The 72,089-nt window shown below is 45.7% G+C and overlaps 3 protein-coding genes across 3 annotated transcripts; 1 reads left to right on the forward strand and 2 right to left on the reverse strand.

The window, feature by feature from the left end:
- Window positions 1-987: 987 nt before the first annotated feature.
- On the reverse strand, window positions 988-28,657 carry LOC119378866 (39S ribosomal protein L52, mitochondrial). Its single transcript, XM_037647915.1, has 5 exons — window positions 28,539-28,657; window positions 27,659-27,737; window positions 24,817-24,884; window positions 16,390-16,454; window positions 988-1,243 (listed from the first exon to the last, which is right to left on the reverse strand). Exons 1-5 carry the CDS (start codon window positions 28,612-28,614, stop codon window positions 1,067-1,069), a joined length of 465 nt encoding a protein of 154 aa, XP_037503843.1. The 5' UTR covers window positions 28,615-28,657; the 3' UTR covers window positions 988-1,066.
- A 5,415-nt stretch (window positions 28,658-34,072) lies between these two features.
- On the reverse strand, window positions 34,073-43,705 carry LOC119378867 (respirasome Complex Assembly Factor 1). The gene is made up of 4 exons (XM_037647916.2): window positions 43,456-43,705; window positions 42,979-43,082; window positions 41,456-41,585; window positions 34,073-34,307 (listed from the first exon to the last, which is right to left on the reverse strand). Exons 1-4 carry the CDS (start codon window positions 43,558-43,560, stop codon window positions 34,266-34,268), a joined length of 381 nt encoding a protein of 126 aa, XP_037503844.1. The 5' UTR covers window positions 43,561-43,705; the 3' UTR covers window positions 34,073-34,265.
- Window positions 43,706-67,048: 23,343 nt separating this feature from the next.
- Window positions 67,049-69,648, forward strand: LOC119382704 (carboxypeptidase D). The gene is made up of 2 exons (XM_037650539.2): window positions 67,049-68,177; window positions 69,324-69,648. The coding sequence occupies exons 1-2, from the start codon at window positions 67,150-67,152 to the stop codon at window positions 69,640-69,642; spliced, it is 1,347 nt and encodes a 448-aa protein (XP_037506467.1). The 5' UTR covers window positions 67,049-67,149; the 3' UTR covers window positions 69,643-69,648.
- The last annotated feature ends 2,441 nt before the right edge of the window (window positions 69,649-72,089 follow it).

The following is a 72,089-nucleotide window of genomic DNA, read 5'->3' on the forward strand; positions in this document are numbered from 1 at the left end:
TTATCGTCAATGGCTTCCAAGAAACTGTCGACATAGCTAAATAATGGTAGATAATCGGGGATTCCTTATTTACTTTGCACTTTAAAGCCAAGCATAATAAACATTTGCAGCACACCAGAAGTAACTCGTAACGCTTCAGAAAGCTCATGCTCTACAGTGCCTTTCGAAAGGGAAAGAAGACTTCACTTTTGTACTTTGTTTCTGCCCTTTGGAAGGGCTTCAGATTTCACAGTCGGTCTTGCGACGAGTGCGCTACATTTAATAGTCAAGCAATTCAAATATGGTGCTCGAAATCTAAATCTGAAGAGGGGAAACTTACGAGGTGTGTCCCCCCAGCCTGAACACAAGGGAGGTTACCCCCCTGACCCCCCCATGATTTACGCCACTGTTCTCAAGCATAGTACAAACAATGGTCTGATGTTATGCAGTTTGCACGTCCTTTCCTTCCTTTCAACCCGCATAGGGAAGAAAAGTGACATTTGTTTTCACAGTCGGGGTTTTCAGAGCAGTGTACCTAGACCTTTCACATCCTGTGCCAAGTCCTACTCAGCTGATACATTTTAGTCAGGCCCTTAAAGAGAGCATATTGGGAGTTATAAAAAAACTGCACATTTTAAAATGTGCACTTCATGCAGAAAGAGACGAGGGGGTGGCTGAAAAACGTTGGGGGTGGACTGATCTGTTTATACCTGGTTAGTTTTGATGCCCCAAAAGCACAATAAGCGTATCTGGATTCCACTTTCCTTCATTAGAAAGCAGCTGCGGCTACCACAGATTCAACCTTTCATCTTGTGCTTGGCAGCAGAACGTCACAGCCACCGAGTCATAATCTCTGTTCTTCACACTGTCAAGCTTATTAGGATTGCCAGAATCGCAAAAGGAAATATATAACATACACAGACATATCATCTACATAATAATCTACTTGAATATGAAACAGTTTATGTAAGCAATGAGCTACTCATAGATTAACTAATGAACAGTAAATAAAATCAACAAATTCCACTTTAATGTTACTGCAAGCATGTGTACAGAAATACAATATCTACTTTTCACATAAAATGCACTAAGCTTTAGCAGTTTTCTTTGCTTGAGTGGGCTGATGTATCTTCAGTTCCCATAGGCCTTTCTGCTTGAACTTTCCAGAAGCAACACGCTTTTTGATTTCTTCCTCTTCCTGAGCAACGTGCGCACTTGTTTCCTGGGCTTCGTTGATTTCCTTTAAGTACTTCACAATGGTTGTCTGAAAATGCAAACATACGTAAATACGTAATCAGCAGCATGCACCATCTCACTGACAAGATAACAGAGAGGCCGTTTCGTCCCCACACAGTTACAGCACTTCATCTTTGCAGGACTAGAGAACAGCAATAGATTGTAATGTGCAAAGAGATTGCAATGCAAATGAAAAAAACAATGTGTCACTGTAGAAAAAGAAAACAAAGTGGCTAATTATACTTGAAATGGTGACAAAATGGTGTTGCAGAAAAAAAGCAGACATTCAATCAACCATCATAATTAAAAATATTTATGCCACATGTTTCTATCAAGACGTCAGGTAATGGTATTTACATACATTAAGCCGCTTTTTAATAAAAGGGCGGTTACGATAAAGAAGTCTAATCAGTGATGGCAGTCATCTGGTGTTGGGCAGAGCATGGTAATTAGTCACTAACTAACAAAAATTTTTAAGCAGTTCTGACAGAAAATTGTCTGTCATTTTTGAAGTTTTCTGAGTTAGCAGTCAACCTGACAATTACACCATGGCACCTCATTTCCCGAACGATGTGAAAAATAGTTATGTTGCATTTCAGTACGACCATTTCGTCATTGAGAATGTTGTGGTGATCTCTTGGTGCAAGATACTAGTACAGCCATGTTGTGAAGAACCGAGTCCACTCACCACTCAATGAGACAAAAGGAGTGTGTGTGGCTCCCTGCAGTTTCAAAGAATAGTACCCAGATGGAAGGGCCAATTTGACAGTTTATGCCAGAGCAGTCATTGTAGAGCTATATGAATTTTAAACACCCACTGGGAATGTCACAACCACCTTCACTTTTGGTGACATGTCGTCTTTCCTTTTTCACATCTGAAGCCACACTGCACCTGACATGCACTGTTGCAACTTCCGAAGAAGAAGAAGTTGCCATATTCACGCGCGGCTCCAAGCCTCGAGACATTCTGCTTTGCCTGTTTAACCAGCAGGTCAAGCATGAGTTTTCTACCGCATTAAAGCCTTGAAGTTCTTTACCGAAGGCGTTTGTCTCTTCAAAGTGGTGCCGAAACCCACCAGGAGCCATCCAACGACGGCATCCACAGTAACCGAGGGCAGACAAGCGTCTATCTCAACCGGCCAATCGTCCAGACTGCCACGACTCAACCGACCACCATCATGGACTCGCTTAAAGGCAAGCGCAAAGCTCATCGCACCCTTTTAACGAAGCTAGTAAATGAAATCGAGGCGGCTGTTTCAAATGACGGAGCAAGCTTGCATGATCTTCAGGTACTCGCAGACCGGTTGGAAGGTATCACCGGCGAGCTGAAATCTGTTGATCGGGAGATAGAGCCGTATTTAACGGGCACTGACAGTGAACAAGAATTCCTTCATGCTGCCGAGTACATAGACAAGGCTGTTACTTACTCGTCCAAACTGAAGTACCGGACTCTGCAGTTGCAGCCATCGGCAGAACCTGCACCGCCAAACCTAAACTCTACCGCGGCGGATACACCGACTTCTAGTCACAGCATAAGGCTTCCTCGCCTCGAACTTTTGAAGTTTAACGGAACGCCTCGCAACTGGCCTCTATTTTGGGAGCAGTTTCAAACCGTAGTCCACGAGAACCCGGCTTTGACGGATGTAGACAAGTTTGCCTATTTGCGATCATCGCTGACAGGCCCCGCCGCTGCTGCTATTGCCGGACTGCCTGGAAGTTCGAGGTGTTATCAAGATGCACGGGCCATCCTCATTGCTCGATTCGCTAAGGAAGACATCATTGTCAAAGACCACGTCGAGCAGCTCATCGACTCACAACCCGTTCGGTCAACAGCAGATGTACGCGGATTGTGTCGCTTGTATGACGACATCGAGGCTAATATTCGTGGTCTCCGGGCATTGAAGATTACAGAGGAGTCGTTCTCAACCGTTCTACAATCGATCATCCTCCGAAGTCTACCACGAGAGCTGGTCCTCGAGTACTACCGGCGTGGTGAACAAACCAACGAACACCCGTCGTCTAGCGGAAACGACGCAGTAGGTGAGCAGACGTCTTCCGCATCGCAGAGCAGCCTACGACCTCTGCTTGACTTCATCAACAGAGAAGTGGAAGCACGAGAACGCTGCGAGTCCTGGAGCGTTGAAACGGACTGAAACAAGCGAGCTAAACAAACTGAAGCAAGCAGGTCATACCAGAAGCCATTCAAATCGAGCAGGTCGAAACAAATAGCACAGACTTCAGAGTACCACACATGAACTGTCTGTTTTTTCTGTAACAGCGACGAACATGCTACCGAACATTGCAAAGCCGCGCTTACCATCACAGACAAGAAGACCAAGCTTCAGCAAAATGGGCGCTGCTTCAGATGTACAATGAAATCTCATCTGGCGAAGGATTGCCACAGAAAGGTCAGCTGCCTTAAATGCCATCGACGACACGCGACAACCATGTGCGAGCCAAGCATCGTGAGTTCCAATTCTGAGAGTGCGGCCACGCCCCTTCAGATGCCAGCGGTCACGGGACAACGACTGATTTACCTTCAAACAGCGATCGTACATGTGTCCTCCGGTCGGACAAGTGCTGTCGCGCGCATTCTTTTTGACGGTGGAAGTCAGAGAACGTTTGTGACAAGCCGACTTGCGAAATGACTCAAGTGCAAAACGACAGGCCACGAAAATTTGTCAGTGGGATCCTTCGGCGGCCATAACAACAAGCGAAGCTTCCGAAAGGTTACGCTGCACCTCCAGGGTACAAATGAAGTCTCAAGATACAGCATAGATGCACTTGTCATTGAGAAGATTTGCAATCAACCGGTTCCAGTACTTCAAGGCGGCGAACTGAAAGAAATGTCAAACCACGGCCTCATAATTGCTGGTTTCGACTTGCCAGCCAGTCACGTTAACGAGACGTCAATAGAGCTTCTAATCGGAGCCGACCACTACTGGGAACTTGTGACAGGCCAAACACAGTCCTTAAATCAAGGTTTAAGGGCAGTGGAAACAGTTTTTGGCTGGACAGTTCACGGACCAGCGACAACCAACTTGACAGAGCTGTGCACGGAAGCCATGGTTCTGAACGTACAAGCTGGCCCTATACACGACGCAATCGAAAGATTTTGGAATGTTGACTCCGTGGAAATGGAATCACCACAGAATGAGGACGATCCTGTTCTGACATATTTTAAGGAGACCGTCAACCAAGTGAATGGTCGCTATGAAGTAAGACTTCCGTGGAAGACGGATATTCTACGCGATGACAACAAGGCTGCGGCACAAAGGCGGCTAAGTCAGATGACAAGGAGGCTTCTTCGAAACTCTGAGTTATTGACAATGTACCACGCGGCCATCTCCAAGTACGCCAATGATAATATGGCCGAAGTGGTCGACGGCACGGCAATCGCAAAAGGCCCAAAATATTATATGCCTCACCACACCGTGATCAAAGAAGACAGGTCAACGAAGACACGTGTCGTCTTCGATGCTTCTTCACATGCAAAGGAGCATATTTCGCTCAACGACAGTCTCCACAGTGGGCCCAACCTGAACGCCGATCTAGTTAGCCTACTGTTAAGCTTTCGTCGCCACCGCATCGCTCTCGTAGCCGACATTGAAAAGGCATTTATGCAAATTTTGATCAAAGAAGACGACAGAGATGCCTTGCGATACCTTTGGTATGAGAAACTTGTCGTACCTAACGAGTCTCTCCCAAGGGTGATCACTTTCCGGATGACACGGGTACCTTTCGGCACGACTTCAAGTCCGTTTCTTCTTGCGGAACTATTCGGCATCATTTAGACAAGATGTCCACTGAGTACCCTGCTACCGTCACAAAGCTGCAAGATTGCATCTATGTTGATGATATAATCACTGGAGCCGACAACGTCGATGAAGCTATCAAGCTCTGCGCAGAAACAACGAAAATATTTGCTGCCGCTGCAATGAAACTTCATAAATGGGCATCAAACGAACTAGCTGTTCTCAAGCACGTGCAGTTGAAGCAAGGTTGTGAAGAGCTTCCCGTCAGCGAACCACTACGTGTTTTCAAGGTTCTTGGGTTGGTTTGGCATCCCGATACCGACAACCTATCGTTTTCCCCTGGACCTGTCCTTGACTTTGTGAAATCCAGAATTGACACCAAGCGCTTTATACTGCAAGCAACCGCAAGACTGTACGACCCACTAGGATATCTAACCCCGTTCACTATCAGAGCCAAGATATGCTTTCAGCCAGGGGCGTAGCCAGAAATTTTTTTCGGGGGGGGGGGGGGGGTTCAACCATACTTTGTGTATGTTCGTGCGTACGTTTGTATGTGTGCGTGTATATATACGCAAGCAAAACTGAAAAATTTTGGGGGGGGTTTGAACCCCCCAACCCCCCCCTTGGCTACGCCCCTGCTTTCAGCGCATCTGGAAGCTCAACGTCGAGTGGGACGCTGCTCTTCCGCCTTCACTCCTGAATGAATGGAAAGGGTGGTGTGATGAGCTCCCTATTCTCTACGGAATCGAGCTGCCTCGCTTCTACCTGCACGATTTGGCACCACAGGTTAAGAACAGCACGCTTCACGTGTTTGCTGATGCAAGCCCATCCGCTTACGGCGCAGTCGCCTACCTGTGCACCTTCAATTATCAAGAAGGGTCTTATTCCACAATCATCCTTTGTAAGGCTCACATAGCCCCAATCAAAGAATTAACCCTGGCCAGATTAGAGCTTCTTGCTTGCTTAATCGCATCAAGACTCTACGAGCACGTCAATCGGTCCATCCCTAACTCCTTCAACAGCGTGTACCTGTGGACAGACTCTATGATAGTGCTTCACTGGATAAGAGGTGACAGCCATCGTTGGAAACAATTCGTACGACATCGAGTGGATGAGATTCAAGCTGCTACAAACATAAAGTGGTGGAACCATTGCCCAGGGAAGGAAAACCCTGCAGATATGATCACCAGAGGATCAAATGCTGAGCAGCTCGCATCGTCAGAATTGTGGTGGCATGGACCTTCGTGGTTACTTAAAGGCACCGAATACTGGCCACAGCAAGTTCGAATAATTTCGGACCTATCGACCAAAGAGAACAGACAACCATGCCACACAGAAGTGCACGAAGCACTGACTACACTGGCTACGACATCACAGTTAGCGCAACCGATTATTTCTGTCGCTAATTACAGTTCCATCACTCGTTTACACCGGACAACTGCCTGGGTCTTGCGATTCGTCAACAAACTGAAGCATGACAACAGTGCAACAGGATTTCTCACATCCCATGAAATGGCAAACGCTGAGATGTACTGGACGTGCTAAGTCCAAGCAGAAGCCTTTTCGGAAGAGATAAGGGCAATTCGAAGAGGCGAGCAGCCCTCCTTGACGTCACCTCTGCGCAATACCGGGACTTTCCTAGACGACACCGGAATTTTACGCGTGACAGGACGTCTTCACTACAGTCAAAAACCTTATTCCGAGCAACACCCGGTCATCCTTCCGAAAAAACATCGTTACTCGAAACTCATAGTTTCTCAGCACCATCGCAAACTCCTGGACGCTGGTGTACGAGACACGCTCGTCCACTTACGGGAACAGTTTTGGATTCTGCAAGCACGACAGCTTGTCAAGAATGTCATCAATGAATGCGTAGTGTGTCGTCGTCAACAGGCAAAACCATTTCAGGAACAAACCCCTCCTTTACCTCCCGACAGAGTAAATGCAGCCGAACCATTTCAAGTTGTGGGGATTGACTTCGCAGGACCGTTATTAGTCAAGGTCACACGATCGTTCAAGAAAGTGTACATAGCACTCTTCACCTGCACGGTCGTCAGAGCTATTCATCTCGAACTGGTTGAAGACATGTCTGCTTCCAGCTTTCTGCACGCCTTTCGCCGCTTCGTGTCCCGAAGAGGATTTCCTGCGACTGTATACTCCGACAACGCTCTCACGTTCAAGCGAAGCAAGAAAGAACTGCTCAACCTCTGGAAAAGCATACGGTCGGAAGAAGTCGCGAATACCTTTGCAAACAGCAAGATTGAATGGAAGTTTATCGTCGAGCGAGCACCTTGGTGGGGAGGATTCTATGAACGTCTAGTCAGATCCGTCAAGCTAGCCTTGAAGAAAACCGTCGGACAGCATAGTTTCACGAAAGAAGAACTTGTCACGACTCTAACGGAAGTTGAGGCCGTGCTGAACTTTAGGCCAATCACGTACGTTTACAGTGACGTTCGAGATCCGGAACCCCTCACAGCGGCGCACTTCATCACGGGAAAACGCCTGGTTTCGATTCCAAGCCCGAAGTCGTCCGAGCTGCGCCCAGTGTCAACAAAGCAAATGAACCAATTATGGAAGCACAGACAGAGCAATCTAGAAGATTTTTGGCAACGATGGGCAAAAGAATACCTTCAAGAATTACGATCATCCCGTCAGCACAAGCCAACTGCGGAAGTAAACATAGGAGACGTCGTACTTCTTGAAGACAGCCTACAACCGCGCCAACTGTGGAAGCTAGCCAGAGTGACCGAAGTCCACGCTGGTCGCGATGAAAAAATAAGGTCATGTACTATCAGACTTGCAGACGGAACGCATCTGCAACGACCTACCAAGTTGCTCTACCCTTTGGAAGTTCACCGGCTTTCATGAACTTTGCTTTGCGCGGGGCAGGTTGTTGCAACTTCCGAAGAAGAAGAAGTTGCCATATTCACACGTGGCTCCAAGCCTCGAGACATTATGCTTTGCCCGTTTGACCAGCAGGTCAAGCATAAGTTTTCTACCGCATTAAAGCCTTTAAGTTCTTTACCGAAGGCGTTTGTCTCTTCATGCACTTTGAATAGGTTGTTTAAAAGGTGCTGTGCAGCTGTGGCTCATGAGAAACTGAGGCTTTATACAGTGATTATAAACTCAGCAGCTGAGCTACCTTGATATATGAGAAAAATAATAAACTGAATCAATATTCCTTTAATTAACATTTAAACTGCAGTCAAACGCACTTATAATGATATTGGGTTTAACAAAATAACAATGAGCAGGCACTGCACCTTCTCTATGTATTCTATGGTGAAATAAACTGCTCACTACGACGTTCCCATGCCACATTATCAGATGTAACAATTACATTTGGCTACTTGGTGTCTGCTCAGAGAAGAAAAGGAAGGACTCAAATGACGGAAAGGAAAAATAAATGTGAGCCACCACACCCACTGAAGTACCATTTACAGTGTAATATACGTAGGGCCAGAGCCAGTTTTCCCGCCTTCTTCACACCCTCAACCTCACGCGCCTACCTCCTGTCTTCCTTCCATCCCTCAGAACACAAGTGGACAATACAGTCACCGCTCAGTTTAAGATATCCTATCACACCCTGCAATAAGGTTTGAGTGTGAGGAAAAGCTTGTGAGGGTGTCTTCGGAAGGATACTGGCACTGCAAGCCGACTGCACAAGCAGTGACAGCAGGAGATAGGGGAGGTCAACGCACGGTTGAGGAAGGAAATGGGGAAGTGGGAAAAAATTGCAGGTGACCACCTATTTTTTACTGCTGCAGGTAATCTGTAAGGGCTGGGCAAGCTAAACTAGCAGTAGACTCTAGCTTATGAAGAGACCACCATTGGTGCTTGCCGCATGTGATAGGAGTGCATGGGTTAGCCACGTCACTGTTGTCAATGGAGAGTAATAGGCAAAAACTGTGCGTCCAATGACACAAATGAAGTGACAGCCTCTTCTAGAGGCTGAGCTAACAACCTACAGTCAGAAGGATGAGGGAAGGAGCACCGACCACACTGCTTACAGTAACAGCAGCGGTGCTGCCCACACCTTCTTTCTCTCTTCCATTTGTTTTCGTGCGACTGAGTTAAATAATTATTAATTATAACAATTGGACTTTCATAGCAATTCAATGTTTTCTCAAGTAATTTTCAATGTATTCACTAAAATGGACTCATTACAAAAGCCATAACCTCTATATCTTTGAGATGTAGTTACTTGCAGAACTGTGGAATGATGAATTTTTGGTCTCGTAGCATGTGAAACCAAGGCTGGAAGCCTGAAAAATGCACCTAGCCACACCACTCAAGGCAACATAATTGCTTATGTCACTGAGTTGCAGGAAACCAGTTCACCGTAGCCATATCAGTAGTGTGCCACTCAGTTACCACCACGGTGGTGCAGCACAGTATTGGCTGCCTGCCTGCCTTTCAGCGACATAAGCAGTAATAGCGCCTTGAAGGGTGCGAACTACACATGCACTTCAAGCTCTCCATTTTGGTTTCACATGTTCTGTGAGTTGGAGTTTGTCATGCTGTAGTTCCATAGGTAATCACATTTTAACACATCCTATTGTCCAACTCCTCCATGGTCAGACGGAGCGAATGCATGTCTTGCCAAGTGGCAACCAAAGCACATCCCTACCCAGGAAGAGAAAGGAGGAAAGACAAAAAAAGAAAGTTGTGGGCCGTTCAACAAAACCTAATGGCTCTGCAATACCAGCCGCAATTTCTATAGTAGTACTGTGTTATGTTGCACATCGCAGTCAGATGATGTTCCCATTTGCACCACATTGAAGTATATGTGCTTACATGTGGGCTTTTTTGTTTTGTTTATAAGGCTGTGTGTGTGTGTACAGAACGTGCTTGGGTACTCCAAAGGCCAGTACTTCCAATCTTCGAAGCCTTAGTTGAACAAAATAAAACATTACATTGTGCTCTGCAAATTAGTTCTTTAACTTCACAGGCTACTGCGTCAGATCTTTGAAGCACACACTGTATGTGGCTGTACAAGTGGCCTGGTATGATCTTGGCAAAAGTACACATGCATAACATGGGAATATCCAAGGCATATATACACACAAGCAGTACATACACAAACACAGATGCAGGCAAACACGTGAATAGATTTCGAAGGAGTCTCACACGAAGGAGGCTCAGTGATTACGGTGCTCAGCTGCTGACACAAAAGACATGGGTTTGGTTCCGGCCACGGCAGTCACATCTCAGTGGAGGCGAAATGCTACAAGTCTGTGCACTCTGCGATGCCAGTGCATGCTTAAAAACCCCAGGTGGTCGAAACTATCCGGAAGCCTACCATATTATCCGAAGCCCTCTATAGCCTAAGTCGCCTTGGGAAGTTAAGCCCCATAAACCAACCAAGGTCGCTTAGATTCTGACACCTCACTGAATCTGCGCGTTTCTTTTTGCAGATTCAACCATTGATACAGCTTTTACAGAGAACTCACTTCATTTTACAGGTTATGATGAGTCCACTGATACTAAAAGCTTAGAAGTTAACTATATTAGATTTCTGTTAATTAGAGACTAGTTACCCTGCATTATCTATTATTTCATGCCCACCCCTGTCCATGAAATGTATCCAAAATAATTGCCCTTTGATCTCAAGACGGCTATTTCTTAATATTATGTAATGTCTTTATAGACACATCCGATATGCTGCGTGTCCTCACACACTAAGCATCCACCTTCATCTCACTACCTAGTGATTTAGCGAGTGTTACGATGAGGGCCTCCTCCTCAAGGCTACCCTAGATTAATCCCTGCTGAAGCAAAGGCCATGGTGCTTTAGAACGTTTGACCAAAAAGGAGGACAAACATCTGCAAGTTTACCTCTCCCAATTCCCAATCTCTTAAGAGGTACTATAAATAATAGATCTTTTATCATATTACAACTCTTTGCAACATGAGCATTCTTGTTGTGTTACAAGTATTGGCTCGGACAGATCATTCACGTTCAAATTATGTTATGTGCAACCAAAATATGCAGCTAACATCTTATATCAAGAACATTGCTTGACTGAAGCCATTTTCCAAAATGGATCTCAGTAACCATCAACAATCAGCAGAAGTTTCATTACACACCAGCTTACCATGCATACTGATGTAATCCATCTAACCAGTTCTTCGTATATGTATCCCTTTTTGTAGAATTGTGTTGGCTAATAGAGTAAAAGTTACTCAAACTGTATAACTACTCCCTTTCATTTTATCTATTGCTTGGAATTAATGAGAACCAACAGACAATCAAGCCAAGGAAGGTATAGAGAATGTTATTTGTAGTAATTACATCAAAAATGAGAAAAAACTGAGGTGCACGAAAAGACAACTTTCCACCGGCAGGGACCAAACCTGCAACCTTCGAATTATGCGTGCGATGCTCTACCAATTGAGCTATGGTGGCGGTCATCCTCCCGCCCACTTTATTGGGTATATCAGTGCATTTAAACCTGGGAGTGTTAGCCAGCGCCGCTCATAGCCGTGACAGCGAGTGTGGAACAATTTTTTTTGTGTCTGCTGGCATCACATAGCAACTGACTTTTTTTGATGAACGGGCATCTAATTTGGTGATGGGTGGCCAGTACCCTATGTTCGGCTTGACAAGATGGAGCTTGTTGCTAGTTTCATTATCCCGCAAATGCTGCCAGTACATTCGTAGTCTCTTACGTATATAAGGGTTCAAATATATAAAAGGGACAGGTATAGAGGAGTTGGAATTTTTTCTTTCTATGGTCGTGGCAAGCTGGTCTGCCAGCATGTTACCCTCGATTCCTTTGTGCCCTGGCACCCAGCATATTATGACATTTTGTTTCAGTGCATAAGTAGTGCAAAGAAGCGAACAGAGTGATGTAACCCAGGATTTTTGTGCATTTTAACTACTTTTAACACATTTACAACTCAAACAGTGTGTATATAACAGCTTTTGGTGTCCAATTCTTTTATGTGTTTAACTGCCAACAGTATCGCGTATGCATCTGCTGTAAGTATGCTTGTCTGGGGGTGCAGAATGTCGGTATCCGAAAACGATGGGCCAACCGCCGCGTAGGAGACACCATCATGAGTCTGATGCATCACTGTGCAACTTTGGGCAAGCATACTTATGCTGTAGCTCGAGGAAATACATCCAAATGTGTGCAAGAGGGGGCATGCTTCATAATATCTATGAAAGATGTATCACAATCTATAAGCCGCCACTGCCACGGCGTGGGTTGTTTAAAAGGGCCATTATGGAATGTTCAAAGAGTGTAATGCCGGTATCAACCTAAACAAGGGTGCTTCATTATCCCATGTGGTGTTAAGTATGAAACTTGGTACTGATGAATATTCGCCTGTAGCATCTGCAAATGGCATAGAAAGCATTCACCACGTTTTCTTATTATGCGACACCATCCATGTAGGAATAAATAAAGATGTAACTACTCTAAGGCCCTGATGTTTAAAAAAAAGCAAAACTGAAAACAGAAACCTGCCGACTGAATATACCGTAAAATTCCGAGCAAGCACTCCCCCCCTCCCCACGGTGAAAGATAATCCGACAAGATTTGAAGGGAGGGCCCTTGCTCAGCCCTCATCAAGCGAATAAAAACAGTGAATGAAGCAGTGAAAATGGCAGGAGGGCGCTTGTTCAGTCAGTGGCGGATATTTCAAATCTCCAGAAAAAGGGGAGGGGGCGGGCCGAAATTTAACGGTGTGTGTGTGTGTGTAAGTGTATGTGGTGTGTGTAATATATATATATATATATATATATATATATATATATATATCTCTTAGGATTAATAAAGCTAATGCATCGACCCTTGAGAGAATGCTGTGATGATATAATCTAGCGAACACATTTTTCTATAATCTCATAACTTGAAACAGCATGCTGGTGTTCAGAGAGATGTGGGCGACAGCAACAGATGTGCAATGCAAGCTGAATAAACTTAAAGGGCCAGTAAACAACCCCGAGGTCCAAAAATTGTAATGAAGAGAAATATGCGCACTTTTGCTATGTGAACATGCTGCCCCAAGAATTTTGTGAGTGCATGCTATAATAAGGAAGTTACAGGGGTTAGAACATCCGTTTCAGCTGGTTTCAAATTTTCGCGCGGCCTCGCCACCCTTCCGAGGGGAAAGCGTAGCTCGTCGTCGTGACTCCACCCACTTCGGCAACATGACAGGATGTCAGCAATTGACGTCATCAGTGAGCTTGATCAGTCGTTATGCACTTCCACTTGCTGCGGCTCCTGGTTGTTTATTGTTTACATTGTCGCGTGTGCTCCATAACTTGACGGGCAGTTTTCGGCTCTTTGGTATTTTTAAACCTTTCTGACAGTTCACAATGCAGCAGGAATGCGTGCTTGCTTTACAAGACGACGAAGGGGCGCAAGAGAAAAGAACCCCGCTTGCTGCGCATGCAATGGGGACACCAAGCAAGTGCGACGAGTCCGAGCTACTGGAGGTTACCCCCCTTTCCGTTCGATTTGAAGCTCACAAGTGAACAGCTTCATCCACGTGTTGCTCATGTCGAAGGCCAAGCGTGTGCAGGTGCTATGCAGTGCGAAGAATATACGCGTGACAACCCGACAGCTGCATGGCCGAAACCGCATCACCGCAGGGCCAAGAAACAAGGCGCAGTTTCGTAGCAGTGGGTAGGAACAGGAACTGACGTTTACTTGTTGAGGCCTGGTTTAGACCACTCGACAAGCTCAGTGGTACGTCACTGCGCGTACAAGGGGGATTGGTGAGGCGAAGGAAAGAGGCACGATAACTGTTTTTTAAAATGGAGGGGCTGCGCGGCGCGCAGCGCTGTAATATTTAGAAAATGTAATCACCGCGGTCTACTGTATGAATTGACGAGCTTGTTTGGGGGGTGTAAAAAAAAAAAGTCGGAGCCTGTTTACTGGCCCTTTATAAAGCATTTGCTTTCTTCTTTAGCACCTGACTTTGCGTTTCGAATGGCATTACGGAGCTAGAGAGTGGGTATTAAGATTCAGTGGAAGAGCTGTAGCAAAGTTCAATCTAGCTACTCCAACCTGCAGCTACATGTACTGCTGTTCCAAATAATGCGTGGCTCTAATGCACAATACATTTTACTGTGTGCCTGTTAGCTAGAACAGCAATACACTGCATGTCACATGTTCAGAACGTATTCTTCAAAGCATGAAGAAAGACAGCAGAATTGGTTGGTCTGATTTTTCTGACCGTTCAACATTCTACTTAATATATTTAAGAAAATAGTTGCTAAAATTTTATAATAATTGTTGCTATCGCCTCACAATACCTGCCTTAGTCATTCATTTGTTTGTACATTAGAAAATTGGCATTAATGTGTGAACTTCTGTATTCAACTTGAACAGCCCCAAATTGCTATAAAGCCTCAGTCTTGTGCAAAAAGTTGTATCGTTTACCTTAATATACACAATACTTCGTACGATACATCGGAAATACAGATACTGATACACCATCTGCCAAAGGCATCATGATACAGACATACAAGATACCCAAAGAATATCTAAGATACATGCATCTTCGATATTGCCCGGCCCTGCATTCATCCACCTCAATAAAGCAATGGAAACTGCAATGAGAATAAGCAGGACTCATCCTTGATGGTATTGGCACAAATTGCTAGTACAAGTGAAGCTCGGACTTTGGAGTTGAAGGGTTAACAATGACGACAAAATGTCCCATATTTATTCCAATATAGGTCTGCTTTTTTTTTTTTCAAGAAATGTCAGCTATAATTAGCTATCGAGCTATATTCATGATCAAAGCTAGCAAAAATACCGAGCTAATGGAATTCCACTGTTGCGCTCACCGTTCTTCAAGCACAGCCAGCTACACTAGTACTTCACGTATGTTTATTTGCTGTAAATTGACGCACCACAGCAATAAAAAGGAAGAATCACATTAAGACCCCAAATAAAAGCGTTCAGAGACCACTGTAAATGCTACCGACTACAGTTATGACTCAGCCGCTGTAGCTGCATAAACTGGCACGCTCAGCCAGAATCTTTTGTTGAATGATTAAACAGTGGAAATAAGAATAGCGTCATCCACGGAACCATGATCACTGTACGTGATTCTGTTGTCACCAAATGTTGAGAAAATACAGACCTTTCCAAGGCCATGCTTTTGCTTGCAGAAAACTGACATGTAATAGGTTTTGTGCATGCGTATTGTAAGCCGTGCTTATTGTAAATTATCGTGTGTCATGTTCCGATTTTTCCATTTTACAAAAGATATGGGTCAACCTATATTCGAATCATCTTTTTTATTTCCTATAGAGCACAATATACAGGGGTCGACCAATATTCGGGCTCAACCTATTTTCGAGTAAATATAGTAGTTACGACACGTAAGAGTTACAAGTGTTAAGGAAGAACTATAGTTTCATGCAAAGTTTATGTCCAGCTGTACCCTAGAGAAGACTGTCAAGACTGTTCACATGGAGACTGTTCTTTTTAAACATTGTTGACAGGAAAGGCCGTCAAACTGTGACTACTGCAACTCATAGAACTTGTAAGCATCATTTTCAACAGAGTACAGATACAAGGCATTTCGGACACATCCAGTGTATCAAAAACTCAGCCAGTCATAAACATTGGTACCATGTAAGCAGCATCACCATGCTGATGCACCATCCATTTAAACGACAATCAACTAATGCATTGCAAATCATGCAGGTGATGCAGGATGTTTGCTCAATGATATGCAACAGTAAACAGGTCAGCTGAGCTTAAAAACAGGTCTAAATTCCAATAGACTGGAAATGTTTAAATTATCAAAGAACTGCAGCAACAATGGACGGTGTTTAACAGTGCATGAACAAAGGAAGCCCCGGACGAGGAAAGCAGCAGTAGTTATGAATACCAATTTTAACTTCAAACTCTGCAGCTGCTGAGAGCATTTCCTGGAATGGTCGGTAGTACAAGTTAAAACTTGGGAGCACAACCTAGCTCACTCTTTTCTTGTGATAGGAAAAAATGACAGAGAAAACTCATTTTCTAACAAGACTAGGCAGTCATGGCTGCTAAGACATGGTTCACATTCAAGGAGAATCATTCTTTAGGGACAGCTGGAAAAAGGCTAAGCTGAGCTTTAATACAAAACAGCTGAGCTTTCATCGCACTAGTGTTAGACCTGACCATCATGCATGAGTGCAGGCGTCTTCAAGTACGTGTTTATGGCACCATGAAAACGTCCCTTCAAAAAGCAAATGCCAAACCAACTTTTCGTTTTCTATTTCATGCTGTCATTGTCTCTGTGTCTAGTGTGCAATTCACAATTTCTTAAGAAGCAACAAAGGATAAAATGCTAATAAATGTAACAAAATCATGCTTACAAACTGGTGCAACTGCAAAAGTACCTAAAGAGCATTTAAAAAATGGAGAGGGAGCAGCAGGAAAGGGTGCATCAAGGTACTTACACAGTACTCCAGCTGCTGAAGATATCGTTTCTTCTGGGCCCCAATCAATGGAGTCGGCCTTCCATCTGTAAATGAGGATCACTCTATTACAAAAGAAAGAAACATACCAGCACAAACATACTGCTCGACATTATAAACCCGCCATAGCTAACCAAAACTACAGGTGAGGTTCGAAGGAGCAATCATAAAAGCAGGGGTCACACACTCATGTCAGGAACCACCTCTGCAAAAATTTTCAGGCTGCTGTGCTCAGTCATAGCTGGCATAGCGTAATGCTAACGTTCTTAGTGCTTGCTTGCACTTAGGAGCAGCAATGCCTTCACTGCTGCTCGCTGAAAAGTTGCAAAACCATGGTGGATGCATCACAGTGACAGTGTCATCTCAGCCACACCTGCATGTCTTCCATTCCACTGGTTATGGAATCAAGGCACCTGTCCTCGGTTGTGGCATTTCGCAATATGCCACCATTGATGACAGAAGGTCGGAACAATCTGCATTCAAGCATGATTTTGACAAACATTTTACTTTCCTGAATCTTGCTCGCTCAATAAACCTTTTTTAAGCAATCCCAGATCGGCCCGCGAGCGTGCGCAGCACTATGGGAAAAGTGTGTACGTCGAGCAAGCCGGCTGTTTTGACTGCCGCTGCTCGTTGACTCCATGGGAGCATGAAACGAAAATAACACGTCGCTGCTTGTTGACTACTATGCACCTGCATGTATCTCTACGCATAAAATTTGAAAGGAATAACGCAGTCAATGTAGGTATTACCGAGCGGATGTATATCGGATGCAGCAGTTAAGCGGCATGCATGTTATAGAGTGCTGATACAGTCAAAACGTGCTATCGTGAGGGATGTGAGCTATAACACCGAATTCTTGTTTATTCAACGATTACTTGCAGTGTGCTGATATGAAAATGCAAGAGATACCTTTCCACTTGAGCACTTAGCGGTGACGCAGACCCAGAAAAATAAATCTCAAGGGGGGACAAACATGTCATTGCGGCCAGATTGTTTTTATAAATTTAGACTTTATTTTTAATTACATAAAAATTGAAATCGTGCTTTTAAATAAAATTCTGCTCCTTGGAAGGCCTTCAGATTTCAGAGTTATCGTGCGTGACTGCTGACCTGAACATCGCGTGATCGAATCCCAGTTGCGGTGGCCGCAATACCCGTGTACATACTTAGATTTAGGGCAAGGGCCCGTGTCAAGAAACCCAGGTGGTCGAAATTTCCGGAACCCTCCTCTATGGCATCTCTCAAAATCATATCTTCGTTTTGGGACGTAAAACCCCACATATGATAGATTTCAGAGTAGGCGTTAAGGTGACACAACTTTTAAAGAATTGAAAAGAATTTGGGGAAGGGGCAGGGACACTTGCGAGGGGTGTCCCCCCAGCCTGAACATGGGGTCTCAGGATCCTCCAGAAACGCAGTTCGCAAAGGCGAACTGCGTTTAGCCGCTATGGCATTTAATGCCACAGGGGCTTGTTATTGAATTCACTTGTGACTGAATCACTTCAAACAGGTTTATTTTACTGCACGTGTTGTTTTTGGTTTGTGCTATATATGCACAAGTATTTGTTGAGTCAGTCACATTGTCATCTTGTCAGTGTAATATTGTGCTTGAGAACCTTTATTTTATTACACATCCGACTGCTTTGCTTTTAATTGTTATTGCACAGAAGTTCTGTAACATTTTTTTTTTTTTTATTGCCCTGTACCAACAATATGTTCTGTTTGTTATTGGTTTTGTAAAAATTTAATGTATGCCCTTGTATTCTATACTCCATCACTGTAGAGCATTGTAGAGGTGACAAGGCCTCAGTCAGGCAGACAATGTTCTGTCTTTAGCCTTGCCATGCAAGACTCATGACTATGTACATATCTACAGTATGGTCACCTATGAGCTAACACGCGAAAACACAACCGGCGTTCGTAAAATCCAACACCTGTAGTTACTGCCAACAAAGGGTGATAGACAATTATCGTTTTTAACTATGGTGCTAGCGATGCGCATGCTATCTAGTGAATGTATATCATTTTACTAAATGCCGACTACACTTTCTGGTGTACCCTTGAAATATCAAACCCTCACCTTGTGCTCGTAGACAGTGTCGATGGACGCTGATTACAAATGTGTCCACGAATTATAAACCACTCCTGTGCTTCATGGAAAATCAAGTTGCATCTTTTTTTTTTATTTAATAAATGCCATAAGGCATACTGGCGAAAAAAAAAAAAAAATTTAGACTTCTGAGTCGCTCAGCTGGTCCAACAGTGGAACAGGGGGAAATCGTTGAGAGGCCGTCGCAGCTAAATACTAAAGTTCATGATTGAATTACGTGGTAATATGTTACCCCTTGCCAACTTCACTTTATCTGAGGAGTGCCTGTACGGCGCAAGTGGAAAGCTAAAGCACGAGGCCCACGCGCTCGTCGCAGCGGCTGCTGCGGCATACACACTTTTCCCATTAGCTCTTGGACGCCCGTTGGTGGTGCTCGTGTGCTTGAAAAAGGTCTATTGCAAACCCCCTTTCATTTCTAGATATTGAACAAAAAGTAGCTGTGGCAAACTCGTTTGCAGCGGTTCACTTTTTTTCTTCTTTCTAACAAATTTTTGCTATGGGGCAGGGCTATTAGTGATTTGACTTTCATAGTCGTGCACTATTTACCTCAATTAGCAGAACACAACAAGATCGTCCTTTGGGGAGATGGCACAGCTCATGCTTTTATGCACATTTAAAGCTATGTATTAGGGAGCAACAGTGCCAGGAAGCACAGTGCAAAGTAGGAATGGCACTGCCAAAAATTCAACTGGTTCTTTTATTCTGTAGGCAGAAGGAACTCAGTAATTTCCATCTCCAATTAGCAGACATGCATACAAATGGCATAGTGTACAAATGGGCCCTCAACAACTAACAAGCTCCATGCATCAGAGCAGTGTGACTCATGTCATGCAACCATTTATGTCATAACACACTGTGGCCAGTAACTATAGAGCAGCAAAGATAGGCGGCTTGAGACAATTAATAAAATTGATTTGTGAAAAATGTAGCAGCGTGCAGCATGGTAACATGTCCCACTAAGCTTAGGCATGCCTAAAGTTCAAGTGCAATATGAGAAGACTGTTCATTGCTCTCTTGGCATTTTTGAGACAAAATGGCAAGAAGGTAAAGATTGTTGCATAATTCATTTGTTTTCACGATGTGTCTCAACAATGAATCAATGGTCAATTTTTGCAAAGAGGACCTGGGCACCACTATGTTCTCTGGAAGTGTTGGCTGAAAAATGTTTCGGCCTAAAAGGGTAAACTGTCATCCTCTCTTTGGAAACAAAAGGAATGGTCGATTCCACGAAAGATAAAAAAACGGTGTATACTTGATGTTTCCGATTTTCCTGATAATTTTGTATGTTGTGCACATATGACTGCACAGCACAAAATCGCAGTTCTTTTTCAAATAAATTTTTTCAACACAGGAAAATTCTGCAAACGTCACCGATTGACGACGACCATTTTATGAAGAGTGCGTTTTCATAAATTCGGAACGATGCTGGCAGCTACTGAAGCTATATATTACAAATATCTTTCTTTTTAGCAGAAGTAGAAGTAAAGGAGAAATAGCTCTTATTATTTCATACAATTTCGAGCAAATTATGTATTTTTAAAAATTCAAAAAAAGCGCTGCGTTTTTGAAAATCAGTCATATTTGGGACGCTCTGGCTACTTCTGTGAACACCTTAGCTTGTTCATATTTGCAGTATCAATAGGCCTTTATGTGAATAGTGAACCTCTGCATTTGCATTTCTCTAATAACTTTCAAAGTAGTAAATTTTCATGCTCGAAACACCAAAAAGACAAAAGTGCTCCTCGATTCAAAAATCTATAATAAAAAAAAACCCAATCTCAATTTTGTTCAAAGTCCCCCAAAATGTTCTCAAAGGACTGCAGAATGATATTATGAAAAAACATGTTGCATCATTTTCATTAGAACAAAAGCAGAAAATGTCAAGCATTGTGTTTCCAGAGCGTGGTGGCTACTGCGTAAAGGACATCTCTAGTAACAAGAAACTACAGTAACACGCCTTTTTCCTTCTCTGAGCCTCGCTAAACAACAGTAATGATCTATTGTCGGAAAGTGGGAACTGTTTTGTAAAGAAAAAGATCGTACCAATTAAATGCATTTGCGTGGTTTGCGACTTCACGCCAGTGTTAGACATCCCTCAGTCCACAGTACACACTTTCAGTTGTAGCCTCCTTTTCTTTCATCTATTTCAGTTGAGTATAAATCATATCTTGCGTACTAAAGAATGCATTCCCTCCATGCGTCTCTTATGATGTTGTGCTGTGCCAGAATTGAGAGATTGGAATAAAAGGCAAGGTCTCTTCATGAATGGAAATGAATTTCTGAAGAGCGGTCTCCAAGAGGTTTGGTTTTTGTTGGCCCAAATGTGTACGTTGTCAAACCTTATGTGATCAATGCAGAGTTTAAAAAGAATCGATTACGTGAAGATTGGTGGCAGCCGTTTTGACCACAGACAAAACACATTTTGTTTGCATTGCATCTGCTTTGCTTTGCATGTCCTTGTATCTCTTGAAGCAGTGCTGGCAGATCTGGTCTCCCTCTTGAATTGAGCGCGCATCCTACTTCATGACCCTCCGCAAAAGAGACTTGATCAAATATCTTCTACACAACGAAAATTCCGTTGCAGCGGAATTTTCGGTAGTCCGTACAAAAAACTCTGTCATGGCTATAACGCCTGCCCATAGCCACCTTCAGAGCGAAGGACAGTGATCGCACCAAAGTGAAGCACAATTTGGATGCTTAACTTCTATCTCAGGTGGTGTTTGGCTGACTGGCATATCCGTGCTTGTTGCTGTCATCTGCTCAGGCGGGCGTCTATCGCGCCACCCTTTGCACCTGTCCGCCCATCGCATGCTACTCCGTTTACACGAAGGCGTGTAATGCGGGCCACTCGATCCGCCACACGACCCGCACGGTGCAGACCCAGAGACCGGGCGGGAGAGCGACGAGCGGTGAAAAATGTATCGTGTAACCAACGCAATCGACACCCCAGCATTTTCTCGTGCAGAGCGACAAAGCCTGGCAAACCATGTGTGGCTGCTGTGCTTAGGTTGCACTGCGGTACTCGTCGTTCACCACTCTAGCCATTTGCGATTTCTCACATTCTTACAATGCATGATCGACTCAGCTACACAAATTTCGCGTTTAGCTTCGTTGCTTTTATAGAAGCGCATTTACTCAAAAAAAAATTATCCAGAGGAATGAAAATGTCCGTGCTGCCCGTCGACGAGGAAATAAGTGGTGTCGCAAATGCATTTAATTGGAACGATCTTTTTCTTTATAAAACAGTTCCCACTTTCCGGCAATAGATCATTACTGTTGTTTAGCGAAGCTCAGAGAAGGAAAAAGACGTGTTACTGTATTTTCTTGTTACTAGAAATGTCCTTTACGCAGTAGCCACCACGCTCTGGAAACACAATGTTTGACATTTTCTTCTTTTGTTCTAATAAAAATGATGCAACATGTTTTTTCATAATATCATTCTGCAGTCCTTTGAGAACATTTTGGGGGACTTTGAACAAAATTGAGATTGGGGTTTTTTTTATTATAGATTTTTGAATCGAGGAGCACTTTTGTCTTTTTGGTGTTTCGAGCATGAAAATTTACTACTTTGAAAGTTATTAGAGAAATACAAATGTGGAGGTTCATTATTCACATAAAGGCCTATTGATACTGCAAATATGAACAAGCTAAGATGTTCACAGAAGTAGCCATAGCGTCCCAAATATGACTGATTTTCAAAAACGCAGGGTTTTTCGTGAATTTTTAAAAATACTACATAATTTGTTCAGAATTCCATGAAATGATAGGAGGCATTTCCCCTTTACTTCTACTTACGCTAAAAAGAAAGATATTTGTAATATATAGCTTCAGTAGCTGCCAGCATCGTTCCGAATTTACGAAAATGCACCCTTCGTAAAATGGTCGTCGTCAACCAGCGACGCTTGCAGAATTTTCCTGTGTTGAAAAAATTTTTTATTTGAAAACTAACTGCGATTTCGTGCTGTGCACTCATATGTGCACAACATACAAAATTATCAGGAAAATCGGGAACATCAAGTATACACCGTTTTTTTATCTTTCGTGGAATCGACCGAATGTGTTTTTGTAAGTGGGTCCTTACATCATCTCACTGCAGCACTGTAGAATATAAAACAAAGAACTACTTTTTTTTTTCAATGCCAACACACTCCAATAGTAATTTTAAAAAAAAAAGAGGACACACTATAACATGCGTGCATAGATTATATATATATATTTGCTTTCTGCACAACAGACGAAAATATACCAGGAGTGTGGTTCGTTGAGCTAGTTGGTCACACATTTGTAAATGGGAAAAAAGTGCTAAAGGAGACGTAGCACAAGTGAAGAACAGCGCTCGTCCTGTCTGTTCCTTCGCTTGTGCTACCTCTCCTTTCACGCTGTTTTTTCCATTTACAGACGAAAATATATTCTGTGCCCATGCCACTGCACACATTACGTTGACTGCTCGTAACATAAAATATTATTCTGCCCTGCTTAGTATGGCCAGCTGCAAGTGCTATGCAGTGTGCTACATGGTCTACATGCAACAGTGCTTTAAATATAATGATTTTCACTGTCCTTAACTTGAGGCAGAAAGAACTTAGCTTCTGTCGTCTTCAGGAGGCTATCAAACTTGGGTGGTGCTAGAAGGAAGGGAGATCATTTTCTAAGGGCTCGTTTATCTTTGTTAGACACAATATTAATGAGAACTAACAGACAATAACGCCAAGGAAAGTATAGGGGGTGTTATCTGTAGTATTTAGAACATAAATGTGAAGAAAGTAAAGTGGACGAAAAGATGACTTGCCGCCGGCAGGGACCGAACCTGCGACCTTCGAATAACGCGTCCGATGCTCTACCACTGAGCTACGGCGGCGGTCATCCTCCCGTCCACTTTTTCGGGTATATATGTTGATTTAAACGTAGGAGTGTTAGTCAGCGCCAATCGCAGCCATGGCGGCGAGTGTAGAACACTCTTTTTTTGCCTGGTGGCGTCACGTAGCACGTGATTTCAACACATTGCAATCCACCCAGTCGCCATAAGTTGTAAGAAGCCTCTTCTATATCTACAACTTGTGTAAATACATCTGTCTTGATTGCCTAAAGTGTAACAACAAGTCCTTCAAATGGAACTCTGTGCAGCAACAGATGCACAATGTCTTTCAGTGACCCATGTGCAATAACTTGAAGAGATGCAAGAATTAGGATGAGCTAAGAATCTGGAAAAGTAGCTTCATTTAACACGTTTATAGATGGTATAAGCACACACAAGGTATACAAGTGAAAAATGAGAAAACCGGTCAAGTGTTGTCCTGTATTGTTTCAACCCTTTGTTGGCAGCCTATGCGTATAACATATATAAAAGAAAAGTTGCATGGGATGCCTAAGCATACTCTTATGTGATGAGAGCATAAAAGCATCTCTTTTGGCTAGGTTCTTGTGATGGAGGGGTGCTGAAAAGTGGTCTTGCAGAGTTGTGTTATAAAAATGAGGCAATGCAAGAGGCCGAATCGTGTTATAAAATGTTTGGTTTGTTAAGTCTAAATTATTTGCGTTTTCTGTGTGCAGTGCGAACGGATCCAGGCTAGAACATGAGCCACACTATAATTATTTCTCGTGAACAACTTTCTCCACGTACCACAGCTTTCCAACCGCTCCGTTGACGAGTCCATCAAGCACATCAATGTTTCACACAACCATGTACAATTATACAATGCATAATGTTACTTTGCTGAACCAGTTCCTGTGTCTGCCTTTCCCAGCCCTTCTCGAATTTGGTCACTTGGGTGTAGAGCATACACGTTTCGATTCACACTCATTCCCTCGTGCTTCCTTATCAACTAAGCGCTTCACCAACGAGTCATCTCCCGATGCCAACATCAGGCTCACTGCATGCATGCTGCTGCAGCACTCCTTCTGCAGAAGGCCAAATGATAGGGTGGACAATGGTGCATTCCCTTCGAGTAGGACTTCGCCTTCCTCTGTGGAGATCTCCCTCACCTAATCTGCGGCTACAATGGCTGACCACGGCTGCAAGTTGCTACAGGCACCGGTGTTGACCACTTCCAGTGAAAGAGGTCTTTGTGCTTTCTAGACACGGAAGTTGTGGACACCCAGTGAGCACATGTTTTCGACAGTTTAGTTGAGTAACGTTTTCATGTTAAAAGAAAATAACGAGCCTTTCTCCCGCTTTCACCATACTGCCATGGAAATACGAGATAGTGCCACTCAAGTTATTACACAGCACATTCAGAACAGTGACAGTGCTAATGAACACGTTGATCAGCAAGACCACACAAAAAGTTGCTGCGTACCATTGAATGTCCAGTCTGGCGCATCAGCAAATGCAGGGGTTTCATTCCAGCGCCTGGGAAGACCAGCTCTGAAAAATAAAACAAAATTTTTTTATTATAGAGAAATAAAAGAGTACCACCACTGCTATTGCCCTCTTTTAGCATAGGAGAATGCGCGTGGTGTGCCTGGAAGTGAGAATGAATTTTGTGGGGGTTCGTTGTCCACTCCAAAAAGAAGGCGCTCATAGACGGCGGGCAAACGCAATATTTATTAGTCCAAACTTTAACGTTACAGCAGCCTGAAAACAATAAGAGAACTTGCAAGAATCCCTTCCACGAACCACTTCTGCGCCGATGCCACTATCCCTGGCCCCGGTGGACCGCACGCCACGCACACGAGCACTCCTGACAAACGTTCGCCGACCACTCCCCTCGGGCCACTCTCTGTGCTGGCTTATGAAACATTTGCATATGAAGGCACATGCGCAGTAATGCTCGTCGCCGCTTGCCATCAAAGCCGCTGTGGTCGAGGGCAAGGGTTGTTATCCACGATCCCCACGATTTCTATACCACTAGCAAAACAAACTTGCACCACCAAAGGAAAGAGCAGGGGAGGCCTTGGGAGCCTTGGCTCCTTTCTGAGCCATGGCAGCCCTTTTGCACTTGCATCAATGAGGATTAAGTGACCAGTGCATATAGCTTGATGCAATGGCCTTCAACCAATGCACCCGCTGTACGCACCAAATGATGTGAGCTGTAGCAACTGATGTATGCACCAGCTGACTGGTGCATACATCAATGGTGTATGGTACCGTGTGACCACCACCTCTGGTTTCCATTACCTAAATATATCTTATGTCCAGAGCCCCAATGCACATAAGCTCCACATAAAGCTTATCACATTACATGAAACGAGTGCCAATTTGCTGTGTGTTCAAACAATTGAGGGTTTTTGCACAATATGTTCTGGGTTGACAGCCATTGCGAGAAGCAAAAAACACATAGAAAGCATTTCTAAAAGCACTCCTCAAAACAGGCTACCTAATCTTCTAATGCGCAATACTGAAATGGGCATTGCTTGAACTGCAACGACATTGTACTCATCAGCAATACTGGCGGCAAGTTGCAAAAAATTATCAAGAACCTCAACAGAGATAAATATGCAGAAGACAAAGATAATGCTATTAATAGCCTGGTGAGAAAAGAAGAATTCAAGATTGGCAATCAGCCCCTGAAGTCTGCACAAAATTACGCACATCTAGGTCAGTTACTAACAGGGGAGCCTACTCATGAAATGGAAACTAACTGAAGAATAAGGATTGCCTGAAGTGCATACGGCAGCCATTCCTAAAGCATGAATCGAAACTTACCACTGTCCTTAAAACAACACGTATACAATCATTTCATTTCGCTGGTACTAACATACGGGCAGAAAGGATAACAAAACAATTCATGAGGAAGTCTAGTACTACGCAGCGTGCTACAGAATGGAAAATGATAGGCATAACAAGACAGTTCCCACAAACTCCTAATTTTTTTTTCGTCTCTTTACTTTTCACGATAACAGTGGCAGTTACGTGCATTCTGCATTAGATGATTCATTAAGTCACATGCCATAATAAGTGACATTAAAGAAAGTGTGTTTTATGTACAGCCGCTATTGCATGAGACCTTGGTCAGGATATCTTAAAACTATTCTGTTATTTCCTATTCTAAGTTTGCTGTTAGCCCCCCGTGATTCGCTTAAAATTTTAATTAATTAAATTCAAAACCAAAATATGATAATGAGGTGCGTCCTAATGGGGGTCTCTGAATTATTTTGACCACCTGGGGTTTTTTAATGTGCATCTAAATCTATGTACATGGAAAAATATCTGATAGAAATTCAACACAAAGTTGGCTGTTTGGCCTGCGAAGGGAGATAAGGCAACAACAATGCTCACAATGATATAGTTGCTTCAGCCAAAGTGCATTTCTATGTTCCAATGCCTATTTATGTCACAGTAGTCACCAATTGCAGGATGCTAACTACATCACAGACAACCCTTCATTATATTTGTTGCACAAAACCACAGCATTTAAAGGATGCATGTTATAATATTCGTTCATTATTTGAACATTTCACGGTAAATGGATGAACAACGTCAACAGATGATGTAAACAATCTTGACTTCGAATTCTTGCACCAGTGCTTCTTTGGAAATGTACTAACATGTCATTTCCTACTCTTCGACCTTTGCTTCAAACAAAGGACCTTAATTTAAAAATCCTAGAAAAAATAGTAGCATGCCTAAAAGCAAGCAAATAATTTTATTTAAATGATAACTCGTAAGTGCCATCACAGATGCCGTTTTTTAACCCACTGGTACTTCAACGTGGCAGCTCTGATGAGATCAATGCAGTATCTTCACTGCTGTGGTTAGCTTGTTTCAATGAGATAAAGACAGCGCAGAAATGTTGCTGGCATTTATGCCAGAATATGGGCATGCAGTTTGCTGATTACTTTCTTGCAATGTCACGAATACAGCTCCCTACCATGCTGGTACTACAATATGGTGGCTTCAACGACATCAGCGGAAGCCATCTGGAAGTTTTCTACAAATTACTTAGTTTGTACAGATGTATGCGTCAAAACAGACGTTGGTCAAGTGAGAGCTGAAGAATGTATGTGGACGAATGTATGAGACATTTGAGCCCTAGCTCCAGGCTGTCACGTCGCCTATTATGCCGATACTCGCTATGTGGTTGTAACTCAAGAGTTGTTGAGAAAAAAAGACACAGGTTGTGTATCTTAATCTTGAAAATAAACGTGTTTTACAATTTGTAAACGAGTGGGATCAAAAAAATATACGCCGATACTCACGCTACCCTCCAATGATGGTTTCGCAGCAGTCCTATGGTTTTCCTGGGCTTTGTACTTGCACCTCGGGATGATTGTACAACTAGTCCCCAGAGAAACAGAGAGTCGAGTGAGGTAAAGTCATATTATCATGCTACTTCGTCTGCACTCATGTTGCTTGCAATATGCAAGCAGCTCAAGTAGTTTCACGAGAAAGAGTAGACATCAAGAGCCGCTTTCGCTCTGGTACTGTGAGCAGAAAATCGCACAAGCACTGTCTGCCTAATTTCCTCCGATGTCACCAAAGGGCGTGACGAAACTGTGACTTATACCTCCAGATGCATCACTGCAATAAGAAGTATTTCTTAAATATAAGGTTTCGCTTGATGCGGCGTGTTTCGTACCGCGGAATTTCGAAAATGCATATACTAGAACGCGAGAAATTTAGAGAACGCGGTTCCTAAAATAATTTCAGATTCCGTTTTTACATACCTGAATTGTGAAGGGAATGCTCGAGAAACTGCAGATAATTGTAGACGTACTGAACTTATCTGATCAGTTCTGCACCCAGAAGCCAAACTACCCCAGTGCCGTTCCTATTACTAAAGCGTTTCCAACGACATACAATGCTGCTCGAACACACCTAGGGCTCGTGAGACAGGAGAATGATGAAGCCAAAAGCATGCGCTGTCATAACATAACATGAAATACGGCCCCTGAAGCCTTTTTTTCTTTAATACGGCAGCAGTTTATTCCTGGCAGTTAAGCAAGGTCGGTGCTCACTCCAACGCTCCGGCCAGGTAAATAGAGAATAGCGCGCACGAATCAAGGTAGGAATGGTTTTTATGGTTTCATTAAATAATTATGTGCTTTTCTGACAATGGGGAAGCATTTTTATACATACCCTTTGCGACGGTTCCTTGCCGAATTTGAAAGCATTTGCCCAATGTACTCCGAGCACGACTCGTGAGCGCTGCCATCTTTGAAGTGTAGGTCCGCAGCAGCTGGTAGTTCAGCGAAAAAAAGTTGCACGATCATATAATCGATTAAACGGACCGCCAATCTTTAAATGCATTTATAAACGAAATATTTCATTTCTACTCATTTCAATTATGTAGTACCTGTTGCCCATGCAGCTAGATGAGTGCAGGCTAGTCGTCCAGTGTTGGCGGTAACGTGTTACTATGCCAACAGCGTGACGGCGTTGCCACATTTTGTTTAGGTGTTCTGTGGCGTTGCAAGCACTAAAAGTAACACGTTACTCCTTTAAGTAACACACTTACGTACTCGTTACCATTTCTGAGGTGTAACGGGTAACATCCATACCTATGTTGACATTTTTCGGTAACGTAGGTTGTCACGTACTAGTTACTTTAGGGGCGAAGCTCCTAAAGCCGTGGGTCGACGTTTCAGAAGTAACGCGCCATGAGGCTCCCTCTTGGCACGCTTTCTCTTTAGCTCGTAGTCGCCAGATGGAATACAAGGCTGCGGAACGGAGGGCACGGAAGCGGCGGCAGCGCGCGCAACCAGTACAAGAACCGCTCTCACTTCATTTCACGGACCATAAAGCCGTCATAATGAAGGGACCTCGCAATCCATCCAACAATGAACAAACGAACAAAATAAAAGTTGATTTGTATATACGCACACAGTCTCGCGTCTTTCTTAATGATGTAATGGGCGAACTTTCACGGGAAGGTTACGGTTTTACCGATGATCTCCCCCTCTCGAGCTTCGCCCACTTATCATTCATCCCGTGGATATGGCGTGATTTTTTTTTTTTGTGTGTGTGTGTACGTAATGCAGGGCAGTAATGTGTTCCTTTTTTTTAGCATGAAAAGTCACGTATTTAGTTACTTTTTTTTGGTAATGTCCACAACACTGGTCATGGCACGTCTCATCAGGTGCTGGTCACATCTGAGGATACATCACATCCGTGAGGACAGTTAAACCATATCATTACGGTCAGTTATCACACGGTCTCAGGACAATAAATAGCGGACACTGCAAAGACAACCAAACATGCAGCAGTTTCCGGTATTCATGATTTTCACCCAGAGTTGTAATAATAATAACAATATGTGGGGTTTAACATCCCAAAACCACTATATGATTACGAGAGACGCCGTAGTGGAAGGCTCCGGAAATTTCTACCACCCGGGGTTCTTTGACGTGCACCTAAATCTAAGTACATGGGCCTGAAACATTTTCCCCTCCATCGAAAATGCAGCCGCCGTGGTCGGGATTCAATCCCGCGACCTTCGGGTCAGTAGTCGAGTGCCATAACCACTAGACAACCGTGGCGGGGCCACCTAGAGTTGTAGCCACATCTGAATGCTCCTCTCATGATAAATAAATCAAAGCAGACAACCTATAAATGAGCACTCTCAAAGTTTAAATATACCGCAGCACCCACTTATAACAGTTCCATTTAGAGCGAACATTCAGCTACTACGAAGTTTTACAATGCCCAAAGAGCTTCACAATAAGCCTATCAGTTCTCGATAGCAGGCGCTCATGTGCAAGGGTTTTTACTTCTCTGCTTGCCTGGTATGTGACAAGCACTGTCTCACCAATGTGCAAATAAATTGAATAGGCCATCCACTAATCACAGCCCACTAGCCTGCTCAGTTTGGTCGAAACAGAATGCACATGGAGCAGTCACATTCGATGAGCTGGGCCAGTGTTCTAGGCTCCAAGGTATTCCACAGGCAATTGAAGCTGCAGATGAGTACTCTTTTCTTACAGTTTTCTTGCTCTCTGGCAGTCTGTACTATTGAAAAGATGGTGCAATCTATTTTTCTGGAGGAGCTATTACCTCTGTTTTGGGTACAGCACTTGCATTTCTTTTTTTCACTTGTGCATGAGTAAAGGTCTGAAGGTGTTATGGGCAAACGATTATTAAAAATGCATGCTCCAAACAAACTTGTGAACCTGGCAGTGAAGGTGATGCTCTCATGTCTCAATTATAGATGCGAAAAGACACCTGAGGATTAAGATCAAGCCTATACAAAAATGCACTCATAAAATTTGCACTTCCTTTCAATACACAGAATATGACTAAAAACTGTGGGAAATGAACTCAGCCTTGCAGACATACCATATTTTCTCACGTACAGGGTGTTTCTTTTTTAGACAATACAGATTCTTTATAAAAATTCTATGACATTCAGGCTCCTGTCGTTTTCGCACATGAACTCTATGTCGAGGTGGAAATACTTTCCCGCAGCTAAAATGACGTTGATGCGACTATTTAACAAAAACTCGTTAATTAACTTTCAACTTATTGACTTGAGGGCAGGTGTTTATATTACAAAGTTGCAGTGCGTGCCAATTTATGGCATACCTATATTTAAGAAATCACGAAAGTTGCACGTAGTTCGAGATATTCATCACTGAATTTCAAGGGCGAAATCGCAACTGATCGCGCCCGGTGTGCACAGAGCACGGTGGAACACAGGAATAACACGTGACAGGGAAGAGACGAAATTTGAATGAAGGTGCGCCAAAGCAGAATCTGGTCAGAAAAATTGGCAAGCATTATAAAGTACACTAGAATTGCTGGGGTTTAACGTCCCAAAACCACGATTTGATTATGAGGGACGCCGTAGTGCAGGGCTTCAGAAATTTCGACCATCTGGGGTTCTTTAATGTGCACCTAAATCTAAGTACACGGGCCTCAAGCATTTTTGCCTCCATCGAAAACGCGGCCGCCGCGGCCGGGATTCGATCCTGCAACCTTCAGGTCAGCAGTCTAACACCATAGCCACTAGACCAGCGTGGAGGGTTATGAAATACACAAGTAGGCAGCTTAATGTTTGCGTGCGATGGGTGGTGCCTACCTGTTTCTTAAGCTATAAAGAGGCGTCAAAACTATTTAGCCTGTCTGCAAGAAGTGCCGCAATGGCCTCTTCAAAGTTTTATGTATCCCCGACAGAGAAAAGGTTGATATTGCGGTTTCCTTGTGCACAGTTTGAAGGGAACAGATAAGCACCAAACCTGCGCGCAAAAGTAAGGTGATGCACAGGCACAAGCAAGATGACTTGCAGCTTTTCACGAAACCATACGGCCGTGGTGCGCCATCATTCGAATTTCGTCACTCCCATGTGATGGTTAGTTCTGGTCTGACGTAACAGAACGGTCGCGCTTCGTGCGCGCCTTGCGTGATCAGTTTTGATTTCACCCATGAAATTCGATGACGAATATCTCGAACTATGTGCAAACTTTGTGATTTCTAAAAAAATAGGTATGCCATAAATTGGCATGCACTACAACTTTGTAGTATAAACACCTGCCCTCAAGTCAATAATTAAAGAATTGATTAACGAGTTTTTGTTAATTACCTAGTCGCAACAGGGTCATTTTAACTGCGGCAAAGTATTTCCGCCTCGACATAGAGTTCGTGTGCGAAAACAACAGGAGCCTTACTGTCATAGGATTTTTATAAAAAATCTGTATTCTCAAAAAAAAAAAAAACACCCTCTATAACCCGCACCCCTAACTCTTAACTCTACAAAAAGAAAAAAATATGCGTATAACCTGCACCCCCACTTTTTAAGCATATTTTTCCTTTTTTTGGTGTGGGTTATATGCAAGAAAATACGGTATATCATCAGTGCATGCTTTCTCAAGTGCAAGCAAACATGGGATAGCTTTGCTGCTGCGAACGATAGTGTAGATGTCTAGTTAAGTGAAATTGTTACACAGGTGTGACAACTCTCAGAAATTAATGCTTCTGATTGTGCAGACACCAAAAAACCAACAAATATTTACCCATGCCCCTCTCTACGGTTGGCAGCTTTACCTACCTCTTCAATAGCTTTACAAACATCTGGTTTACGTAACTTCAATTTAACTCTCAAGTTTCTGCCAGTAAGTACAGTATGCATTGTTTTGGCAAATACTAAGATGTTTCTCTTACAGCTAAGATATCATCCTCTACTTCTACATTTTTGCACTAGTACATACGTATTGCAGAAGGCACTGGCCTTGTACAAAATTGAGCACCGTGTCTTAAAAACTCTAGTCTTAAAGGGACACTAAAGGCAAATATTAAGTCGACGTTGATTGTTGAAATAGCGGTCCAGAAACCTCGTAGTGCTGCTTTTGTGCCAAGGAAGTGCTTATTTTGAAATAAAATCACGTTTTTAGTGGTCCGCATCGCGTTAGCGCGCTTCAAATCTCCCGCCTGAAAATACGACTTTCATACGTCACTGCTGCCGTGCCCAACGTTGCCCGCTTTTACTGCGCGGCCGCCGACACTAGTAGCAGCCGAGCGGAAGTAGCGGGACCCACAGTAGCAACAACGGCGCTGCGGCAAAGACTTGCTCGGATGGGCACATTGAAAGCCTTCACCAAGTTGCGGTTGGTCTCGTAATCCTCAGTACGAAAGTGCAGCGAGCACACATGCAGAGGTTTTGACTGTTTAACACACTGGCGCAATGGCATGACACTAAGCCACTTCGAGCGTAAGGGTTCATTCCGCGGCACCCAGTGAAAAGACACACCGGTTTCCTTGCTGCAGCACTGGCGTTGTGCACCATTCGGGCATCCGGCAATATCACACGCATGCGGCATTTTGTCGAACTTTCTGTCAGAGCGACTTTCACGAGCACGCAAAACACGCACGGCAGTACGCGATCCCGAAACTACCACTGAGACGGGCGAGGCGCAGTTCGGCGAAAACGGAACCTTTGAACCACGCGCGCCGTTTCCCATGGCAACGCCACGGAGGTTTTGTTTTCCATGAATCAAGCGGAAACGAACAAACAGCATTTTATTATGTCTTTTGATGCTCGGGATGTCCTTTTTTTACTGCTGTTAGTTTGATTACTAGTGATTTATTGTAGACCGACTTCCATACGTCATCGGGATCACTTCGAAAATGTCCCACTCGTGGCGCTCATCATGTGATACATTTAGCTTAATTTCTCGGTAAGTAGGGCACTGCTGTTGATAATATTGCCGTTTTAGAAGTTGTCGTACATTGGGCTTTCACTCTGACATAAATTGTTATTTGCCTTTAGTGTCCCTTTAAGAAAGGAAAATCGACAACCACCCATACATAGCAAGAAGCCACAAGGAATTCCATATGGATTTCTCCAAAAGACAGATTCTTAGTTGCCGAAAAATTCGCCCTAGCACGGGGATACTGCAAGACTAGAGTTTGCTGCATAGTCTTGCACTAACAAAACAAAATGCAGTGGCATAATCCGATTTGACATGGCACAGCTTATATTGCACTAGGCATGCTACTTTTCAACAAAAGCAGAAATTACAGCAGTGCTCTGTATGTGCACTTTATACATTTCTGAACATGCATTTGCCTTTCTTTCACTCTACTCGACAGGAAAGAGCACAGGACAATGTCCTGCATGCCAGTTTCCAAACACACAGCTTCATGACGAAGGCTTGAAATTCACAATACAGTGCCGAGTATCTCTAAAAAACTTGTAGATTTATTGTATGCAACGTGTATAAGACATGGGATGTGCTAGTGACAAAAAAAAAACAATAAGAGAACCACTTCCACATGCTTTCACGTGTCCATTTTGCCTTGCCCTAAACGCAGATGGATGGAAGAATTGTGCCACCACACACGTCACCACCAGTCCTTCAGGTCACAAATGCATCAGTCATATTGCATTGCAGAATAGATCATAATCCATGTTACCTGAGCAAAGAAACAAAAAATGAATTTACATTTATGACAACAGATTAATAATGCATGCGATGCAACAAGATCAAGATACACAAAGTCAAAGGTAACGGCCTAATGTAACTGGATTGCGCAGAACATCAAGAAGTTCGTGCATTCCCTTTGAAACGGAGCAGTGGCAAATGGCACCAAGATCGTCCTTCAAGATATTCTTGTGCATCAAAACTGGTAAACATCTTTACACTCTAAGCTACATTATTCACAGTAGGCAGAGCATGCGCTTCATTGCATGTTGTCATTTCCATTTTAGCACCTATTCAGCTTTCCTTTACTAGATTCCACAGCAAGTTTCGCCCTAGTTCTCGCAAAAAATGAAACTTAGGTCGTGCTTCAACATTTATTGCTAAATGGACAATCTGACATTCCAACAGAATATGCTCAACAGTTTCTGCAACATTTCGACACACTGTGCACAAATCACCTTCATCTGAATACTTTTTCCTATAACTATGCGCTTTCAGACACCCTGATTTAGCTTCGAAAAGTAGGGTGCTGCCACTGAATTTAACTTAAAACATCTTTTCTGTTAATGTTATTCATATTGTGGTAATGTTAGATAACTGGCTTGCTCTTCTATGCAGTAGTGTTCTTGCACCTGATTTTATGCTTGTATAACAGCCTTTTAGGGGCGAAGCACCTTAAGGCCGAGGCTTGTCCGCATGGTGTCCGTGCACACAGCACAACACCATGTAACAACAAGTACAAGCAGCGTTACGACGAAAACAAAGATGTGATTGCTGCCAAGCAATGAGAATATAGTCGCGGTAACGACGGTGACATCATTACTGATTTGATAGACACAATGCATGAACAAGAGGAGGAGGAGGAACCTCGAGAGCATGAAAATTTACACTGACATTTAAGCACCCATCAATCAAAGCATGTGACAGCACAACGCACGCTGCCTTGAAAATACGCGAGAGGGCGCTGCGTTGAAAATGTGTATATAAGAGCATTCCAGACCACACATTCTCCTTCTGCCGTGGATGGACACGAACGTAAGGCACGGCATGCGGCAGCTCAACGTCTACGCAGATAACAAGCTACCCTGGAGATGGAGGCTCGGGAAGCAGCAGCAAAACGACAAAAACGACAAGCAGACCTGGGACTGAGGGCACGGGAAGCTTCGCCCACTCGTCATGATTCACTTCGTGGAGATGCGTGGATTTTTCCCTCCTCCACTGTCCACCCCGTTAGCATTATATTTTCTGGTCAATTTCCTGGTTCTTTCAACACTGAATGAACTTTTTTTTACAAAAGTACTAAGTAACCTAGCCACCCATTAATTTTCATTCACGCTCTATAGTAGTCCTTTAAAGCTCATTTTGCTCAGTCTCCCATACTTCAGAGGTTGCACCACCCACGCCTTCATGCACTGTTTAATTTGAGGTTGCGACGTGCACTGCTAATACTAGCCTTCCAATAGCTCTCCAATTATTCTCCTCTCTGGCCTCCACCAAGGCAAATACTTAGAGGCCCACTGGCAGTGTCCCTAGAGACACCAATGGAGCTCCAAGATTTAACGTGGACTCTGGCTTTGCTGCATTACTGGACTATGAAATAGATGTCACATCGCTGTCACAGATGGGCCCAGCCACTTGGAATAACAAATAGCAAGAAAAAATAAGGCCACTGGCTAGCTGTAATCAGTAACATTCTAAGAATTCAGTAAAAGCCGTGCTCGCAGGACTGCAGTGAACATGAAATCTGCAGTCTGAAACAGTTTTTTGAGATGCCTACATTAAAAATAAAAGTGCCCCTCTGCATCGACATCGCAGAAATGTGTGAACATAGTTGGGTGGTGCAGCCATACAAGTTTACCTTTGAAACTATCACAAGCTACACAGAAGAGCTCTGCAAGCTGTATTTTGAGATCCCTGGATTAAAGGCGTCATGAATCACTTTTCCAAGTAATGATCTAATGACCTCAGTATCGGAGTTTACTGCCTCCCGAATCAATTGCCGCAAAAATTTCTCGAATCCGTCATGAATTAGCGGAGTTACGGGGTTTGGGCGCACGCTTTCAGCGCTTTCTCTCTTTTCTCGTGCCGACAAGCGCACTGGAAGCTACACGGGGAGGGATGGCACGGGGGAAAGAAGTTACGTCAGCGCGCGTCATGAAACGCGATCGCTCTCCCGCTGTGATTCGCGTGCACGAGCGCGGCTACCGTGTACTGAGGAGTGCGGTGCCGGCAAGTGGCGGCACCCCGTGGCAAGAAGCGCATCTGACCCGAACGGCGCTCTCGATTTACGTCGGCTATCGGCCAATGAGGAGGCTATGTTTTTTGCAACGCAGCGATGCAGATCGCGACGTCAATCGGCAGATGCCCCGCCCACCGACGAGAGTGAGAACCGGCCTCTGTTTGAAAAGAGGGCGCCTGCGAAAACAGCAACTTCGCGTTCCACTTGTAGCCTTTACGCGGCGCGCACGACTGCAATATTGGCTGAGCAGTTCATAGCCATGTCAGCTTTCCGAAGGATGTGTTTTTTTAACAAGCCCAAGGGGTGCTTCATGGCCCCTTTAAAGTAAGCAGATAACAGCCCTTACAGAGCAGAAAACTACACAAAATTTCAAAACACATCAGTATAGTCAGTCGGTTGGTTGAAGTAAGCTTACATATAGTACACCTACTTCAGCAACGATAAGCATTTTAAGAAGCATAAATTCACATATGCTAAAACTTGATTTAAAATAAACTATAAGCAGTGCTGTAGGCATTACCAAGAAAGAAGTAACTAAATACATTACTCGTTATGCTAACAAAAAAGGAATGCATTACCACCCTACGTTACCTCCAAAAAAAGGTAACGCGTTATTGTTACCATTACAGAAGAAAAATAACACATGTTACTTGTGGCATTACTCCACGGTCAGAACTTTGAGTGAGTGCGTCTTCGCTGCAGGAACCCACAGTAACACTTTTATAAAGCTCATATTTATATTTAACAAACGTTCTAGCCCAAGCAACGATTTTACCTTAAATATTGATTTGACAAGAATACTTTACAGAAATGTGCCAGACCCCAGCCGCATTATGGTAGCCTATGAAGTTGCCTGTAGAGTTACATTTGATGGCTTCCAACTCTGTGGCACATGGTAAAGCCATTTTTCTCAGAGTGACATTAAACACAACACAAGATTTGATCATCGAAACTCCCCTCAAAAAAAGACGTCACTCAACTCAACAAATTTACAGTAATTCTGACTGTATGCTTCTACTAACAATACAGACGCTGAAATGTTGTAGTCATAAAGAAACGCTCGAGCGGCTTAGTTCCGGAGAAAAATATTTGCACACATATACAATTTTTTCCCCTTTAACCTCCATAATTACCGTAAAAATTGCAAGTGTTTATGTAAAGGTGTTCAATGTCATTATGTAACAGCGCAAAAAGGACGAGAAAAACATTCTAAGGCACACATACGACAGGACACAGCGCTGACATGAAATAAGTAAACAACCACGCATGCGCGGCTGTTTACCAGATACCTATCTCCCGTGGACCTATTGGCCTCGAGGAGTTACGGAGTCGCCCTCTATCGGACGCGCCTCGATTGCGTGCTAGGCAGGATACCGCCGGCGCGCTCCCCATAGGTTTTGCTGTCGGCGCTCTACAGAAACACCTCGCGGAAGCCCTCCAGGGCATTTCTGTAAGTACTTTCAAAATGAACTGTGTTCTTTAATGTCAAAATAATCATTTTCGACGAACTGAAAGCACAAGATAGTCTACAGTCGCTGTCTCTTTGCAGAAAACCGAGCACCCGCTTCACGCTGTCACCGCGTTGGAGACCCCTGAACCGGCTTCTTACGTGAAAGGTAGTCACTCGCTGAGTGCAAACTATGTGAAATATCTCGTTAGAGTAGACTGCCTGTATAACCAAACGGAGCATAACAGAAAGAAGCCCCAAGCCAGCGATCGCACGGGTTCGCATGTATGAGCGTATGCATGTATGTTCGTACTGATGGTTTCGTTTTTGCTACGAGCGCATTTTGGCACCGCGCTGTGAACTTTAGGCCGCAAAATATGAGAATTTGTGAGTAAACAAACAACTACTGTTGCGCGGACGCTATCAGAGCAGTTCAAAAACAATTTCCTTACAACTGCGGCTTCGGTGCGCATGGCCACTTTGTGATCTGCCGTCCGGACGATTCAGTGTTTTTTTTCTTTTTTGGTCCAAATTCGGGTACGTTTCAATGTCATTTGATAAGTTGTCTCGCTCTCGCACTATGTATTGATCGGTCTTCTCAGCGGGCAAATGCCGCTGCATGCTTATGTTTCTTTATTCCGCGCATTCGTTTCGTTTGGTGCTCACACAAAACGTGAGCAAATGCGACGCCTTTTTTTAATGCTCCTTAATTATCGTTCCGTTTGCATTCCAGTGAACTTGCCGCTCTCTGTCATCAACAAATTCATAGACCAAAGCTTCACCACTTCGAGATTGCTGGTGGAAGAAGAACCAGTCTACGAGACCGAGCATGTAGTAGCATGCGACGCCTAGGAAAAGAAAGAAAATACAGTAACGTTTGCGGACTTGTGCTGCAAACGTCGGCTGTGAACTAGGACCCACATGAACTTGAAATAGCGGTGAATAAAATAGAAGTTATTGCAGCAACCAACAGCCGCAAAACAGGATAGTAATTATTTGGCGTGTACCCCAGCAATTTTGGCAACAGTGTCGTGTCTAACGCCAACAGGGTGGCAACTTTCCCACGTAAATAAATGAGGCTCCAAGAAAATACATGGGGTTGGCCGGTGGGCCGATCACGGAGGCAATGCAAAATTTATGTAGCTTATGAAGCAATGCATGCCTCATCAAATGGGAAGGTTGCCCGTCGGCGTCCCGCGTCGACGGCGTCAACACGAGTGATGCAAAAAATAATCGTCACGTGATGGTGTCACCATATGACGTCATCATGACGTCACAGATCGCCAAAATAGTAGCGTCATTATGACGCCACATAATGTGACGTCACGTGATGACGTATCCACACATCATGGTCGCTTTGCATTGCCTCCGTGATCGGTCACAGAGGCCGTGCAAAACCACGTTAGGCGCAGAACGCTTTTGGAGGGGGGCGCGGGAGAATCAGTACATCGACTGACAAGAAGAAGATGGCTTTCGCCTTCTAGTCATCTTTAACGAATGCATAAGGGACCCTGTGCGTTTTTTAAGTTAACGTACCTAAACAATGACTTGCGCATCTGCAGCCGATTTTGTTGACGCTGAGCACGGGGCCGACGATCAAGAGGTCGCATTGGAGGGTTCTGAGATGGCATCGCACGTGGCAAAAGGTAGCGCTTTTACCATCCTGTGGCAGATAAGCATCATTTGCCGGCGGGAAGCGCGCACGAGCCATCGTCTCAGTGCGCGCTGTCTGCTACTCACCGAACATCGCAGGCCCGAAGCAGTAACAAAAGTCTTCGTCGCGGAAGTGCTTGTTGCACACAAGACTCGTAGCGGATGGCTACTTGCCGGTTCTTAGCTTTACAACCCATGCTTCACGCTGTTTCTTGTCCCGCGGTTACCAGTGCAGGCTGACACTGGGCTCCTTTGCGTAAGCGCGGCACTGCGGCACCGAGCGGTAGAGCCCCATGTTCGTCGCCTTCGGAGGCAGCCACTCTATTACAATGGTTCCAATTGAGTAGAAAATGAGAGAAAACTTCCGAATTTGAACAGACAGCAGCGCATGTGGGACTTGAAACTCGTTTTCAAAGCACGCGGCAGTGCGCCACAAGCAGCCGACGCGGCCGCTGAGACCACGTGATCCTGCCAAGCACGTCACGCCGACGGTGGCGCCGGCGTTTCCAGTGGTGGGCCTCGAGGCCAATATACGTATATGGGACCGACGGGGTGGTGCCTCAACAAAAGATTAAGCAAGCACAAGTATAACTAAAAGGAAGTGCTGCATGCTCCCATTTGGTGGCGCACTGTAGGCATTGTGAAGACAGCGCATGTCACCCCCTTTTTGACCAAGCCACTGTTATATACAAGCACAAAGATACACTAATGAGAGGAATAATGGAAGCTTTCTACATAAAAAAGAACGAAGACAAGTGCATCAGCCGGCCGTCTATCATCCTTCATCACAGCGAAATAGCACTTTTAGAATTCCAATGAACTAAAGGACTTACACGTGGGATCCAGTTTTAATCTTTTAAGTGTATAAAAATTTTTTTGCATCATGTGTGTTGCGACTAAGTGTGCGCAGGTGCACAGGTTCGGCCTACCCCTTATAAACCCGTTTCCGGAATAAAAAATTTCAGTTGACAGTCAGCGCTGTGTCCTGTCGTATGTGTGCCTTAGAATGTTTTTCTCGTCCTTTTCGCACTGTTACATAATGAACAAATACCAACTAGCCCGGTTTACTGTACTCCTAAGTTCAATGTCAGCCTCGTTCACTCAAAAATTAACTACAGAAACCAAACGTGTACCCGCCATTGCCGATAAAAAGAAGCAGATTTCATTTTGAAAACAAAGTCAATAACCTGCACTAGAGTATTACAAGGATAACTTTCTAATAACTACAACTTCATGTAGAATTTAAGCGACAGCTGCATTTCAAAGCTGCCATTGGACAGCTTGCCTCGCTTCTTAATGAATATATCCGCACCTACGCTAAATAGGCGCTCAACGGATACATTGAACGGTACTCTTAACGCAAGGTGGGCCAGCAGGAGTACGCCGTTGAGACAAAAAAACCTCGAGGCGAGAGCTGCGAAAGTGGCGCCTGTGAGACCAAGGAGTTTTGTGTAAACCCCCGGAATAATTGGAATAAAAAGTAACGAGTCATGCAACACCTCACATCACCAAAAATGTTAATGTATGTTACCCATTACAGTTACAAAATGGTAATGAGTATGTTACTAAGTTACCGAAAAAAGTAACACGTTACCGCCAACACCGACTATAAGCGTGAATAATATTTTCGAGACCCTATAGATGCATAACTTTTCATGTCTGACACAGAACATTATTTCTAAACACTGCAGCAATTGCAAAACAAACATTTTTACTTCTTTCTACATTGTTACTTAAAAAATCATACCTAGATAAAATATATAAGTGCACTTCAAGAGTGATTTTTACACAAGGTGCTTACCAAAAAGCCTGCAAATGATGTAACAAAACCTTCTTTCACAAGTTCCCACACACCACCATACTCTTCATCATCCACCTTTTGGAATGAGCTGGTGTAGCCATACACAAGTACTGTGTTAACACAGAAGAACCTGCACAGAAGAAATGGTAATCAAGACAGTTCAAATTTTCACCATTAGTCTTGAGATTCCACAGCTCTTGTTAAGAAAAAAAAAAAAGGAAAGAAACAGGAAAGATTTTGTTAAGGAACAGCAGAGAGGTTGGCCTGATGCACACTTCACTTTCTGCAGTTGCTTTCATTACAAAAAGAACACAGGTACGCTATATCACATTGGCACTACGTACAGCACAACTACAATACAATGCAAGGGAATAGCGAAAGAAAGAAAAAAATGGAAAACCATCAATAATGAAACAACTGTGACCTGATGAATGTATAAGTGGAACCAATAACCTTTTCTCTTTTTTCAGAACATTAATAGTGAAGGTGACCAAACACTTCCTAATGATCCATTTCCTCAGTGGCTTCGAATCAATAAAACGTTATACAGCTTCTGCATACTTTCAGCACAGCTTACGAAGCTTATTAAGTGTATGTGTAGGTTTTTGAGCATATATTGTTATAATAATCAGGTAGCAAATACTCGACAACTTCACTTGAAATTTGTTTCAGAGACTGGAATACTATTGCTGTGCTTACCAGCAAGGTATACACGTCCCAATTAGGTTTATGCCAAAGCTAATGCAGTGCCAGAAGGAAGCGAACTCTTCTATTGATAAAATAACACAAGGCTTCATACCATGGCAATGAAGTCTATAGGCTTTCACAAAACTACTACAGGTATGTTGTTTCTCTTCAGATGATGCATGATCCTTTTTTTTTTTTTTAATATCTGGTAGTGAAAGTCCATGCCATTTAAATTATACAATCAGTCACCTTATAAGTGTAAAATATTTTGTGGAGCAGCACAAGGATGGCAATTGATGCAAGTCTTGCAGTCAAAAGCGGTGCATACATGACGTCACATGGCACATTTCTGAGTGTGATTAAGTCCAATTGCGATTTAATTTCTTGGTCACAACTGACTTCTTTGCAAAAGCTGCAAAAGGGAGCCGCTTGTTGTCAAGTAATTGCGCTGTGTGACATCCATATAACCTGGGCTTTATCATTGCGACCTGGGGCCATGTCTGAGATGATGAAAGCTCAGCACACAACATAACAAAGCTAGCTTTGAGGAGGTTGTGCTTGCCAGTACGCAAGGAGACGCAATTAACTTCCCCCCTTGTCCTAAACGCACTCACGTCAAAATGCCGAAAAAAAAAGGTGTCAGATAGCTTTTGAACTGCTCCGAGAACTGGGTCACCCATATTGATTATATCTGAATAACCAATGATCACTGCAGGGGAGAGATAGAATCTTCTAAAATAGCAGGAATTGAAACAGAATCCATTCTTCATCATTATAACAGAGGCGTATCCTAGAGTCATACCTTTATTCTATTATTCTTTTTGCGGCATACTTACAATGCGATTCCCAAGAATCCCTTCAGTGGCACCAGGCCCCACGCCAGCCCAAGGAGAATTCCAAGAATTTGTCGTGACCAGTACAAGACGTCGAGAAATTCGTCCTGGAAATAAGCCCAAGAAAAATGTGACAAGATGCAAGAACGGTAACAAATTCCACGTGGGACGGTAAAGCATAGAGGAGAGCCAACGAAGGCCTGCGTTTGCAATCGCGAACTTTTTTTTTTTTTTCAGCCGCGTGAGGTGTCGTTAAAACGAAAGAACAGATATCGGACAATCTGAGCGAGAAATTTGGTTTGAGCCTGCGTATCGTATTCTAAACCATTACTACAATAGCCGCTCGTGCAAACAGTGCACAAGAAACTTTGCAGCGTATACAAGTGCACTGCACTAATCTCACAATTCTACGCTACGCGAAGACGTGCGTTGAATGCAACATGTTCAAACCGCCTCTGGAGGAAAGATTTCATCTCTCACCTTGTCGGGCCATTCGGAATTTGGCGTGAACGCTCGTACCCATACAGAGGATAAGTTTCCTTTTGCATGGCCATTTCTCTCTACTTGTTTTCGCCGCTGGTTCATCTTTTATAGCTATTGTGTAAAAATATATTAAGAAAGCTTTAAAAACTTCGCTAGCTCAGAAACTTCCTCACGCTCAACACGCCGACCGAGCCATCTTGAATCATGTTAGATTCTCGCACCAAACTTTGCAATCCCCCTGTCGGTGCGCAAGTTGTGTGTACACAATAGCTGCCGATTTTTACAAAGACTAGTTAATAAATAAATGCTGCAGTAGCATAAGCGTCTGAAACGTTATAATATTTGTTTAATGTTGAGTGCACTGTCCCGTTACTGAAAAATTGTGTCACGTCGGATATGCGTATATTCAGCAACCTTTTACGGCGCGTTATTTGAAGAGGTAATCCAGATAATCTCCGCACTTTATCTCCGCGTACTTCTTTTAGACGCGTCACTGCACCCACACGCGAAACCGAACAACCACTGACAAAACTACCCCTGGTACAGCCTTGTTCCTATGCCAATGAGCAAATAAACATAGAACGCCGAGGAGAGAACACGGTTGAGCCACATGCGAGGTAGTCCGTCGGACGTAGGTCCTCTGGATGATCCTACCGGGGAGTGGGGGACAAAAATAAATAAATAAACAAACAAACAAACAAATAAATAAATAAATAAATAATGGAGGAGGCGAGGCACGCAGCCACAACCAGCTGCCCCGCCTCCTCCACAAGTTGTTTCTCCTTGACGGACCCCTTTCTCGGTCGGTATTGTCCTGATTTTCTTGAGGAGCAGAGTAGCTGTGGAATCTTTCCGCTCTTGCAGTTTTTCAGCTAACTTGCGCCATGTACTGAAACAACAAACATAGGCGCTACAGTGCGCCTCGAATGGGCGCAGTATTGTTCTGACCCGCCGCCACGCGGTGGCCTAGTGGTTATGGTGCTCGACTGCTGACCCGAATATAGGTTGCGCGATCCGATCCCGGCCGTGGCGGCCGCATTTCCATGGAGGCGAAATGACGTTACAGAACACTAGATGGTCAAAATTTCCGGAGTCCTCCACTACGGCGTCCTTCATAATCATATGGTGGTTTTGGGACGTTACCCAACAATTATTGTTGATTATATATGTGCAGCTTCCAGTAAGCTCCTCGGAACGAGAGAAGAGCGGAAGTGCTTAAACGGGTCATGAACCACCCCTTGCGCTTGGTGAAAAAACACATCCTGCGGAAAGCAAACACTACTATGAACAGCTCAGCCAAATCTTGCTTTCGTGTGCGGCAAGGAGAGTTTAGAACAAGAACGCCGGTAGACACACAAGTGGCCACTCGTAGCGCTGACGACGCGCTGGCGCACTGCATTGTCGCGCCACCCGTAGGTGCCGCACGTTTCCATTAGTATTGTTCTGAGCCATATAGAGCACGTCATGGTTTTTTTTTTTTTTTCATTGTAATTGTTGGGGTTTAACGTCCCAAAACCACGATATGATTATGAGGGACGCCGTAGTGGAGGGCTCCGGAAATTTGGACAACCTTGCCATGGGTTCTTAACGTGCACCTAAGTCTAAGTACACCGCGAGCCTCAAGCATTTTCGCCTCCATCGAAAATGCGGCCGCGGCGGCCGGTATTCGGTCCCGCGACCTTCGGGTCAGCAGTCGAGCACCATGAGCATTAGACCGTCGTGGCGGGGCATGGTATTTCTTTCCGATCCGTCAAGCTCGGTAATTAACAGAGATTGCTCTATGAATTTTTCATACAGGGTGTCCCAGCTATCGCGCAGCACGATTTAAAAAAAAAAGGAAGGGCGCTACGCCAAGCAAACCTACATGCATATTGTTCCTAGCACACTGGAGTAGCCACTGCTATTTTTTTCGTTAATGAGGTTTGATTAATTAGTCATAATTATATTTGTAACTCGACAAGTACTCACCTAATTGTCAAAATGTCAATGAGGCGTATGTAGGCATGTTCAAATGGCATCTAACTGCGCTAGTACTTTCAACAATGTGCTAATTGCGCGCTCATTCTTTTCCGGTTGATCAAGAGAGCCCGCGAAATATGAAAAGTGGCACGTGAGTAGACTGTTGCGCGCGTCGGGAACCAGCGCCCTCAAACAGGCTCCGTATGAGGTAGACAGTATCAAGAGAAAAATGCAGAAAAAAAAATGCATCGCCCTATCTGCCACTCCCCGGCCTAAGAAACGCACCTTTGGTTTTACAGAGTCAGGACGTGATCAGGACATCTGCCGCGTTACCAGTGAGAACAGTCGGCCGTGAGATATGGGTGATGATTGTGGCGTACTATCGAACGGAATGAATCCCAGCGAAATTGCACGCATATCGTTGGCGCCCGACCTGTACCCTTGCCAAAATGCGGAACGCTCTCTCCGGCCACGGACAAAAGGCAGCAGTAAGCTTATTTGAGGGCGCTGGTTTCCATTGCGGGTGAGAGCGTAGTCCCGTGTTCCGACTGTGGGAATAGCCGGGTGGGCGCGGGGGACGCTCTTCCCCACGTCTGTAACGGGCCACAATAAAGTTGTTCTCTCTCTAGTCACGTGTTATTTTTCATATTTCGCGGTCTTTCTTTCTCTGCCGGAAAAATTGAGCACGTAGTTAGTACGTTGTTAAAAACTGCGCAGTTAGATGTCCTTTGAACATGCCTACATACGCCGCATTGACATTTTGACAATTAGATGAGTAGTTGTCGAGTTACAAATATAATTATGACTAATTAATTAAACCTCATTAACGAAAAAATAGCAGTGGCTACTCCAGTGTGCTAGGAACATTATGCAGTACGCTTGCTTCGCGTAACGCCGTTCCTCTTTTTTAAAATCGTCCTGCGTGATAGCCGGGAAACCCTATATAGGTACTAAATCTTCAATACAAAAGTTGTAGCGGTTGTTCAGAAACATCGGATTTTTTTCATCTATGCCCTAGTGACCTGTTTATGCTTGACCGGAAGATCATCAAATGTCTCGAAGAAATGAATGTAATCCAAGTTTTTAGATTTCTAGACAATTTTCTGCATTGACAATGCAAATGCGGATTTTCATCAAACAGCTGGCAACATGCTTGACATCTTCAGACGAAACCTAGCACTCCAAGTTTTGACGCATGAAATGCCCGATAGCAGTTTCATTATGTTTTTAGAGCTGCGACTAAAGTTCTCTAATGATCACATTTGTTGAGTTTATGAACCCAGAGCAAGAAAAGCTTTATTAGCCGCTGTCATAGGCGTATCTAACGGGGGGGGGGGGGGGGGGGCACTTAGAAAAGAAAGTTAGGGGGGCATGCAGAGCCCCCCCCCCCCTCACATTCTACAGTGGTCGCTGTCGGCTGCACACTGGCAAACAAACAACTGTGTGGCGAAGTTTTCATTCAACACGGCAATCACGTCATTACAGGAAGAAATTTGTCCCACGCTTCTGCTGTGAAAATTGTATTCCGCCTCTCACGACCACGCACTATATACGTATATATAGGCTCTCTGCGGTGCAGGCCGCCGATGCGACGCAGCCGACGCTTTCATGCCTTGCGCTCCAGCATTCTAAAGGAGGCGACCGCTGAGCAGGGGCTCAGTAACGTTAGAACACTCTGTCATGCTTTTATTCTGCTTTACCTGGCCTGAAACAGGGCCGTAACTAAGGGGGGGGGGGGGGCTGAGGGGGTTCTGACACCCCCCGAAATTTTTTCATGCTTTAACTTTTCGGGTGGCACTAAAATACTTTCACGCCTTCACAGCGACCACGAGTTGCCAAAGTTAGCTGTTCTACACACAAACACCCCCCCCCCCCCCCCCCGAAAAAATTCCTGGGTACGGCCCTGGCCTGAAATATACATAATCGACGACGGAAATACGGGCGGGGACCAGTAAACGCTTTGTGGACCGGTGAAACGCTCTTCCTGTTTCAGCATATTCATTTTCTTTCATCGAAAAGGAATAGCACCACCGCTGCTCCATATCCGAGCTGGTGTGGGTCGATGAGAGTGCAGAAGTGTTAAGCGTTTTAGTTGGGCCCACAGTGGGAGAGCTAAAAAGGTTTCCGCTTTAGCCTCCGACCAACCTGCTCCGCCTTGCTTATCATATGAGCTTTCAGCGATTGCGGTGGATTGCAACAATGCGACGGAGTGAACTCGAGCACATTGGGAAGCCCAGCTTTCAAGCTTGCCCCGCAACTTGTACTACCGGACCAGGAGGATCGTCAAGGTCCACGGTTTTCTGGACTAAGGAGACTGACTTGAGAGCCGGGCTAGTTGGTCTTGATTCATCTTGAATTGACTTGTACAGCGCAAAATACAACTCGGACGGCAAAGAAGTATACACACGACCAACGCTGTTTATTTCTCTCTCTCCCCCTCTCTCTGTCTGCCTATAGGCGACACGGCGCAGTGCCTTGTAGGGGTGGGGGTAAGGAGGGAATCAAAGAAAAGTAGGAAAATAGAGAAAGAAGTGAGAGAGCACATCCATCCAACGAAGAGAGAAGAGGACAGGAAAGATGGGGGGAGACGGTCACGGGAGTTCAAGGACGGGTCCACGAAACACAGCCAGAGGCACGGTGCACAACATCGACGAAGCGGCGAAGGCCCCGACGATGAGCGGCGCACGACGAGGCGACCGTCAGGGGGCGCCGATCAGCGATGTTCACAGAATTCTATACGCGCAGGAACAGCTCAACATCGTTATACTACAACGGAGAATATTTATTACACTCTTATCTCGCCAGCTGCTATAATTAGCATCTACCTGCGTGTACGGCGGGTAGCCTTCCTGAACTGCGTTCAGAATGAGACACTTTCCCGCTATTCCGAAAAAGTTTTGGTATAGTTCAACATAGCAATGCGATGTTTAATGTGCATACGTTATTTTAACGCCGCGAGATTTCACAGATTTGTGACGTCACGTAACAAGCAGGCGATTGTATGGCACACCGAAAAATATTTCACGAATGGCGAAGAACCATTGGTCAAAAATATATGCTGCATTGAATATAGTGTGTTCTCTTATTTTTTACACAGTCGTGCATAAGTGCTCACTACGTTACTGATCATTTTCGCGTCATTTGTTACATCGCGTTACGAGCAGGTGTTGTGTGCATCAGCCAGAAAATTTCAACCAATGATAAACAGTTAACGACCAATGCGGTTTAACGTTATAATAGCCCACATTTTTGCAACAAAAATTTGTGCTTACACTGTTAGCATATAGGCGCATTTACTTGGAGGGACCGCAAGGCCCTCCAAGGAACGTCGCAAATGCTAATACGTTGAGTACATAACACAAGGTCTCCATTTTAAGTGGGGGACACGGGGATCAAATCGCGAAAATAGCATTTTTGGAAAACACTCACTTTGACATCTGTGGTCTCTTATTTACGCAGTATCTAAACGATTGCGCTGAAAACGCACTATAAGTGCCCGTCAAAAATAATTTTGTAAGTGAGGTCGGTGAAAAAGAAGCCCAAAATGGCGTTAAAAAGGCGCAATTCACGGCGTCGTATCTGTCGTATCTCGCCTTTCCTGCCACCGAGCGCCGCCATCTTGGCGTCATTTCAAAGCTGAAAGTTCCGCCTTTCCCTTCCCGCCCTTCTCGTTTACGATCACCGCATATGAAAAGCGCAAACAACAAAAAAAAAATCGGAGGGCGTTCTCACGAACCTTGCAACGTACGCGGCGCTTCTATTGGCGGAGCGCGCGACACCGTTGAGAGGCGCTTCTCTATTGGTTGTTGCCACGGCGACGGCCGCTGTGTTTACGAGCGGAGTGCTCGCTGCTTGATCACTCCGCTGCCGTAAGCACGTGAATCGCCGCTGTTCGAAAGGTGACGCGTGTGCGGGAGGCAAAGTGCAAGCCTCTTTAGTTTCGTACGGAGGAAAACGGGGGAAGGTATCGCATGGATCGGGCGAGCCAGCAGTGATTAGATTGGGGCGTACCGACTGGGTTGTCGGCACGTCGTGTCATCCCTTGCCGGGACGGTAATAAAGCGACAGCGATGTAAACCATAGCGCTTTATCATCAAAACGCTTACTACTTATTAGATGACGCGCGAGTGCCGCTTTACCGGCTTTACTTTGGAGACGATCTGCCGACGCTCGCTCTCGCGTCGTTCCGCTGAGACCCGAGCTTCGTGCGCGCGCGTTCCAGGTCCCGTTTCGATAAAACGGGCGTCTAATGTCCCCACTAGCGGAAGAGCGTTGTCGTTTCACTTAGAAAAGTTAATAATGTGAGAAAATGCGTCTGCGGTATAGTTCGGTGCGAAGTCGCCGTCAGCTTCGGACTACCAAGAAGGCGTCGGCTCTGCGGCGCGAGTGCGGTTTATCGTACAAGAAAATGAATCTTTAGGCGTTTGTAGTTGACAGGGGTGATCGCAAAGCTTCATCAAACCAATACACCACTATTTAGGCAGCCTGACGACACGTTCCGCGGCCGCAAAAGTAGCGATACAGTCCAACGTGCCCAATGTTTACATTTAGCCTGGTGCACTTGCGTTCGAGGGGGCTGCACAAAAGTGTCTGCGGTAAATGATAGAAGGTAATAAACTTCCTATATGAGACCAAATTAAAAAGTAGAGGCCTAAAAGATTGCCTCCTGGCAAGGACACCAAATATTACTGTCCTGGCACACTTTAGCATAGGGCGAACTGCAGTTCCAAAACTTTGTTGTCCATTTTCTCAAAAGAGTGTTTTGTGCCTGTCACTTCGCTTGTGGAAAGCACAACTATGGCTAGACCGATTTTTATGCTGCTTGTTTTATTGCAATCCATAGACTGCGCTGTACTCCAACAATGTCTTGAAATTTTTGTTTAGCTTTTCATTCTTTTCTTATTTCATAATTACTACATGGCACGATTAGCTGAGACACAGGCATTTGCATGTAATAGGATCTTGTTGTTGGGCGAGTTGGTCGTGGTTTAGCGCTAAAAAAGGCAGACACATGTGAGAGACAGGACAGGCGATACTAACAACTGGTTTATTGCAAGGGTTGCAATGGAATAAATAGCACACTGGTGCGCAGACGTGACGAACGCGTAACAAGACGTCACCACTTATCAGGCTACATGCATGAGGCATCAAAAAGCCTAATCTCGTTTCTATACAAGCAGATAGACGTGTCGCTAACACAGTTAGTACCTTTTGTCTTTATGTGATACGCCTCCCAGAGTTCACGGGCTGACTTGTTCCAGCTTCTTCCTAGAATCAGTCCTGTCTCTCACATGTGTCTATCTCTTTTAGCGCTAAACCACGACGTTGCATGTAATGTTCAGCGGAAAATTATTAGGGGTGTAAAAAAAATCTAAAACTGTCGTTAAGTACAAACAGTATGTGAGCAAGGATACAAAATAGTTCCAGCCTCCTAGCATGTGTCATCACTGTGCCAGGCTTTCCACGAGTAAGGAACTTGTGAATTTTATAAAATGAAAACTAATAAAGCTATATTTATGAAAATTTAAATTTGTCTTTTCAAGATGATTTGTAATGTGTGTGCCAAATTTTATCAACCTTGGCCAAGAAACTAAAATGTTACAAACGGTTCTCGCGTTCCCCCTTAAGTACTTGTGGTTGACAAATTTACAACAATGGTAATTGAATAATAATAATAATAATAATAATAATAATAATAATAATAATAATAATAATAATAATAATAATAATAATAATAAGAAGAAGAAGAAGAAGAAGAAGAAGAAGAAGAACGCACTAGAAACACTATTTCGACTAAAGGCAAACAAGGCAAAACATAAGATACGCAAAACTGAATATGAAAAGAAAAGGTGAACTCATTGCTACCTATACATTAAAAACGCAACGATTAGTGAACAGCTTTTAGACATTAACTAAATTTCATTTACTGATACAAATCTATACAACTGGGAAGGCCGCCATGGGCATAATTGTATTCATGCATGAAGTTGTGTGGTTAACGTATAAAAAGTGTTACTTGCAATAATATTACACGCAAAACACGCATAGCTTATGTATGGTTGTCAATATAGTGTATGCTACGTAAAACTAACTGTGCTTCTTCAATATTGTTATTCAACACAGCTAAGCAAATTCTCTGTGCATATGAAAAATCACATCAAACTGAGTGCGAATGAAGTTGTCTCTCTCTCTCCGTATATATATATATATATATATATATATATATATATATATATATATATATATATATATATATATATATATATATATATATATATATATATATATATATATATATATATATATATGAAGAAGCTTTTCCAGTGGGCCAAACGTACTTGGGAAGAGAAGAGACACAACTAAGCGGTTGTCTTAATTTTATTTGCCAACGGTTTCGACCGGAGGACCGGTCATCTTCGTCAGGGCTTATGAGCAATTGCCAACGGTTTCGACCGGAGGACCGGTCTTCGTCAGGGCTTATGAGCAAATACCATTTGCTCATAAGCCCTGACGAAGACCGGTCCTCCGGTCGAAACCGTTGGCAAATAAAATTAAGACAACCGCTTAGCTGTGTCTCTTCTCTTCCCATATATATATATATATATATATATATATATATATATATATATATATATATATATATATATATATATATATATATATATATATATATGGGTCATTCCATGCCAAACTCATCCAGCGTTTTCCCGACCATCACAAATATGGCTGGAAAAATTCCCACGTTTTCCTTGAAGTTCGAAACTCGTTCTGCTCATTTCTTTCTGTTGCGAAAAATTTTCCCGCCTATTTGTGAGAGTGTAGTTTTGCGCCGACTGAGCTAAAGGGCATCAAACAACATTTTTTTTTTCAAAGGACATTTATGGAATACACTCGATAAAATGGTATTTCCGGCAAGCTAATGAAAAGATGTAACTGTAAAAATAATGACTTATTTATGTATATCGATTCTTCGAGGGCTTTTCGCACGAGCAAAATTGAATAAAGTTGCAAAATTTGATATTTTTTTCCAGGAACAAGGCAAACTCAAAGGGTAGAAATGAATTATATACTGGTGGCCTGTTCGACATACTATAAAAGAAAAATAGTTTAGTCGCTGAAGGTGTAGCAGATCGTCTGAAAAAAAAATTGCGAATATCACTTTTTTTTGAGAAAAGCTCTGTATTCAGCGTCAAAAAACTTGCCTTGGTGGTCGGACTAAAAATATGCACCATACTTCATTTGAAAGCTCTATGTATTAGCTGAACATAGGGAAAGTTACAAAAGGGTATTATTTTTTTTAACTTGAGAAATATTTTTTTTTTTTTGAAATTTTGTATCTCCACCAGTTTTTCGCCGACGTAACTCAAGCGGCATGAAGCATTCGCAACGGCAATCTTCAGCCCATGCCCACTGACCTGGGATACAGAAGTCAAACACGGTGCTGACAATAAAGCAATGGAAAAGGAAATGGGGTTGTTTTATAGACAGCACCAGACGGGGAAAAACGATCGTGTGAAGTCAGGACGCCGCAGGGCAAGCATGTAAGGCGTCCCGTTCAGCGGCTGTACCCGGTGGAAATGTTTGAACTGTAGAATGAGCAGGCTCATTCGGCGGGGCAGTGTTGTAACTTTGCGTTTCTTTGCCTCCCTCTCTTTTCCCCCTTCCGTGATCGTCGCTGTTTCCTTTCAAGGTCAGAAGAGGCGACGAATGCGGCAACACCAGAACAGAGCTCTGTAGCTGACAACTGTGTTTGCATTGACAGATTTCTGGGACCGAGGGGCGGCGACTCGGGAGAGAGGGCCCCCTTTTCGGGGCGCGAACATGAGCGCGAAGATGCACCCGGGATTTTGGAACAGTTGCAATTAGAGGACTCAAACGACAGGCTGGGTGTTTAACGCTGCCCAGCGTCATTGTATTCCACGCCGAAGTAGTTTTAGAGCGCCTCTTTCTTTGTTCTTGTTTACATTAATAAACAATTCACCATCGAAGACGTTCTACGACTGTTTTTACGCGACAGTAACCACATGGGCCATTCTGTGCGTGTGGGGAACCTTTCACCGCCCTCACTGTGTAGCCGACCCCAGGGGCGTAGCCAGAAATTTTTTTCGGGGGGGGGGGGGGGGTTCAACCATACTTTATGCATGTTCGTGCGTGCATTTGTATATGTGCGTGTATATATGCGCAAGCAAAATTGAAAAATTTCGAGGGGGGGGGGGGTCGAACCGCCCCCGCCCCCCCTTGGCTACGCCCCTGGCCGACCCGTAGCGTGCCCTTGCTTGATTTAGGACAAAAATGTCTTCCTACCCCCTTGGAAATACGTTAGCTCATTTCCAGAAAAAATGTAACGAGATACCCGCGTCCTGCACTGTATCGCGATATAATCGATACATCGTAAAGTATCTCACTACTGAGATTCAAATACATTTTGCAAATGGATCTCGATACAGATATACAGATACGCAAAAGTATCTCTAAGACACTATCGCGATACTGCTCAGCCATACACACACACACACACACACACACACACACACACACACACACACTATATATATATATATATATATATATATATATATATATATATATATATATATATATATATATATATATATTGTGATTTAAGGCGTACTTTACATAGTCGACTTTGTCGTCCTTTCACATGCGTCTCATGAAGTTATCCTCAGATGGGACTTCCTTTCTGCTAATGATGCGGTTGTCGACTGCGCTCGTGCACAACTCGCCTTGTCTCCGTTCAGTACCACAACTGTAGATCTCGCTTGCTCGCCCGAAAAGGTGGTTGTCGCTGCTGACGTCGCCATCTCTGCTTTCTCTGTCGCCATGGTGTCCATTTCTTGTACCTCTGTTTCTGATTCGACCGCCCTCTTTATGCCGTCTAAGGAATGCACTCGTCGCCGGAACCTTGTCGTCCCGTTTGCCGTCCTCACGTTTGCCGGTGGTTCCAGTGCCGTTTACGTGTGCAATCCAGGGGCGTAGCCAGAAATTTTTTTCGGGGGGGGTTCAACCATACATTATGTGTGTTTGTGCGTGCGTTTGTATGTGTGCGTGTATATATACGCAAGCAAAACTGAAAAATTTCGGGGGGGGTTTGAACCCCCCCAACCCCCCCCTTGGCTACGCCCCTGGTGCAATCCGTTCCCTTGCCCTTCTACTTTGTTGCAAGGCGAATGTATCGGGCGTCTTGACGCTTATGATGCCATCTTCCCTTTCGATGCCCCTTCCGACACGACGCTAATGCCAGTGAATGCCGTCACGTCTGCTGCTGCACCCTCACTACCTGACGAAGACGTACTGTTGCGCAGCGTGGACACCGCGCTTACGCAAGATCAGCGCACATGGGCGTCCGGAGGGGGGTGCAAGGGGGGGCAGCTGCCCCTCCCTGGAATTTCGGATAATATTTTTCTATGCGGCACCAATAAGCTACGCAGCTTGATTAGCACACTCAGGTCCCGGCCTTCTCTATTTCTAACCAATTTCACACGTTGCACACTATTGATTAATCTTGTAGGTCATGTCACGGCAGTGAAAGAAAGGCTGTCAGTGCTTGATCACCCCCCCGCCCCCTGCACATGCACCCCCCTGCACTAAGTTCTGCGGACGCCCTTGTCAGCGCAATCAGGTCGCTCAACTCCTTGACCGCTTCCGCGCCTCCTTCGACCACGGCCAACCTGCCTTGGGACGCACGTCAGTTGTTGCTCACCATATTGACACTAGAGCACTGCACGGGCCGATTTTTCCGGCCCGGGCCCGGCCCGGCCCGAAAACGCCATGCTCCGGCCCGCCCGAGCCCGGCCCGGTGTTCCTAAATGTGGCCCGTACCCGGCCCGGGCCCGAAAGGTATGGGCCCGGCCCGGCCCGGCCCGGCCCGGCCCGTTTAGGACACGCCTCGCCGGCAACGGGAAAGGCTCTTCGACGGCGCGCGTTATTGCGCCCGCCGCCGAGTGCTCTTTACCCTCATTTCTGTTTGCTGTTTTCGTGCTTTGCTTACATCTGCGGTGACGTTCAGCAGAATCGAGTGAGTATACGTGACTTTAGGAGCTATGAACGGTAATTCTAGCATATGCCATGTCTGATGTCAACCTAGACTGCGTCCACGCGCGTTGGTGTCGTCCGGGAGTTCGTACTCGCACGTGTTTAACTGAGTATTTAAGGATGGGTTACGTTTGTAAAACACGCGGTCAGTAACCGCTCACGGCGTGCCCTTGACATCCAGAGGATGGGCTTGGTTGTCGGATTATGCCGGGGGTCTTATTCTGAAAGCAAATTTTGAAGCGATTTCTCAGATAGAAGTTCTTTCATTCGTGCATAGCCAGTGCCTAAGCGAAACAAGGTCCCCGCCTTCTTTTACGTGAAAATTTGTTTTCATTGCGAAGTTATTTAAAGCGAAACACTCGTGTCAGACGTGTGTACAGTAACGGTGTGTTGAATGAAGGGTGGTTTAAATAATACTAATCAGTCTGTGTGTGTTTGTGTGTGTGTTGGTTATTCCCAGAATGCCGGATCGCTTCTCAAGCCTCATCACTCCTGTTGTGAGTCACACTCTGGTCACGACTAGTAATGGGAAAATCAACAGCGGCGTTCGCCCTGCGACAAGAGTCGCTCCGCATCTTGCACTTAAACTGCACGAAAAACAGCTCCTGGGATGTTAATGACTCATAAGTCGCGTTGACCAGTCTACGGAGTCATGCAGGCAGAAACTGGCGCGGCGGGCATGCGAGCGTATCTGCATACTCGAGATGTTTTTCTAGATAAAAACGCGCACATCTTATATACACTAATCTAGGCAGTTTACCGTTGCTTTCCTTACACGGTATAATTGTGGAAACTTATATTAGGCGTTTCTTGAAATTACGTGTAGCATACCGATTGAGCAAAATTGTAGACGTCTTGTACTGTGCAATTTCTGTGCACGCCAATACACTCCAGGTGGTTTAAATTACCCGGAGCCCTCAACGACGGCGTCTCATATAGCCTGAGTCGCTTCGGGAAGTTAAACCCCACAAATCAACAAAAACAAAACCAAACAACGTACACACGAAATTATACAGACACGTATGAGACCCGGGCCTAATACGGGCCTGGCTCAGGCCCGAGCCCGACCCGAGCCCGAAGATCACTGGCCCGAGCCCGGCCCGGGCCCGATCCAACAATCCCTTACCCGGCCCGGCCCGGCCCGCGGGCCGGGCCGGGCCCGGGCTTTCGGGCCGGCCCGGGCCCGTGCAGTGCTCTAATTGACACTGGTCATGCATGCTCCGCTGCGCCAGCGTCCCTACCGAGTCTCCCAGGCTGAGCGCGACGTCATCACTCAACACGTCGATGACATGCTGCAACGTGGCGTCATTCAGCAATCGCACAGTCCTTGGGCTTCTCCAGTCGTCTTGGCTGGAAAAAGGACGGCTCAATCAGATTTTGCGTAGATTATCGGCGACTAAACAAGATCACACGCAAGTATGTCTATCCCCTGCCACGCATTGATGACGCCCTGGATTGCCTTCAAGGCGCAGAATTTTTCTCTTCCCTAGATTTGCGCTCTGGATATTGGCAAGTGCCGATGGCTGAACCAGATCGTTCAAAAACGGCGTTTGTTACCCCTGACGGCTTATATGAATTTAATGTAATGCCCTTCGGCCTTTGCAATGCGCCTGCGACTTTTGAAAGGATGATGGACAGTATTCTCCGGGGACTTAAGTGGCGCATCTGCCTTTGCTATTAGGACGACATAGTTGTCTTTTGTCCTAATTTCGAGACTCATCTCACCCGCCTTGAGCAAATTCTTCAGTGCCTTACAGCAGCCGGGTTGCAATTAAACTTGAAGAAATGCCATTTTGGCGCTCGCCAGCTTACAATTTTAGGCCATGTCGTCTCAAAAGAAGGAATTCTACCAGACCCTGCCAAACTTCGTGCCGTTGCCGAGTACCCCAAGCCTACTACCCTAAAGGAGCTTCGTAGCTTCGTCGGCTTGTGTTCCTATTTCCGCCGTTTCATCCGTAATTTCGCCTCTATTATCACTCTCTTGACGCAGCTTCTTTCGCAGCTTCTTTCCGGCAGCGCTGAGCTCTCGGCCTGGAATTCCCGTTGCGACGATTCATTTACGACGTTGCGCCGGCTCCTCACATCTCCACCAGTACTCCGCCACTTCGATCCCAATGCGCCTACTGAAATCCACACGGATGCTAGCGGTGTCGGTCTCGGTGCCATTCTCGCTCAACGCAAGGATGGCTGCGACGAGTACGTTGTCGCATATGCCAGCCGTACCCTAACGAAGGCAGAGTCAAACTACTCTGTAACCGAAAAGGAATGCTTGGCCATTATTTGGGCTATAGGGAAATTTCGCACTTATCTTTACGGACGCCAGTTTGATATTGTCACCGACCACCATGCCTTATGCTGGCTATCGTCCTTCAAAGACCCTACTGGCCGCCTTGCTCGTTGGGCTTTACGCCTTCAAGAATACGACATACGTGTTGTTTATCGCTCGGGACGCCGACATTCTGACGCCGATGCCCTATCACGTTCTCCGCTCCCTCCTGACCCTGTCTGCTTCCCCACTGCCACCTGCGATTCATCATCTTTGAGCGTCACTGACATGCCGGCCGAGCAGCGCAAGGATTCCTGGATCGCCTCCCTGCTCGACGTCCTCCCTCGCCCTTCGCCAGAATCCACCTCACGCTCCCTCCGTCGTCAAGCAAAACACTTTGCTGTGCGTGAAGGATTGCTGTACCGCCGAAATTACCTGACGGATGGCCGTAGGTGGCTGCTTGTCATTCCCCGTCATTTGCGCTCGGACATATGCGCTGCCTTCCATGATGACCCCCAGTGTGGCCACGCTGGAGTATTCAAGACTTACTCCCGCCTTCGTCTAAGGTACTACTGGCGCGGCACGTATCGGCACGTTCGCCAGTATATATTGTCACGTGCGAAAAGGAGGTCCCCGGGCAAGAAATACCACGCTGGCAGAAAGACTGATGCAGGTCTAATAATATGGCCGCGCCAAAACCAACAAAGACTGAGCGAGAGCGCGCGCTGTCCCAAACGACTTCTTCCTTTGCTTTTGCTCGATGCGGGCTCGTGCTCGCCGCAGTTCATCATCCAGGTGGCATTATTCCCCCACTGAAAAAAAAAAAGCATCGCCTCGATGCTCGTGCAAGCGGACATGCATAAGCAGAAAAGACCAAACGGGCACAGTGTGGGCACTTCGTAAAAAAAATGAGAAGGCCGAGGCACAGTCGCACTAACGCGTGAAGTACGGCTTGAGTCGTAGAACGTGAACAATCTCTGGGTAGTGGTTTCGACGTTGGGGTGACATGGTTCCATCTGGGACAACCTCATAATTCACATCACTCATGCGACGCACCACTTTGTACGGTCCAAAGTAGCGACTCAGGAGCTTTTCGGACAACCCTTGGCGGCGAACCGGAGTCCATACCCAAACTTGATCTCCTGGGTGGTATTCGACGTGTCGATGGCGAAGATTATAGCGGCGGGCATCTGCAGTTTGCTGTTGCGTGATGTGGAGTCGTGCCAACTGGCGAGCTTCTTCGGCGTATTGAGTAAGCTGCTCAGCTTCAGGTGTAAGCGAAGCGTCGTAGTCGTGTGGCAGCATAGCGTCCAGCATGGTTTGTACCTCACGCCCGTAGACGAGACGGAACGGCGTGAATCGTGTTGTTTCCTGGATGGCAGTGTTGTACGCAAATGTTACGTACGGCAGGACCTGATCCCACGTCTTGTGCTGAACGTCCACATACATGGATAACATGTCGGCGATGGTTTTGTTCAGTCGTTCCGTCAAGCCGTTAGTCTGCGGATGATACGCCGTCGTCTTGCGGTGGTTCGTGTAGCTGAGTTTGAAAACGTCATCAATAAGCTGGGCCGTGAAAGCTGTTCCTCTATCAGTGATCACGCACGACGGGGCGCCATGCCGAAGAACGATCTGGTCGATGAAAAACTGGGCAACATCCGAAGCCGTAGCTCGTTGTAGGGCCCTTGTCTCGGCGTATCTCGTTAGGTAATCTGTCGCCACGACGATCCACTTGTTACCGGCAGATGACAGCGGAAATGGCCCCAGTAAATCCATTCCTATTCGATCGAACGGCGCCCTAGGTGGTGTGATGGGTTGCAGCAGGCCTGCAGGCTTCAGTGACGGAGATTTGCGGCGTTGGCACTCACGGCAGCTTTTTACGTAGCGCTTCACGTATGCAGCAAGTTTGGGCCAGTAGTACGCCTGTTTAACTCTGGCGAGGGTTCGTGAAGAACCTAAGTGGCCGGATGTGGGCTCGTCATGGCAGGCAAGAAGAATGTCGTCTCGCATGTCAGAAGGGACGACTAACAGGTAGGCTTTCCCGTTGCCGTTCAGGTTTTTCTTGTACAAGACACCACTGCGCAGACAGAATGACACGAGATTGCGAGAAAGGTGTCGTGGTACGGGAGTGTTGCGTCCTTCTAGATTGTCGATGATTGCGCGAATCTCGGCGTCCTCGTGTTGTCGTGCGATCAAGTCAGTTGCAGTGAGAACTCCGAGGAAGCCGCTGTCGTCCTCAGTGTCGGGATCACAAACTTCAGTAGGTGCACGCGACAACGAATCAGCATCTTCGTGCTTGCGGCCTGATTTATAGACGATGGTAAGGTCAAACTCTTGCAAGCGAAGGCTCCATCGTGCCAACCGCCCAGACGGGTCTCGTAAATTGGCTAACCAGCACAATGAATGATGGTCGGTCACCACCTTGAAGTGACGACCGTACAGGTAAGGCCTGAATTTCATGGTTGCCCATACTACTGCGAGGCACTCCTTCTCTGAGGTAGAATAGTTCGTCTCGGCGCGAGAGAGAGTACGGCTGGCGTAAGCTATTACTCGCTCGTGAGGTTTACTACGTGAGCTATTACTCGGGCGTGAGGTTTGCAGAGCGGAGCGCTTCCAGAACAGCCTGCAGACGCATCAGGTGTTGTTCAAAGGTGACCGAAAAGACGACGACATCATCAAGATAAACAAGGCAAGTGTGCCACTTTAGACCGGTGAGAACAGTGTCCATCATTCTTTGGAATGTCGCTGGCGCGGAACACAGGCCGAAGGGGAGCACCTTGAATTCATACAGGCCATCCGGTGTAACAAAAGCAGTTTTTTTCGCGGTCACGTTCGTCAACCTCAATCTGCCAGTATCCGCTTTTCAGGTCTACGGAAGAAAAATACTTGGCCAGTCGCAGTCTGTCCAATGAATCATCGATGCGCGGCAAAGGATACACGTCTTTTTTAGTCACGCAATTTAGCTTCCTGTAGTCAACGCAAAAACGCAATGTTCCGTCTTTTTTCTTTACTAGAACGACTGGCGATGACCACGGACTATTGGATGGCTGTATAACATCATCTTGGAGCATCTCTTTGACTTGCTCATTTATCGCGTCACGCTCTTTGGCCGAAACTCGGTAGGGCTGTTGTTTAATGGGCGAGGCATCGGTGTGCGTAATAATCCTGTGCTTCGTAATGGGCGTTTGACGCACCTTCGAGGACGAAGCGAAGCACCCTTGAAATTTAAGCAGCAATTCATGCAGTGCCGTTCGTTCTTGCTCCGAGAGGCTCGAATTTATGTCCACCCTTCCGAGCGCTGAAGAGGCATCTGTCGATGTCGATTGGAGCCCGCTCTGCATTGATGTAGCCGTAAAACATTCAGCGACGTCTTCTATGGGGTAGGCGAAAGCGATGGCAGTGCGAGGAAAAAGGTGCCGCTGCTCATTACTAAAATTCGTCACAAGCAGTGTCGCACGGCTGTCGCGAAGCGTGACGAGGCTGCGGGCAGCGCAGATACCTATGCTAAACAAAAGTGCCAAGTTGCCTTCGGCGACTGCCTCACCGTTACGTAGTTCGTCACACACGACATCAACCAGGACGCTTGAACGCGGGGGCAACGTGATGCTGTCGGCAGAAACGCGAAACGTGCTGATATGACGGTCATCGGGTTTCTCTGCTGCTCTTTCTGTCGAGAATGTGACGGTGCGCTCTCGAAGGTCAATAATTGCACCGTATTCCCGTAGAAAGTCGACGCCTAAGATGAGGTCTCGGGAGCATTCAGGAAGTATAAGGCAACTGCAGAGGAAAGTACGTCCACGAATGCCAACTCTGGTCGTGCACATCCCGAGAGGGGTGACTACGTGTCCGCCGGCTGGTACGGATTTGTCGTCCGTACCACGGCGTCGCAACTTTCTTCAGATGCGTCGCAAGTTTTCTGCTCATGATGGAATAGTCAGCCCCGGTGTCTACTAAAGCACTAGCGTCGTGGCGGCCGTCGAGCACGACAGGTATGTCTAAGGAGAGTCGGCTTTCGAGTTCAGGTGCTGTCGCCGTCGAATTGCTGCTGGTCCGTACTTGCGTCGATGGGAGGCCTTGCTCACGTCGATTGTCAGCGGCCTCGCCCCCGAAGGTCGCTGCCTTTAGTTTTCCCGTCTAGGGCTTGGCGAACGCGCTGGCGCCGCCACTGGGTAGTTCCGGAAATCTGGAGAAGATCGTCTTGGAGACGGTGATCGCGACTGCCGCCGCAACGGCAGTGGCATGCGCTGCTGGGACAGGTATTCCTCGATCGCTCTCGGTCTTTCACCAAATCTTGGCCTTGGCGAGTCGACGGCGAAACCCCGAAGTCCAAGGCGGCGATATGGGCATTCGCGGTATACATGTCCGGCTTCACCACAATGATAGCACAGCGGCCGCCTGTCCGGTGTGCGCCATACGTCTGATTTCCTAGGGAGCGGCTGCCGATTCTCGAAATGCTGGATCGGTTGCACTGACGGAAGTGTATCGTGCGGCGTAGGGTGTACAAAGCGCGGTGGGGTAGGAATGTACCGGCTCACAGCCTCGGCGTACGATGGACGTCGGGACTCCGTCCGGGTCGAGGTAACCTCGGGCGAGGTAACATCGCTGGAAAGCGGGACTTGCAGAGCCTGATGTACTTCGCTCCTTATGAGGCTGGAGATGGATCCTGCAGCAGGAGGTTGAGGCGGGCAGTGAATCCTTTGTAGCTCGTCGCGTACCACTGATCTGATGAGGTCGCAGAGAGCTTCGATATTGATGTTACTGCCGGCAGCTCCAATCTGGCCCATCGGTGAAGCGACATTGATCTGGCGGTCGTACACAGCTGACCGCTGCTGCAGCATCTTTTCCATGGTCGTGGCTTCGGTTAAAAACTCCGCCACAGTCTTCGGGGGACTTCGGACGAGTCCAGCGAAGAGCTGCTCCTTAACTCCTCGCATTAAGTGACGCAGCTTCTTATCTTCTGCCATAGCCGGGTCAGCACGACGGAAGAGGCTCGTCATGTCCTCGACGTACATCATCACGCTTTCGTTCGGCATTTGAATGCGCGACTGAATGGCCCGCTCCGCTCGTTCACGGCGATCGGGATTAGCGTAACTTGCCAGCAGCTGACGGCAAAACACACTCCACGTCGAGAAGGGTTCACGGTTCTCGTACCAGGTACGAGCGCCATCCTCGAGGCTGAAGTACACGTTCCTCAGCTTGTTGGCGTCGGTCCACCCGTTGAAATCAGCGACGCGTTCAAAGTGAGCCAACCAGTCCTCGACGTCCTCTAAGACGGAGCCATGGAACACCCTCGGTACTCGTGGCTTCTGCAGCGTGTAGTTAGCAGTTGAAGTGCCTTCCATACCGCTTTCGGGTGGTGCAGTTGACGTCATCTCGGGTAGAGGTTCACGTTCGGGGGGCAATCCTCGGATTCTTCGGCTGGCCCGGTGGACAGGTGTTGTCACTGCAGGTACAGGGCTACCAGGAGGCGTTAGGACCATTGGCTGGGATTACCCAGCACCTCCACCAGTTGTCACGTGCGAAAAGGAGGTCCCCGGGCAAGAAATACCACGCTGGCAGAAAGACTGATGCAGGTCTAATAATATGGCCGCGCCAAAACCAACAAAGACTGAGCGAGAGCGCGCGCTGTCCCAAACGACTTCTTCCTTTGCTTTTGCTCGATGCGGGCTCGTGCTCGCCGCAGTTCATCATCCAGGTGGCAATATATATATATATATATATATATATATATATACGGCCGATGGAGTGGGGGATGCTTGCCCCCCCCCTCGCGAACAGCAAGTTGGTACGCCGCTGGCCGATGTTCCTGCCCACTACAAGCTTGTGAAGCGTAACATTGTTAAGTACTGTTTCACTAATGCGTTAGCAAATTAAGTCTTGCGGGTATTCGCGGCGAGATCGACCTATAGGTGGCAGCACCGTCACCCCGCTAGTGTGGATACTGGTTTCGTGTGGTGTGTGTAGAAGTGCACGGGGCTTCTGTTTTCACATCGTGATTTTGTGTTCCATACCCGCAGAAAACTCTTCGTTATCGATGGTGAGGTTTTGTTCGGGGCCACAATGCCGCACATACTACACAGAGCGAGGGATAAGCTTCCATTTCTATCCCACCGACGCGGAACGTCGCCGACTGTGGCTCGTTAGGCTTCGTAACGGCAACACGCCTTCCAAGTACGCGATGGTGTGCAGCAAGCACTTCGACGACGGTGCATTCTAGCGTTCGCGAACGAGAACGGATGGTGAGTAGTCAGCGATAACTTCGCTAATGTGTGCATTTATATGCTTGTTGCTGCTGTACACTACGAGCGTGAAGACGGTTGTAGTAAGCGAACGCTCGGGGAAGCTTCCCTGTGCTTTGATTTTCCTACACTTCCGCAGGAAACTTAAGCGAGAATCAATCGAGAAAGAAGAAAATTAATTCATGGAATTTACTCTGTCATTCATGTACCGTCTGCGCTGTGAATGCAAAGTTTGTTCGCGCTAGGCTATGAGTCTGTTTAAACAAGAGTCCCCGAGCCCTTTTGTAGTTCGCGCATGTTCCATTGTGTTTACATGGCCGCGAGAACAGTTCTCAGTATTCCGCAGGGCAAGTACGTGCACCGAAACTCGGCAAGTGTGTATGCATGATTTGGTGCATAGTAAAGGGTATCATTTTATGAGCCCTCACTCGCGACGTAAGCGATGAAAATGCGCGAGCGAGTTTATCGCCACTACTGATCTTGATGAATATATTTTTCTCGCTCGCTCTCTTTTTTTTCGAAGGGTTTTCGCGGAAGAGATTGAGGCCTGACGCACTTCCGACACTGAACTTGCCAAAGCGCAAATTTTACAGGCATAAGCTACCTCGCAAGTACACGAGTGTCTTTGTATACATTTCGCCACAAGTTATAATTGCGCAAGGCAACTCAGTTTTGTGATTTCCGTGTCATTCCATTTTCTGTTCTGTTTAGGGGACAATTTAAGTACCGAAGTGTCAGACGTGATTTGACAGAAATATTTCTCTGCAGTGGGACCAGGACCGTACACAACTAACGCTCGTCGCGTAACCTATAAACAACAGTCCCGAAGTTATACACCTTACCACAACGCGCAAGTGCATGAGAGCCTTTTTTTAACCACCGAGCCGCTAAAAGGCTATATTCACATGAGATTTAATACTTCTCATCTTTAGGACAACGCCAAGTGTACTTTGCAATGCGCTTGAACCACAGAGCGGCACCTACACTGATATGACTCTCGGGAACGGACGGTACGACGACCACACACAGCACTCTCGACAAGTGCACTCACTGATCTTATTACAGTACATATAGAGCCGATCAAGGCCAAATGCTTCTTTACATCGTGTTAGGCATACGTACGAGCGGTTAAAGTTGCACCAACGCAACGGAACAAACCGCCTTTTGAGGCCCTGCATGACGTACGCGCACATGCAAACACAACGCAGCTAGCAGACGACGCATGGAGCAATCCACACTAGGCGCGCCTCAGCCAGTAGCCGCCAGGCGGCGACTCCGCTCGATCTCGCGGCCAATATGCTCCAGAAAAGCCTAGCACTTCAATATAGACGGCTGTCTGAGGCGGGCTACTCGGAAACTCTTGTGGTCTCCGTGGCTGAAGGCTTGCGGCAAAAAATGAAAATATTCCGGCAGGGTGACAAGAACGATGTGGCAGGTTTCGATGAAGGCAAGAGAATAGCCGTTATCCCATACATTCACCAGACGTACCATAACCTGAAAACTGGAAAATGTGTAGGTGTTGATGTCGTGTTTTCGGCTCCACTAAAATTGTCAGCCCTTTGTAAGAAAACGAACCCGTGTAATAGCAAAGAAGAAAATTTGTGCAGTACTCGACATCGTTTTGTTTCTTGTGACAAGGGCGTTGTACATCGCGTGCCGTTGTCTTGCGGACACGGATACATCGGGCAGACAGGTAGATGCATAATCCAGACTAAAAGAGCTCAACAAGAATATAAGGGACGGTAACCAGGGCCACCTTAGCCTACACTACGGTAACTGTGGTGATAACTTCACGCGTCAGCATATACTAAGCCTTACAAGCCTGAGTTTTAAAAAAAAGTGGCATTGTTTATCGCCACAAAGACGTGAGGGAGGACTAGACGGTATACAGATTGCTCGTGCGGGAGACGGATGCATCAGCACGCCATCGCTTGCACTGACCAAAGATGAGCTCAGGTTTTTAAAAAGTTATATAGTGATTAGGACCATGTCGATATCACCCAGCGCATTTCATGCATGATTATTCTATCTTTTGTCTTTGTTTCTTTTCTTTACCTGCTGGCACTTCGTATACATAGTATACACGCATATACCTGGTATCGTCAGCGGAATAAACAGTTGAAAGTCAGTGCTCTTTACACTCTGTCTCTGTCGTCGTCGTTTAAAATTTTTCACGCTGTTACATGAGTTGCAATGAAATAGCCCAGCAAGCAACCAATCTTATTCACATATGTTTCAAGTACTCCTTGTCGACGCAACGCTTTACTCTGTTACTCTATTTCCCAATTACTCTTATTTCCAAATAAATATTTTCCGAATTGCTCTATTTTCTAATTATTCAAAGAATGTCCCCTGCATTACTTTCTTTTTACAGCAAAGCTGTATATGGCTAGGCGAAACGAGAATCCGTCTGTCCTGATGTTGCTAGAAACTTCTCCGTTGGCTGCACCGTCAGTGACGTCGTTCTCTCCGTCGTACCCAAGCACGCGCGCCATTGGCTGCGCCGTCAGTGACATAGTTCATTCCGTCGCAGCCGCCGAGCTCGCGCGTAGCAATTTCAACTTACAACTTCAACATAGGCAGGCCACGAATCGTACGAACTCCCGAACAGCAGACAACTTTCGAAGAACAACGCCGACAGCAGAACCGCGAGAGAACTCGTGTTCGCTGGGCCGATGCTGCAGTCCGGGCACAAGTACAGAGCCGCGTGGCCAAGCGCAACCAGCAACTGCATGCGTACCGCTCGAGGATCCGGCAGCCTGCCAAGGCGCGCTAAGTCGCGAAGCGGAACGCAAGCGCCAATGGCGGGCGGATGCTGCTAATCACGACGCCGAGCTAACTCGAGAGATCGAACGCAAGCGACAACGGCGAGCCGAGGAGGCGGCGGTGCAGGCAGCGTCAACGAGGCAATGGCGGGAACGCGTTCGCCGGGGCGAACACCCGCTTTCGGCGGGATTTTCTCGAGCGGCTGCGTCGGGATTTACCCACTGCTACACATCTGGGCCGCACGGTTCAGCTTCGCTCGTTAACCATCTGTACGGAGTGCTTGGGCGGTGACTTCTTAAAATCTTCCCTTTAATTGCCTGCTTTTTGGTCAATATATAGCGTAGTGGACAAGAGCCATGGAATGAGGAGCGAGCAAGCAAGAAACTGCGTTCACTGCCAGTCGCTGCCATGTTGCGTTTCAGCCTCTTGGCGCTACATGCTGTGGCTAGCTGGTGCACGTTGGTCGCCACCGATGACATGGACGACCTGACTTACCACAGCAAGCAGGCTCGGCGCGAGACTGTGCAGGGCCTGCACGAGGCTTTCAGTAATCTCACCCGTCTCGAGATCGTGGGAAAAGTGGCCAACAGTCCGGTGTACGTGCTCGTCATCTCTCGGACACCGCGGCGTCAGTTTTTAGTGCCGCGCGTGCACCTGCTGGCCGACTTCCCCGCCGGCAGCGAGCTGCTGATTAAATTGGCATCGTACCTTCTGCACGAATACAGTCGGGACGAGGCTGTAACACGCGTCGTCAACAGCAGCGAGATCCACATACTCTTCTGGCTCGAGCAGGTCACCGTCAGCGACAAGCCCAAGGATGACTGCTCGGGCGATGACCGGGGCCGTGAGCTGGAAGGCTTTCCGGATTATTTCGATGAAAAGACCGAGAAGTTCGCTGAACAGGCCCACATGCCCGAGCAGGTGCAGTTGGCGATGCAGTGGCTCAAACGCGGCACCTTTGTGCTGGGTGCGCATGTACGCGGCGGCGACGGTGGTATTGCCGTGGCCTATGGCTTCCACAACAGCGTCAAGGATTCTCCAAACGAGGCTCCCGATGAGGACGTGATGCGCAACCTGTCCATCAGCTACGCAAATCACCACCCGGAGATGAAAAAGGGCACACCCAACTGTCCCGGTGGTCACCTGGGCGGCTTTCCTGGCGGTGTTATCAACGCTGCAGCATGGAAGAGGAGGCCCGGGCTGATGCAGGACTACGCGTATGTGCGCGAAGGTACCCTCACGGTGGACATAGCACTATCCTGCTGCAGGATTCCCAGCGAGGGAACGTTGCGAAAGTTGTGGATGGAGAACAGGGATGCCATAATTCATCTGCTGGGCCAAGTTCAGCGAGCCGTCCGAGGCTACGTCAAGGGTCCTGACGGAACTCACATACCGGGCGCCCTGCTGACTATCCGCGAACGAAACGTTGGATTCAGGTGACCCTTCTCGCCCTATCCCAAAACATGCAGGCTCATTCTATAGCATTTGAGAACTGACCGTTCACAATATCTTATACCTCGAGCTTTTTTTTTTTTGTCATTTAAAACACTGAATTACATTTACGTACTCAGAGAAAAGCAACAAAATACAAGAAATGTGCCTCATATTTTACACGTACCAACGAACCAAGAAACACTAATTCCTTGCTTGAGAGAGACGGTAAACTCGCACCTATCTCGTCAAATTTCGTTGTCTGCTTCGAGGGAATCACGTGCGGGATGCGAAGTGTTTATCCGTTTCCCTCTTAATTAAGCTCTATAGATATAGACGCAAACAACTCTCGCTTGTCTGAGAGAAGAAGCGCCGCAGTGGCTGCCCCCGAGTTTTACGCTGTACAGTGAAAGAAAATGTAGAAATTGCGGTTTTCTTGAGCACATCCCAGAAGGAGACAGATAAGCATGAAACATCACACACAAAGAATAAGCGGTCCACTTGTGTATTTCAGACGACTGCCGTTTTTCCCGACCATATTCTGCTACGACGCGCCTTTTCTCAACTTTTTCAAAGTTCGTCACTGGAAGTCCCGGTCTGAGGTAACACAGGGGCAGCATTTCCTGAAGGCCCGGCGCGTTCAGTTTCGGTATCGCCTGGATTGGGGCCTTCAATTTCGATTATTAATATCTCAAATTACGTGCGTTTTGGGGGGATATCTAAAAATAAGGGTATGGCATAAATTCTTGCGTCATACAACTTTTCAATATAAACAACTGCCCTCAAGTTAATAATTAAAAAGTTAATTTATGAATTTTGGTAAATAATCATTCCAATGTAACTGTAGGTGCGGCAAAGTAATTCGACATCGACGTAGACTTTGTGTGTGAAGAAAACAGGTGCCCGAGTGTCATAGCATTTTTTGTAAAAAAATCTGTATTGTCTAAAAAAAAATAAACACCCAGTATAGATGGCGTTTCTGCAACTGTGTATGTTCCCAGTAACTCTAAAGTATACCCTGTACATGCAGTGTGTATACTAGCGATGCTTTTTTGGATGTTTTTTCGGCGTCTGCTTCAACCACTGTTGCTGACGGGTAGCACACTTTGAAGTTAACGTCGGTCTTTTTTTAATGACGTCTTTGGTGACAGGTCCACAGACCAAGGAGAGTTCTGGAGACTGTTGCAGCCCGGCAACTACACGCTCGTGGTCAGTGCCAAAGGCTATCTGCCGACGGCCGTGAGGGTCAACGTGGTCGAGCATGCAAAGCAGGATGCGCCCATCGCAGTTGTCATGAGACCGTCTCTGTATCCAGCCAAGATCCTCCCAATCGACAGCTACAGTACCGAGAAGTCACTACCCGAGAAACGCGATGGCAGTACAGACACGGCGTCGGCTGTCGGCGTCTTCGCCAGCTACGGCTTGTTCGTGCTGCTGCACGCTCTTGCTCTGTGCGTCGTCACGGCTTGATGTGACTGCGCAGCCTCGCTGTAATATGCACATAGTATGACGTGCTGCTGCTTTAGTAAGTTATAGCTTAGACGAATAGTTTAACGTATGAGCACGCTGCTAAGAAACCAGCTGCATGAAGTGTTTCAGGCATCGATTCTCGCGCTTTGGAAACTGTAACATGCAAGTCTATAGCAACTATGATCTATTTTTTTTGTGTGTGATGGCATATAGTAATAACACGCGCCTTGACACATTTCTAAGCGCTGCTGTGGACTTGCTCTTGGGTGACATGTTGTTCAACGCAGCTAAACACATTAAATATTGCGCCTATTGTGTTGTTCAATGAAAACAAGTTGCAGATGCTTCCTATTTTACCATCCTCTCACTTTTTAAAAAAAATTGTTGGCAGATACACGATTGTGGAAGGCCCTCAGTGGGTCAAAGTAAAGCAAGATAGATAGATAGATAGATAGATAGATAGATAGATAGATAGATAGATAGATAGATAGATAGATAGATAGATAGATAGATAGATAGATAGATAGATAGATAGATAGATAGATAGATGGTCGAAACCGTGGCAAATATAATTAAGATAACCGCTAAGTTGTGTCTCTTTTCCCTCTCATATATATATATATATATATATATATATATATATATATATATATATATATATATATATATATATATATATATATATATATATATATATATATATATATATACACACACACACTCGCCGTGACGTCGTGGATTTTAGCGGCGTGCTAGGGATACATTGCGTTACAAGCACGTTCGAGAGCGCTGCAGTAGATAACGCACGAGCGGAGTCCCGTGGTTTTATTTCACATTTCGCAGGCTTTCTTTAAATGCCGGAAAAAAGCACTACGCAGCATGCACGTACGTTGCCACAAAAAGTTGAATCGTTCCTTTTGAAATGCCCTCTACAACGTAACAAAACGCACTTGGCCCGAAATATTAAAATTTTTGCATAATTGACTTTAGTTAATTAAGCGCAAAACAAAAATGCCCTAACCACATGACGAGTGCCACATGACGACAAACCATATGTCGTTGGTTTCATTCAGTTGTGGTTAACCACTCTTTTTTTCATATCCTTGGTTCTTGTTACGTGAAACAACCTGCATATTCATATATGACACAGACCGCATCAATTTCGGCGCAGTACGTGGTTGGCGAGAAAAACGATTCCTGCACTGCTCTGAGACGTTTTGTATAGAGCTGTTTCGAGGTGTTTAACATCCCAAAGAAAATTTGCTGCAGAGTATCCCTGAGCATAATCTCATGACATAAGAACACGAAAGTGTTTCTTTTGGCTACATCGTCTTTACGGATTGGTGCTGCAGAGTGGTACGTGTTGCCGAGTTGTGTTATAAATAATGAGGCAGAAGCCCAATTGTGTTTATTTACATCATTTGGTACAATAAAAAATTGGGGGACGCTTAAGCTTCGCCTTTAAGAGTTGAAAGCGATAGCGATATCCGGCCCCATCCTCATCGCGCTCTGTTTCGCTTGTCATTATGTTCAGTCACCCTGTCACACACACACACATACATACAGACGACATACCTATAATAAAGGTAAAGGGTTCCGCCCTCTTCAACAGCACTTTTATGACGACATTGTACCAACTACGTGTGTGTAAGAGAATGCGCGTACTCATGTGTATGCCCTTTGGAATGGGTGGCATGCTTTAAACCAGCAGCTATTACGCGCGTGATACTTTTACAGGGAACGCTGTTATGAGATCATTTCAACGGCCGTTTTTGGCGCCGTAGTTGTCTGCCGCCGCCGCCGCTGCCGCCGGTGTCCGTAACCGCTATCGCACGAAATAAGAAAAAAAAAGGAAATAAGAAAAAACTTCCAGGATGGAACCTGGGCCCTCTGCGTGGAGCCCAGTGTTCTACCTCAGAGCCATGCCGGTGCGTGAAACTGCGTTGCAAAAAGACCCTATACAGGCTTCATGTCGGGAAGGAACCACATTAAAATATGTAATGTAGTGTGGTAGAAGAGTAACAACCGGGCGTCACACAAACGCGAAATGCGCAACGAGTGGGTTGTTGAATGCTTCCAACCCATTGCAAATGGCTCCGCCATAATTCTTCATCGTCATCAGCCACAGCATCAACAAAGTGCACATAATGCCTTACAGGTGTTTAGCGAGTACCACGGTTCTCCGCAGAATGACGAAAAATTGCATAGTGGCTGCTTCCCTACTTCACAAAAATTATAATGATTTATAGCGTAGTGGGTTCCTCGCAAGTGCACTTCTATTGGTTTCCAAGGAAGCCCATAAGGTTCTCATGATCCATTTCCTCAGGCTCTCAATAAAGTTAATTCCCTCTCTCTCGCGCGCTCTCCGTTTCTCCGGTTCAGTTAAATAACGACAGGGCGTCACACAATATGCATTACATAACTATAGTGGGTCGTTTAAAGCTTCC

This window comes from Rhipicephalus sanguineus, chromosome 1 (assembly GCF_013339695.2).
Source record: "Rhipicephalus sanguineus isolate Rsan-2018 chromosome 1, BIME_Rsan_1.4, whole genome shotgun sequence".
In the NCBI taxonomy this organism is placed as follows: domain Eukaryota; kingdom Metazoa; phylum Arthropoda; class Arachnida; order Ixodida; family Ixodidae; genus Rhipicephalus; species Rhipicephalus sanguineus.

What these genes read in the sequence shown, in the direction of transcription:
- LOC119378866 (XM_037647915.1), bottom strand. Translation starts at nt 28,614, where the DNA reads ATGGCAGCGCTCACGAGTCGTGCTCGGAGTACATTGGGCAAATGCTTT. An exon ending in GCCAGACTGGACATTCAATG is followed by an intron (nt 16,455 to 24,816) that starts GTACGCAGCAAC and finishes CCTCATTTACAG; the next exon opens with ATGGAAGGCCGACTCCATTG. An exon ending in TTCAGCAGCTGGAGTACTGT is followed by an intron (nt 1,244 to 16,389) that starts GTAAGTACCTTG and finishes TTGCATTTTCAG; the next exon opens with ACAACCATTGTGAAGTACTT.
- LOC119378867 (XM_037647916.2), bottom strand. Translation starts at nt 43,560, where the DNA reads ATGAACCAGCGGCGAAAACAAGTAGAGAGAAATGGCCATGCAAAAGGA. An exon ending in ATTCCGAATGGCCCGACAAG is followed by an intron (nt 43,083 to 43,455) that starts GTGAGAGATGAA and finishes GCTTATTTCCAG; the next exon opens with GACGAATTTCTCGACGTCTT. An exon ending in CATCATTTGCAGGCTTTTTG is followed by an intron (nt 34,308 to 41,455) that starts GTAAGCACCTTG and finishes TTCTTTGCTCAG; the next exon opens with GTAACATGGATTATGATCTA.
- LOC119382704 (XM_037650539.2), top strand. Translation starts at nt 67,150, where the DNA reads ATGTTGCGTTTCAGCCTCTTGGCGCTACATGCTGTGGCTAGCTGGTGC. An exon ending in GAACGAAACGTTGGATTCAG is followed by an intron (nt 68,178 to 69,323) that starts GTGACCCTTCTC and finishes CTTTGGTGACAG; the next exon opens with GTCCACAGACCAAGGAGAGT.